Source organism: Macrobrachium nipponense, chromosome 7 (assembly GCF_015104395.2).
Source record: "Macrobrachium nipponense isolate FS-2020 chromosome 7, ASM1510439v2, whole genome shotgun sequence".
In the NCBI taxonomy this organism is placed as follows: Eukaryota; Metazoa; Arthropoda; class Malacostraca; order Decapoda; family Palaemonidae; genus Macrobrachium; species Macrobrachium nipponense.
This window is the reverse complement of record NC_061109.1, coordinates 28,244,263-28,316,351: the sequence shown is the minus strand read 5'-3', so window position 1 is coordinate 28,316,351 and position 72,089 is coordinate 28,244,263. Positions and strand designations below refer to the sequence as shown.

General features: G+C 38.8%; 1 protein-coding gene and 1 long non-coding RNA gene across 4 annotated transcripts in view; one reads left to right on the top strand and one right to left on the bottom strand.

Annotated features, from left to right (window-relative positions):
* LOC135217481 (sodium- and chloride-dependent transporter XTRP3A-like) overlaps positions 1-11,244 on the top strand; it is a 243,982-nt gene extending 232,738 nt beyond the window's left edge. Inside the window, 2 exon segments of the mRNA XM_064253400.1 lie at positions 340-386; positions 2,132-11,244. Coding sequence (XP_064109470.1) covers positions 340-386; positions 2,132-2,233 — 149 coding nt within the window. The 3' untranslated portion in view covers positions 2,234-11,244.
* A 15,762-nt stretch (positions 11,245-27,006) lies between these two features.
* LOC135217793 (uncharacterized) lies at positions 27,007-64,026 on the bottom strand. 3 transcript variants are annotated; one of them, XR_010315199.1, is made up of 4 exons: positions 41,371-42,836; positions 33,751-34,018; positions 29,469-29,597; positions 27,007-29,025 (listed from the first exon to the last, which is right to left on the bottom strand). It is a non-coding gene; the product is annotated as an uncharacterized LOC135217793 (long non-coding RNA). The 3 variants fall into 3 exon arrangements; XR_010315198.1 differs by having other exon boundaries at positions 33,762-34,018; XR_010315197.1 differs by lacking the exons at positions 33,751-34,018; positions 41,371-42,836 and adding an exon at positions 62,939-64,026.
* Positions 64,027-72,089: the final 8,063 nt, after the last annotated feature.

Genomic DNA, 72,089 nt, shown 5'->3' with positions numbered 1-72,089 from the left:
ACTTTCACAATGTGCCAAACCACTTTTCATCAAATGTGACATTTATAGGCCTATATATTTACCATTTTAGGACATTTTGTTTTTATTTTGAAGGTTGTTTAACCTGGTCTAGTAGGGTCCTTTCAGCAAAGGTCTCAATAATTTAAACATATTGGCATTTGATAAATGTAATGTGAAACATAACTACTTAATATTTGGGCAACGTTTTATCTTGCATGGAAAGTGTCATATTACTGTGATAAATTATTACAATTTTTTCTAATATCCTTAGTCTTGACTTTTTGTACTGTTTTTGCTTAGAAGTTTAAAGGCTAATACAGATTTTTGTATGCTTCTCAGGTGTTTCATTTTTGGAAGGAATTATTTTTGAAAGCTCTCCAGGAGGGGTAATAGTTTCTAGATACATTTTGTACAGTTGCTTAAAGTACTGTATCATTGTGTAGAGTATGCATATATTCTATGCATAATTTTCCCAAGAGTTACCATAAGTTTAGAATAATGAAGTTAATGCCAGTCATATACTTTCTTGAATATGGTATTGTAGAAGGTTGATTTGCTAAATACTGTACTCTAAATGATGAAGTAGGATCAGATTTTCCAATGATTAACTTAATAGTGTTGTATGTAGGTTGAAACCAGTTATATGCTCTCAATTTTTGTAAGATATCCTGTTTGTGAAGGTAACCCTAAAGATATATGTATTAGCTTTTGACAAAGTAGAATTTATATTTTGCAAAGCTTAAAATGCTATACCAGGGCATCCCTGAGGTACAGCAGCATTGACTTATGGCATTCCTATCTTACGGTGCTTTTCCAAATACATTTATCAAGAATGGTATCTATAGTTATGGTGCTTACAACAACTGCTATTTAATAAGCATTGACTTAAGGCGAGCTGCTGGAATAGAACCCGCCTGTAAGTCGGGGATTGCCTATGTCAGAATATTATTTGCTGGGTACGTGGAATTTCATTGCTCTCTCTCTCTCTCTCTCTCTCTCTCTCTCTCTCTCTCTCTCTCTCTCTCTCTCTCTCTCTCTCTCTCTCTCTCTCCAAGAGTTTTTTCTGTGACTATTGTGTCATAAAGAATTAATAATTTTAGGTAATTTTTAATGCTATCCCATTTGGATAGTTTAGGGTACATCAGTTAAGATCATTAGACTACTTTATAAAAATGTTATTTAATTTTCTTATATGCTTATATTTGAAATCCATTTGTGCTTGTTTTACAATAACTAAAAAAAGTGCAAATTCTGTTATTATTAGTTTTATTGGTGTACTACTACATATACTGTTTTATTTCAGTGGTATTAATAACAGATGTGCTGTTGGATAAGAGCCACAATAAATTTTAAAGAGATCAAAACAGAATTGAATATTTTTACTCTAAAGATTATCTGAATCCAATACAGACCTTCCTGAACAAATAGATCTCTTTTAAGCAAGTTTGATATACTCTGTTTTGGGACAGTAGTCCTCAATTTAGGCATAAGATGCTTTTCCTTTTCAAATAATAAGCTTATGGAAGTCTTTCTTTGTGCAAGTTACCTTTGGAATGATTGACTTTGCTGAAAACAAGTATCATAAAACTGTTGGCAGAAATTGCATACAGGTACTAATAATCGTTGTAGGTAGCAGATATAAACTTCAACAGGTTATGTGGCAATCACAGACATACTACTTTTAATTTTTCAAGAATAGACAAGATTATTCTGACATGGAATTTAGATTACTGTCTGCTTTATTGTTTTTTCATTTGCAATAATTATTTAGATTTAAACCTATCTTTTATGATTTGCTTTGCATGACATTACTTAGATCTGTATCTGCAAAAAATAATAGTAAATTTTAGTATCTAATATGTAATGGAAATGCTAAAATGTTTAGTTGACTCTAAATCCATCAAAATATGTCTGTAAGTAGTCATTCAGTGTTCTGCTGCTGAATTAATGTTTTTTCTCATGAAACAGAATCGTTAATGTCTTTCAAGTGAATGGAATTTTTATCAAAGAATGAATCATCACAGTATTTCTCTTTTATGTTTAAGACAATTTTCTTTATCTAGTATCTAGAAAAGCTCAGTTTTGCATGTGCGTTGCATTTTAATGTAACTGACTTTTTTTTCTTCTTTAGCTTGAAGAGTATCACGATTCTCCTGCTGGTGAGGATGATGACGATGACGATGGAGGTCTTACTGTTCAGGGTGGGAAGTTCCGCATGGAAGTGCTTGATTAGTGTTCCATGGCAACACACACTCATTGCAAGACTGTTTACTGCAAAAATTATTTAGTCCATGAGGCTAAAATTCCTGGCCACTAGCAACAGCCAAGCAGCAGATGTGCAAAAGCAGCTTTCATGCGCTGTATATTTCGGTACATTTGCTTAATAGGAGGTTATCAGCATATGAATCCTAGATCAAATAGTGCCAAATTAAGTTGATTTTATATTGTATTTACTGTACAGTATTAGAACCTTTGGCCATATGAAGAACTGCATTACTGGTGCATGCTTTAGTGTCCAGTATATTCTGAACAACAGCATTTAGCAAAATATTTTGTTAGAAATTAGCGTAGTGTCACATGATAGCAATAAAGACTAGAACCATTTTTGAAAGTCCAGTTCTGGTACCTTGAATAGTGTGTGGGTGCAGTAGCTTTTCTACCGCAGTATGCAAGTGTTTCATGTTTATCTTGGCCAATTATGTAACATTTTAGGTAGATTCTTGCAGTTAATTAATCTTTGTTTGCAGTTACTATTTTCTTGAGACACCCTATACATGGAAAGGTTGAAGAAGAAAACTGAACGAGTAGGTAATTTTCTGAAAGGTCAAAGTGGTGCACCCTTAAGATATTTATGTGGTTGTGCCATGCTTTTAAGAATCAGATTTGACTGCAAGTTTGTGGTCAAATTCATTGCATTAGTTCTGTGATTTTCATTGAGTTATGCTCAATAACTTTTATTGTTTGTAAAGACTTTATGCTTTTACAGTTATTAAGAAGCCACAGTATTCTGAAACAATCTAGTACACGGTCATATTTGTCTCCATGGAACAAACTGTTATATATAATTGTGTCGTCTATGTGGAGTAAGTTTTGTTATGTACAAAAACCATTCACATTCATTGTATGTACAGAAAAAAACTTTCTTAGCAAGCAGAGTTAATGTACTGAAGTAGTTTTGGTTTTCATGTGTTAGATACACAGTAAGTTTTGCATTTTAAATTTAATGTGGCAAGATAAGAATTAGTTGTGTCAAGACTTTAGATTTTGAGACATGATTTGAAATGACAATTACATTAACTCTTGTTTTATATACTGTGACTTGTTAGAAGTTAAGAGAGATTTGAATGAATTTTGAGTAGAGAATTTTTTCTGTATATGCCATATTCTCATTAGTTTTTATGGATTAGTTTACATTTGTCTAGAAAGGCAAAAAGTTAGAAGGCACTATTAATGGTAATTGCTACGTGGTAGCTGCAATGGTTCATCATTACTTTGAATGCTTGTGCAAAATTATAGTGGCTCATTCTGGTGATTATGTACATGCCCAATAAAACACAAGTAGTGAATGAATACTATGAACAAACAAAGTTGCATAAAGAAAATTAGAATAGGAATGGTATTGAAAGGGGATCTAATTTTGTAACATTTAAATAAAAAATCATTCTGCTGGTGATGGAGGTGGCAACATGCTCATATGAGAATAATAGTTCCATTAGACTCTTATCTTCAGCTATAAAAATTGTGTCCATCAAAATTGTTCCATACACTGTTAGTATCAATAATTAATGTGAAAAATTGCCCATGATATTTGTTACTTCTGTCATCATTATATATGGGAAATCATACTAATGTTGAGCAGTGTATAATTGATGAAAAATTTGTATAATATATGAGCAGTAAATATCCCATATTTTATGTAATAAATATAGATGAATTTGCTTTGCACCTACATACATAACTCTGGGACAGAATGATGTTGTACCAAGGAATGCTATTGCAAAAAATCATACTGTAAACATTACTCCAAAAGATTTCTATAAATGAAATAGTGTGGTCACTTAGACATTGTAGTTGATATGAGAAAGAATGTTCCCACTGCAGTGTGTAACATGAAGCATGCCAACAGAAGCATCAGACAAATGGCCATATTTTCTGTTTCTTTCTTCCATATACAGTAAACCTGTTAATGTAAAATCTATACCCTGTAAACATTACCTTCCATAATAGACCTCAGAATCGCATTGTCTTCAAAGTAGCCAGTTGCATGTTGTGCCTCTTGTTTAGTGAGTGTTCAACTGTCAGTAAATGTAAATCATTGGCCCTTTTGGAAATGAAGTTGCTTCGATTTTTTAAAATGAAATTTTCACGCTGTGGAGGCTAACTATCCACACATGTTCATTAAAGGGAATCATTTGTTAAGGAGAAAATGGTCACCAATTTCACTTCTCGGTAGAAATTCTCAAGTTTTGGGGAAAATCCTTAGCTATTCTTAGGGAAGAAAATGTAAATACCATTTCTTCTTGATTCTATCAGTTTGATTGTTGAAATCATATTAAGAGTAGAAGACATTAGAATTGTAATGAAATGTTTTTTGTAGCTGTACAGTATAAAAATGAATATTTTTAAGGGTTATGATTTTAACCTTTAGGAGATACTCTGCAGAATTTTAGCTGAATTTATTTGATGGAGTGCAGGGAAGGAATTATGAGAAATCTTTGGATAAATTTATAAAGCTTGATTTTATCCATAAATTTTCTGTTCAAGTTTATACAACATATGCAATATTAAAATTATTATACAAAGCAAGTATTAAGAGTACATGATACGCTCATTTTAATGCAGTACATTACATTTATTTCTGAGGGATAAAAGAACAGAGCCGTAAGGTACAGGAAAAGTCCTAAGTATGAGACAATCACAAAGAAATTCTTTTTAATCTTTAGGTTAATTCATGTATTACTTGAATAATTTCATACTGGATTTAGCAGAATTGTTTTACCTGGAAATCTTCGGAATTTTTACATTTTTTTGGGAAATAATGAAAGTAGTGCATTTTAATCTAAAGTTTTTTAGTGCTGAAGCAACATGCATGGATTTTAGGGAATAAACTACTTAGCAATAATTTCATGAGAACAAGATTTTGCAGTTTCAGTGATAAGTGATTGTTTATTCTACAAATTGTTTTTACATTATCTTGTTTTCAGTACACATACTTATTGTGTGGTTTTATGATTAAAAGTCAGTAAGACCAACAAATGAAGGTAATAACAGGTTTCATGTATGAAGATTTGCATCTAATTTTCATTATCAAGTATTTCATAAGTTGTTTAGGTTTGTTGTAAATTTCATTAATTTTTTATGATTGTATTGATGTGTTTACTATACAGTTTTTTTTAAGAGATGAACTCTCCTAGTAACAAGAGTCTGGCTTACTCCATCACATAATATTTGCAGTAAGACATTTCGTCAGGCACAGGAGGCACAATATCACTGGTAGGAGATTGATGTACATAATTATTACTGTACAGGAACTATGTAGATAAATTTCTCTCATTCATCCATTAAGTTACTGAGTGTTAAGAGTACTTGCGCATAATTGGGTTGGAGTATGTAACTCTCTTTGTAAGAGATAATGCTCCAGTGGTATGTACCATGCACGGAACTGTGCATGTAATAGCAAAGGGATTGCTGGAATCATAAAGCAATTGTCTGTGAATCGATTGATTGATTTCTTAAGGAAATACAGTAACCATTTACATGATATTCCAGTATGGTTAATCGATAGTGATTCAGGTGTGCCTGTATTTTGTGTGTTTTGGATATACAGTAATATATATATCAGTATATTGCAGTGCTGTGCATTTCTCTCATCTTGTTTAATGTATATTGTCAGTTTATATCCTGCAGTCAAATGTGCCAAGAAGAAGTTCTTAAATTTCATCTGCCAATTCAGGTTGAGTTTTATTCACACGTATGACTTGAATCTGAACCACCAGGAAACGCAATGTTCAACTTGTGTCGCCTTTTAATTATTTTTTTAACCTGATAGTTAAGGGGTTTTTTTTCTTTATTTTTTTTTTTTGCATTTTTATGAATTAAGATAGTTATTTTTGTGATTCCAAATTTAAAGGTTGTATACATATATTTCATTATTAATTAAAGCTCTCTGCCGTTTTATGTTAATATACAGTTTTACTAAAATCTGAAAAAAATATTTATCAGTCAAGTCAAATGCTCAATTATAGCTTGTTATTCTATTAGTTAATATATATTTCTACTATTGGCAGAATCTCAAATTCTTTATGATATTCAGTATCTTAGATCATCTCAAGTTTTACTCAAGAATTTAGAGATTGCAGATCATTGTACATTTAGCCTCTATCTCTTTTAGACTGGATGTCACCATGTTGACAGCTGAATATGCTAAGATTATTTCATAAGCAGTCCATATGTTCATTAATTTTATATATATGTATACTGTATATATTTTATGGGTTTGTTGCTATATGTACATATGTTCATGTATGGGCCTGAGTGTATTAATATATATTGTATATGTATACACATTCATATATATACAGCTACCCATTATTGGTTCCCTGTTTATGTAGTTTGAAAAGATTGAATATTTTTTTATTTGCCACTGTTTGGACAGGTATGCAGTTACCACAAATGCTCGATTTGCACTCTCCTCTTGTAATCACAACATATTTAATATATATATATATATATATATATATATATATATATATATATATATATCATATATATATATATATATATATATAGATATATATATATATATATATATATATATATACATACACACATACATACACATAAAATAAATATATATGAGTGTATATGTACATGCACAGTTGCTTTATTCATGTTAGATTTGTTGTAGTATTGACAAAACAACTAAGTTTATCATTGAATGTTAAAATTTTACTTCTTGAATAGTATAGTACTGTATTTTATTCTACAAGCATACAGAAATTTTTCACGTTTCGCTTCCTGAGGTCCATAGTACATGTGAATGCTCAAAGCTTACATATGAATAGTAAATGACCTTATGACTTTAAGGCAACTGAAAATTTGAACTGTAACTTGAACATCGTACAATTTATAATGTACTGTCATATCTATTTTTAACATTATAAATTATGGGTAGTTTTTCAGTTGACTAATGAATATTATTGAACTAGAAGTATTTTCAGGAAGTACTAGATTTCTGCATTGTTCTCTCATTCCAGGGACGGCAGTATCTATTTATTTCATCTCATTACAGTATGTATCAGCCAAATGTCATTAAATTAATTGGACTGAATTTTAACTAAGTTTCATTAGTATTCTTACATGGTGGAAAATTGTGCCTTTAGAATTGATTATCATACCTGATGCCTTATTGGATGTCCTGTCCCATGTCTTTGTACATTCGTTATATAAAGTCAACATTGACAGTTTATGTTATATGAAAAAGGATTTATCCTTCTTAAGAACTCATCAAATTAGGATATTGTTTTCATCTTTTAATTTTGAATGATTAATTTAGAATTCTACAATAGCTACATACATATACATACATAAATTGATAAATCTTGAAATTATGTGATAAGGAAGGTAAAACTGTGAAGTAGAAACTAAGTAGAGTGCAGTAGTATTACGAGGTAGTCCGTTATACGTACCAGATGTAATTCAACTCTTCTGGAATATTTTATAGATCCTTAAACTTGTGTTTGGTATGCAAATTTGCTCACTGTATATAGGACTTCCCTAGAAGGTTCCCTAGAAGGTTTAAATATTTTGTTCATGAATATACAAGATAGTTATCAAATGTTTATGTGAAGAGCAAAAATTTTGAACTAAAAGCAAAAAAATTTTTCTGGGGAAATTTTAGGGAAAATATTAACCTCAGATTTAAAATAAATAGTGATTTCACTGCCAATATAAAATAATTAAATTTAATTCTAACCCAGAAAAAATTATTCATCGATATCTTTTCAATCTACCTGCACACGCATTTGCTTCTAAATGTTTGGTATACCTATAGTATTTCCTTGTCTGACTTGAAGAATCAGTGAAGCTGATACACAAGTAGTATATGGTATGTTGTATTTACCTACAAGCAACAAAGGTTATTTTTAGTGATTTTACCGTCTTATTCCATTTAAAGGCATAATCTTTTAGGAAAGCGAAAAACATTTGGCAGAGACACAGGCACATTTGGCTAGTAGTATTCCATTGTAATTTTTGTGGTATTGACAAAAAATACTGGTAGTATATGTTTTATGTATTCAGGAGCAAAATTGTCCCGATTCATGTTTTGAGTAAATACGTACATTTTATTATTCCTCATGAAATACAGTGCTTGTACTCTAGCAGATATTCATGCATACTCTTTTTTTTTAATGATTCAACATAACTTTCAATATTAAATATAAAGTTATTTAATTTTTTAGTATTAGCTCTTAAAATAGAATCTGCATGGAGCACTGTAGCATAATGAATACATATACAATGTGTATATACTGTATAAATATGCATATCCATAGTCTGTCACAGAATGCAAAGATTTAAAGCAACAAATATCTTCAAAAATTGTATAATCATTTTCATTGTGAGCTCTTCTGGCATTAAGTCATACAAAATAAATTTGCCATTGCACATTCTTCTTTCTTTTTATATCCAGAACCATGTAATCCTAATTTTTTTTTTTTATGTTCTGCTTGGCATTTGATACATTGATCTGCAACATCTAGAATAGTTTCAAAAGTAATGTATGCATTGTTATCAGCTTAGTAGGTGGAGGATGGCTGATAGATCTATCTTAAAGCTGTGCAAATTAGAGTACTTAATTTTTTCATTCTCTTTTGGCTTTTTGTTTTTTGTGGTAGAAATAGAGATAATCGTTACTGTTTAGTGGATTCTACCTCTTAACTAATGCTTACTTATTAGGGATTCTAATGTTGACTTTTATTCATAAATCAATATGCAGTATTTTATGGATTTTATTAATTTTCAACTGTAATATTTTTCAGCGTTCAAATAATACAACATAGGAAAACTTTATTTTTAAACAGTATGGATGCAAAGATGTTAGGTTATGATTAGTAATTTCATATTTATAGTTGACCACTTGAAGAGTATAATTTGTTACTGAATTAACTTTTGTCAATTTTGACATTTGGTTTTTCTATTTTGCACCCATAACCTTAGAAGCCTTAATTTTGTTTTCATAGAGTAAGCAAAGTTAGGATATAATGCATAATCAGACAATTCTACTAATGTGAGTTAGTGATAAAATTTGCTAAGAAAAGCTGGAGCAAGTGAATAGAACAAGTCAAGTAAAGTACAGTTCATTTAGGTGCATTCCAACATGTCAATATGTACATGCCAAATTTAGGCTGCATTTATCAAAATTTACTATGAAAAGCAATATTGACCTTTTAATATCAGAAAATACTCTGGACGGAGTATTTTGTAGCCATTAGTTAAAAGGACTAGGATTGCAATGAAAATGTGTTATTGTAGACATGTGTAAAAAGATTAGTGAAAAAATTGAACTTGTTGAGTCTAATTTGCTTTGAATACCTAAAGGGTTGATAGAATATTAAACTCATATTTGTAGAATTGTCAAAGTGCAGGAACCAGGTGCTATATTTTAAATCTTGTAGAAATGGTTTTTTCATCCATGTGAAGCTGACGCTATAAACGTAAAAGAGTTCTTGCTTCAGTGTGGACAATTATCATTTATTTGACTTTTAACACTTCAGTTTGATACCTTATATTAATCTTAAGCAAGACAAGCAAATGCACATTTAGATGTATTCACACTTCATTTGAAGATAATTCAATATTTAATTGAATTCTTGTGTTGTGTGTCCAGTAACTCAGTTTTGATGGTGTAAACATACTGTAAAGAGGATAAAATTATAATATATACTAAGTATAGGGGTACCGGAGACTATTTTTATAGACAGCGTTCATGTCTTCAAATCGAGCAATCACTTCAGTCCTTAAACTTAGCTTTACAATCATTTCTGTACTCTCCCAAGTTTGGAATTCATTGTAAAACTACACTGTGACAAGTATCAATATAAATGCTAAATTTTCCAAGTGATGTATGCTTCAAAAAGCTGAGTTTACAGCTATCTGACAAATGGATGGAGATATTTTTCAATACACTTGTCCTTGAGTCAGAGCTGAAGTGGGAGTGTGAATTGTTTCTAGAAAGACAGGAAACCTAAGACCCACTAGTAAGCTACAATGCAAGTTTGTTTCACTTTTGAATAAATTATTGAAATCAAATTAAATGATAATGTTAGATAAATGAAAAAAAAATAAATATGGATTTTTTGTATTGTGGCACTCTTCTGAAAACAAATTACTAGTTGGAACAAACATTTGATTAAGAAAGTGATCATCTTCCTGTATACATTGTCAGTCATTTTTTGTGATATTTGAGGTAGTTTTACTCTAGCCTAATACATACAGGCCACAGGATGCATAAGGGATTTTGTAAACTGCCAGACTGTTGTACTTAGTGCAATGGCTTATACGAAATTTCATTTGAGTTTTTTTTTCTTACTGTTGATAGAATATAGATTTCTGCCCAATGTTGTTGAGCTACTGACAGGAAAGAACACCAGATGCAAGGTCCCTCTTGTTCCCTTGGTTTTGATGTACTCTTCTCTGTGCAATTTTATCCTTTGAAAACATATTTGCTCTACGTGAAATATTCATTGCCATCAAACCCTTACTCATGAACAGTCTCTATTATCATCATTTTCATTTGTCTCCTTATGAAGAAACGACCAGAAAGCTCCATGGTTTTTTAACTCTAATTTATTAGTACAATACTGCATTGTTCCCAAGAATATCTGTATAAACAGCCTGCTGTCATATAAAAAGACTTTTACATATATACAGTAGTCCAGAATTACTATTGTGAATTTTAAAGAACAGCTGTCCATACAGCTTTTATTCAACACTTCCAAAATGCTGACTTGGAACAGGACAATTAGATTTTAATTTAACGACTTTTTTTTATTGTATGGGGAGTTGTTCTTTAGATTTTCCAACTCTTTATGGGTACCAATAGTTACTAGTTTTAATTGTCATTTCATTTTGGTGGTAAAAATATCCTTGTTATTTTAAAAACGTACTGATTGTTACCTTTGTTACATATATATCATGGCTGACACATAGACTGCAATTTTCCTAAATAGAAAAAAAATTGAATTTCTGGCTTTTTTTCCTGCATTCCTGAAGGTATCTTAATCTTTTGAATATGTAAATCATATCTGACATGAATAGCTGCGAAACTTCAGTAATAGAAAACTTTGAAAAAAAACTTTTTAGAAATGAAATTTCAATAACATCAGAGTATCCAGGCTGCGCAGTTAATATAATAAATTTCCCGATAAAATAAATTCACAAATCACAGCTCTCCTTAGGTACTCTGCAGCGTGCCTTCAGCCCCTAGCAGCAACCCCTTTTGTTCCTTCTACTATATCTGCTTTCGTAATCTTTCTTCCATCTTACTTTCCACCCTCTCCTAACAACTGATTCATAGTGCAACTGGGAGGTTTTCTTCCTGTTACACCTTTCAAACCTTTTACTGTCAATTTCTGTGTCAATGCCGAATAACCTCATAGGTAGTACCATTGCTTCGCCTTCGGCGTAAATTTTATTTAAATTTTAATTCAATTCACAGACAGCTTCACAAATGCCTGAAAAAGGAAGAGCATAGTAAAGGGAAAGAAAAATTATAAGGCCTCTTTCTTGGAAATCTTTTAAGAGAGCTTTTGCTCGCATAATTGTTTACAACACGTGAATGTAGAAGTACTACTCAAATTACAAATGTTCAGTAAGTAAAGTGAGATTTACTAATCAAATACTTATGTTTGTTCAGTACACCTACAGATGTTCTTCATCTTCTTATTGGGAACCTGCAAAGTCCACCTAGCTTTGCAGCTAAACCCCAACCACTGCACACCAGTGATTAGCTAGCCCTTGAAGGGGGTAATAATGTCTCACTAGTTAACAGTCCAAATGATTACCAGTACGGATTTGACTCCATTCAGTAATGTTGAGATTTGTGCATGAATCATGACCACAGATTTGAGTTCCCTGAATTGTTAAGTATGCAACTGATATCTCCAATAACAGAAATATTAATTTATTATATATCTTTATGAAGATCTTAGATAATTTTGTCTGCATCTTTTTTTTCTTATGTGCAGGCTAAATCCAGAAGCATCCATTTATTTCTTTTCCTTATAAATTGGTGTTGGCCTACAGACTAACTGAAATGAAGCATAGACTTATGCAGCCATGTCAAATGTTAATATAATTGAGAAATTAGACCTACACGCGAATGTCTTATTTTAAGGCAGTGCAATGACAGGGCATGGGCCTATGGGTCAGTTTTTTTTTACTTTTGAGGCAATGCCAGCGCAAAGACCCACACGTTAAGGCAGTGCAATGACAGGGCATGGGCCTATGCTTTATTTTATTTTATTATTTTTTTTTTTTTGAGGCAATGCCAGTATTATTTATTTTTTTTTTTTTGAGGCAATGCCAGTGCATAGACCTACACGTCTCAGTGGTCGCAGGTTCGATTCTCGGCCATTCCATTGAGGAGTGAGATGTGCATTTCTGGTGATAGAAGTTCACTCTCGACGTGGTTCGAAAGTCACGTAAAGCCATTGGTCCCGTTGCTGAATAACCACTGGTTCCATGCAACGTAAAACCATCATACAAACAAAAATAGACCTCCACGTTAACTTCCTATATTTTGAGGCAATTTCATATCACAAATAGTTTTCTACCTGTATCTGTTGGAAAAAGAGTAGCTTTTAAATGATATAGTAGTTTCAAATACACGAGATATAATGTATATGCAAAAGTGGAATGTATACGTATAAGCAAGGGCAAATACATACATGTGTGAATGGTCATATAGTAACTGTAACGCCACTTATACCACAGAGAATAAAAAGAAAACTTGGGGGCACACATATCAATCTATAAAGGACATTCTCAACCTTAAGGGCCTCATTCAGTGAACGATTGTTTGTATCGTTCGCAAAAACATTGTGTAAGGGACTATGGGCTTGTCTTGAATGCCAAAGTGGACGGAGCGCCGTGTCTGAACGATCTCAGTAGGAATCTGTCTCGACCAGGTTGCTGGCTTACGATTTATGTCCGTCATACACAGGTCGTTCAATGCATGGGTTTGTCTGCCGATAAAAAGCTATCGCGAACGTCTTCCCGAGACAAAATCTTTGTTCGGACTGAAAACGGTGCGAGGATAGTTCATACTGTTTGAATATTGTGCGTTTGTCGATAACGACAATCGTTCAGTGTATGGGACCCTTAACACACAACTATCAAACTTCTCATTTAAATATATTGAAAATAATATATTTACAGAAGGGATAACACATTAGATTACTGTGAGGAGTAGATATAAGGCTGTTATAGCATTTCTAATAAAATGAAGGCTATGGCAGGAAGGCATCATGAGATACTTAACGAAATAAGAAAAAAAATTATAGCTGGAAAAGTTATGTATGAGATTACCAAAATAGTGTGCGAGTATCCCATGAATCACTTGATTTTGCGAGCATTCTTGTAGGTTACCCTGTTGGACAGAAGGATACAAAAGTGTCAGTTCGGAGAATAGGCTATTCTAGCGTAGGCTATACACATATTCATAAGATCTTGATTACTTTTAATTAAAACAATAGACTAAATCCAATCAGCAAGAGCAGACAGATAATTCTTTACACTAGTATTTTATGAGTAGGTCTAAGTTTATTCAGCAATGTTAGGGTTACAATATGACAAATTTTCGAAAACACTACATGCAGCAATAAAAACAAGAATAACCACAACAGCCACAAACGGCTGGAAATTATCCAGTAAGCTGTCATATGGTACTTTCAAGATAAACAGGCATATTCTGCTTTTGTCGAGTGCTGTAGAAACTGTAAATAAGTTTTGTTAAGTGTATTCTGTACTCTTGTCCCTTTCCAACTTAAGTAATGTAAACCAATATAAGTTTATGTTTTTTGTTTATTTTTCCCCCCTTTTGTGTTCAAATTTCCTTCCATACATTTTCCCCACACGGGACCGCTTGCTAGAGATGCGAGCGGCACAAAAAGCTTCCTGGTCAGGGGCTTGTAGAGACTGGCATGAATTATAGGTTTGCTCTATTCGGAGAGGGAAATGTATTGAGAACTCCCTCTGATCCTATGCAAGAGACTGTGTTACGAGCCTAATAAGGTTAAGCGAATATACAATAAGGATTTTTCAAGCAACACCAATATCTTGAAATAATTGAGTGCATGCTGCTTGTTAAGGTAAGCGGGTAGCGTATGCTTCATGTGTTATTTCAGGGATTGGGTGTTGCTAAATCCATTGGGACAATTCAAATTCAAAAGCTTCATTTCGGACATAAATGGCTATGGAGGAGTGAATGATAATGGTAGTTATAATTGGCGAGTGTTGGTTACGAGCGGCTGGACAAGTGACAGTCTGAGAGTAGATCCGGTGCTCTTGAGTCAGAGTTGTGGTAGCAGTATTAGACTATTAGTGATGGTCAGTTGTTTTGTGTTTTTTTAGCTGTTGTTTGAATTATTGTTGGTGTTGTATGTTTGAAGGTTGTTGAGTTTGTTATGCTTGTGAGTTCTGTTGGATTGTAGATGAGTTGTTGTGGTTCCTTGGTGGGGTGTGTTGACTTGTCTGTTATTGGTTTTTGGTGCTGATAGTGATTGTTGGGCAGTGGTCTTTTGTTGTATGGTTATTGAATTGTTGTGTGGTTGTTGTCCTTGGTCGGTTGTTTGTGTGTTGTGTTACTACAGCTAGCCGAGCCCAACCTAGCTATTTATCCAGCAGACAGTGGCGCAGCTCCTCTTGAGTCTGAGGTGAGTAGTACATGTGTTTGTGTTTTATGTTTTATGCTTTGGTTTTTAGCTTGTGAAATCACGCCACCTTATTTATTGGCGCCAAACGTGGGGCTGCTGGTGTGGCAGCTGCAGGAGGTTGGTGTGGTGGTGGGTTGTATGATTGGTAAAGAAAGTGAGCATGGAAGGTTTGACTTAAGTGGGGAGGCTGAAGGAGGAGTTGCAGTTGGCGAGGGAAGCTAAGGAAAGAGTGGAAGAGAATGAGAGGTTGAGGGTAGAGTGTGAGGAGCTGAAGAGCGAGTTAGAGGAAATGAGAGGAATGCTAAGGAGTGCGAAAGTGGAAATGAAATGGAGGTGAAAGAAGCAGAAGAGAGAATGGTTGAGAAAATGGGCGAAAAATTCGGAGTAATAATGAAAGTAGTGCAGAAGGTGATGAAGGGATTCATGGGAGGGAGCAATAGGAGGTAGGCCTACTAGGTCTTGTGAAGAGGGAGTGGATGAGAGTACGAGTGACGAAGGTGATTTGGTTGTGATAAGTAAGGGAAAGAGGGGAAGACACAGGGTAAGGATAAACCTGAGGACAAGAATAAGAAGAGGGCTGAGGAAAAGAAGAAGACTAAGGGAAAGAAGGCTAGTAAGGATGATGGACAGGAGACTAGGACTGAATACGTTGGGGAAAGGGCTGAGAGTGATTTAGATAGTGGTGAATGGAATCAGGTAGGTAGAAAGAAGGGTAAGAAGAGCGTAATTGTTAGATAGGATTCTTAAGAGACTCTTCCTATATAGTGTTTTATGTATGACTAAGTACATACACAAAAGATATACAAAGGTGAGCTTCATGTAAATACTGTAAGTGCTCAACTACATAATAAGCTTGTTAAAGGTTTGAGCACTAATTACATTTAAAATACAGTTTTAGCCGGAAATATTTGACATGTTTCCGCCCTTCTTTGTTTGTTTAAATTTTGAAAAAATTAAATAAATAACCATGAGAACCAAAATACTAATATAAATAACACACGCTGTCAAAACTATGAGGCAATGGATTCATATATGAGTTGATATAAAATTTACATCACATAAGTAAAATATTAATAATTAATTTTATTTAGACTTTATTTCTAATGGGAATTTCTCCATCAACACAAGACAATATTTTTTTTTGTTTTTTAACATGAAAATATATTTCTGAGAAAAATATTATGAACTTCTGTGTTATTACATTCCTTTGTCAAAATATCTGCTATCATATCTTTCGTGTCGAGCCAGCCGTAGGAGTCCACAGAGTTATCTTCCAACTTTTCCTTCAAATCTGTAATGGTATTTCGAAGTAAACGCTCCTCCATCTGTTTTGTACTACCTATCAATTCCAATAAAGGCCTAGAATCGGTGAACAACTGACAGGAAGAGTTAGTGAGTCTTTAATAGTTTTTCCAAAGAGTAACTGCCCAGCAGGGTGACCAGATTTTGAAAATTGAAATACGGTACACCTAAATTGGAGAAGTAGTTGAACAATATATGTATATATGTTTCACCCCTCCTTATTCCCTCAACTACACAAACTGGGAACTCTTACCTGTTGCCAACGGTGCCCTGTCTGCAAGATGTCACGAGGCTTATTAAGACTGCGTAAATATAGAAAAATAATATTTATTTCCCAAAGCAATTGGCTATAACACAGAACAAAATGATTAACAAGTCATAATGCCATAAACACCCAAATCTACCCATAAAGAAACCAGTAAGATAACATTCTACCCTCCTGACTAAGGTTACACTCCCAAACCCAAAAATGTCATAACGTCTAGTATTAGTCAGGTTAGAGAATCCCGTTTCTAATCAACCATGGAATTGGACCCATCTGTAATAAAGATAATAGGTATAAAAAACATACCCTCCACATCACTCTTTTCAAAGTATTCACGTAAAGAGAGTATTTCACACTTCTCTCTCTTTTCAAAAGGTAACAGTTTTTCTAAGTTTTTTATAGAATGTGTCCTACCTTTACAATGGGCATTTTCTCCCAACACTCGGAGCAACCACTTGATCTATTCTCGTTCGTCTCAAAAAATGCGTCTTCCACAAGTATCCTGAACTAGTAGGCCTGTAATACGCGTACAAACGAACGTACATGCCTCACGATCGGGGGAATGATCTCTGAGTCAAGTTGCTTGTTCAGCAAATACCTTTTTCTCCAAGTGAACTTGTACTGCACCACCACTTGTCTCTAAGCGAGGAGAGCTATGTGATCTGTCGACTATCATTATATGACACTTTAAACATATTATTAGCCATTCCCCCTCTTTTCACCTACTAGATATTTATATATATATATATATATATATATATATATATATATATATATAATATATATATATTTTTTTTTTGCCACAAAGGAAAAAAAAAAGCGAGATAGCCAAGTACTTTCGGTCCTGTTCAGACCCTTTACTGAGGCAAACTGATTTTACAGAGAACAACATAGTCAAAAGAAAGCTTAATATACAAACTGATACTACAAGATTAGCAAGCAATAAGGGCGATTTTCACTCTACAGAAAGGAGGAGCTGCCTGAGGGTAGCCATACCTTGAAGGATACACGCAGTAAACAAGTGATTCTCCCAGAAAACAGTACATTTTGAAAAAAACACGGGAGCATATACAATTTAATATCATGAATTTTTACACAAATTTTCCCCCCAAAAAAATTATTATTAATGAAAAGACGAAATAAAATATAAATATATATATCTATCGAGCAAGAGAAAGGTCCTTCATAAACATCTTACAAATATATGGGTCCAAATGGTACATTCCCAGACTAAGATTTAGGTTGTTTTTATTGGTGATTTGTATAATTGCCGATTCCAGTAAATTTCTTGAAACATAATCATTAGATCTAGCAATTACCGAGGTATCACCCCAATTAATACAATGAGATTTTTCACTCAGATGGATAAATAATGCATTTGAAGTCTGGGCTGTTCTAACTGAATACATATGCTGCTTAATACGTACACCTAAATTTTTACTTGACTGACCAACGTAAAACGATGGGCAATCCTTACAAGGAATTTTGTAATTGATGTTTTTATTTGTTACGGGACTATTCTTAATTAGCATATCTTTAATGGTATAGTTATAAGAGAACACTACATTAACATTAAACGATTTAAATATTGATTTTATGGTTTCAAATCCTCGAAAATAAGGTAAGCTAAGTACATTTTTAGGCATTTCTTTTTCATTAATAGCAACACTTTAAAACTTTTTGTGAGCTTTTTGATAACATAAATCAATTAAATGAGGTGGGTAGCCGAGATCGTTTCCTATCTTTTTTATGTATTCTATTTCTTGGTCCAGATATTGTGGACTCGTGATACGCAAAGCGCGTAGGAACATAGAAGAAAAAATTGAAATTTTAATATTAAGATGGTGGCGGGGAATAATGATCTTATTCCTAACACTGCTGCAGCTGAGGCTGCTTGTTTATTTGATTTGTGCTGCTGTTGATCCATGCTGTCGCACATCCCTCAGTCCACCGTGCGTAATGTTAAAATTCTTCGAGCATATTTTGCAGTGTGCACCGCTTTTGTCGTTGTGTTGGGAGACGAGCCATTGCTTGAAATCACTGTAATTTTGCCACTCTGGTCTAAAAGTTCATTTTCTCTTAACTTTTTTGTTGCACTTTTTGTCGGACATGCTGCCTTATGTTTAAAAAATCAAATACCAAGGACAGATGTGTTCGTTCTCGGCCCACTGCACTGTTGCCAATTTTGAGCGGCCGCCTTTACCCCGTATTTTGCAAAATTTCACTAGTATATCGTAAAATTTTTTTTTTTTAAATATTGAAAATACGGGACAAAAGGCGTCTCGTTGAGGGTCGATACGGGACACGGGACAGATGTCATCAAGGCCAATAGAGTACAGGTCAGTCGGAGAGAGACAAATCTCGTGGGCCATATCTCCAAAAGGACCCTAAGTACTAAGCTGTGGTTGTCGGCCTGGACGTATACTTAAAAGGGTCAGGTGGGAATGTTGTGTCGGCGCCGGGTTGGATGTCATAAATATGGGACAAACCCATCAAATACGGGACGTCTGGTCACCCTGCTGCCCAAGTTGTTTAGCGAAGAATGCGGAATCATCAACCAGTTTAGACAAATTCCTAGTTTCAGCTGCCTTTGCAGAGTGACACCTTTTTCATTAACTTTGATTTCCAAAGATAGGTACCGCATTGTACGTTCCCTTTGATCCCAATAAAACAAGATTTCTTCCAATGCTTTTGTTATCAGTCCGATGCGAAGCGTCTCCCAGACCAAATACTACAACAAGATCGTCTTTATTACCAATTCTTGAAAACATGACTTTATTTGGTTTGCTATGAACTCTCCTAACAACGTGATTTACTCACTTAAGACCTCTTATCTTCGCATCGTTATTTTTCATTGACATTAGTAGAGCAGTTATCGACAAACCTGGTCTAGTATTCGCAGCCAGCCAGCCTATTTTACCAGCATACTTTCGATAGACTTTCATTTCTTGTTTTGTCAACAGATCATCAGGACTGGCTTTACGTATATCTTGTATCTCTTCAATACTATTTGCATAATCCTCCATCGATGTGGGTATATCTATACCAATAAATCTGAATGTATTCTTCTCAATCTTTGACACGGTTAAAACACTCTTAATCTTTTCTATGGTATTATTAACAAATCTTTTGTTCCTGCGATGCTAAAATCATCAACCTGGGTAATGACCATTCCTATAAGATTATTTTCCTCATACTGATAGTAAATTGCTTCATCGCCACTCACATTCTTCTATCCTTCGTACTTAAAAATATCCTTTATTCTAAGCCAAAATTTCCTGCTGGCATCGTCAAGTCCGTACAAAGACTTCTTTAATTTCCAAAGTTCACCTTTCTTCAAGTCTTTCGGAGGTTCAATAAAGACGTCTCGACCCAAGGCTCTTGATTGTAAGAAGGCAGCCCTAATATCTATGGCCTGAAGATCAAACTTTTCATTTGCCGCCACGGCTATAAATATTTTAACACTTTCTTTCATAGCTGTGGGAGAATCAGCTTGAGGTTTACATTCTTCCTGGAAACCTCTGGCAACCAGTCTGGCTTTATAATAACTTTTTTGACCATCATGTTTTTCTTTATTTGTAATTACCCACCTACTGCTGATTCTCTGCTGTCCATCATCTTTCACTTCTTCAAAAGTATTGTACTCAGTGAGATTTTTATATTAATTTTCTTTAGCTATTAGCGCTTCAGGCAACTTATGATACTTAACTGGAAGTTCCACCACATATATATACCGTATTATCAAAGTCAAAACATTAAGCCTTTTCTGACTTCATCCAATACGCACCTATAGCATCATCCTTCTTGTCAACAAAATCAATGGTTCCGGTATTACATCCGCATAGTTACTAATTTCCTTATACATTTTGTCCTCATCTTCCTCTTCTAAAAATTCAACCTTTCTAGACTGAGATCTCGTGTTTCTTCTTAAATCATCTTTTACTTCGTCTTCTCACAAAAAAAAATAATTTTCTTCTTTTTCATATTTCTCCATACTACTGTCAGAGACTGTTATTCAGTCCCTCGTTATTGTCGTCTTCACGGGCATATACTCTGTAAGGCTGTACTTTACAATCAGCAGCCTTTTTCAAATGACCATTTGCCCAAATAAAAACAGCTCTATTCCTGTGACAAAAAAACTTTTACAGGACCAGATCAGCTTTTATTATTTTTCTCCTGATAAAATACAAGATCCCCCTCATCGTATCTTGTCATTAAAGCTACCTTTTATCACTTTGGAAACCATAATCAACTTACTTCCATATTCTTCTTCCTTAAATTTTTTAAAGTTATCTCATGGTGCCTTTCTATAATTTTTGACACTGCTTCACTATCGAATAAACTTTCTGTAGCTAAATTTCCAATTGATATTCCTGGAAAAATAACTGATTTCCCTGTCACCAATCTCATAGATTCGTATCCAAGAATATTCACATTTGTATTGTGAGTCCATGCTGCCATATTTAATGCCATTTTCAAATCTGTCTTTTTGTCTGCGTCTAACATCTTGTTCACTGTAACATCGGCTGAATGATGGTTTCTTTCATTTAATCCATTACTCAAGGGAGAGTATGGTAGACTTACGGACCGGCCGAGATCCGCTCAGGTTCTTTAATATAATAAACAAAAAGGAGTCAACACCAACAGTTGAAACTGGGGGTACGAATCTAGAAAGAAACTCGAACAGAACAGAAGTTTATTTACAAGCTCATTGACAAAGATAAATGTAGAATAGTTACTCCTATTTACACAACAAAGTTAAATCTGACAATAGGTAAACTGGGGAAACAGTGTGGTAATGAAATGCTCGCAGATCAGTTTTGCAGCTGTCGAAATCAGTGCTCGAAGCGACAACTTCACAAAAGGCGACAGCAGAAACTTCAGACGGCTTCTTGACTTCGTACTGCAGAAAGATATGTCTAGTCTTGATACTCGAAGGGCGGGTTGCTGCTCAGCGTCGAGATCTCTCTCTCTCTCTCTCTCTCTGAATGCGGCCTTAACTTGTTTCCGTTCACACTCTCTCGTGCGTCCTCTTCCTCTTATCCTTCGTCTCTTCCTTATTCTCTTATCTCTGATGATCTCATTTTCTCTACTTCCTCAGTCTCATACACACACACACACACACACACACACATATATATATATATATAATATATATAGATATATTATATTATATATATATATATAGATATCATATATATATATAGTATGTATACATATATAATATATGTATATATATACATCTATATATACTATAAATACATAAATATACAGCATATAGTATATACATATATATATATATATACTATATATATATATATATAGTATATGTACCTATATCTTATATATATATATATATATACTATATAGATATATATATATATATATACAGATATATATATAGATATATATATATATATACATATATTTATATATATTATATATATTATATATATATAATATATCTATATATATAACATATATATAGATATATATATATATATATATATATATATATGTATATATATATATGTATATATATATATATATATAGATATATATATAATATATATATATATCTATAGATATATATATATATAGATATATATATATATATATATATTATATATGTATAGATGATATATATATATAATATATATATATATATATATTGTATATATATATATATATATATTATATATATATCATATATATATATATATATATCATATATATATATAAATATATACACACGGCGATCAGGGGGCGGGGCTGAAAAGGGCGTCCCTTTAGAAGACTCGATGAAAATGTTGCATCATAATAAGCGGCGTTTCTAACGACGTGACGGCGCGTGCCGAGTTCCATAACACACCTGGGGATTCTCGAACAATCATGAGAATAGACGCCTCCAACACGTGCGCGAATGCCTCCTTGCTGCAGACCTACTCGAAGAAGATGCATTTTCCTTTCCTTTAATATATGATTCTTCGCTATAAAGCGATTACCATGACATGGACCAAGCTTTACAATAAAGCCAAACTTACTTGTATATTCATTTAACCCCTCATTCTGAAATTCGGTTCCATTATCAGCCCAAAAGCCAACTGAAGGAAAACTAAACCGCCGATTCCAGCCATTATTCAAAGCATCAACTATAGTTTCCATTCGCTTGTTTGAAATTACTACACCAGAAAGAAACCTTGTGAACGAGCAGACCATCCAAAATATGTATTTACTTCCATTCTGTTTCAAATCAATGGTAACAATCTGATTAAAATCAGTTACTTTTAGGATTGCTACTTTCGGCCTTCCCAAAGATCTTTTAAATTTTTGACAAACTTTGCAGTTCATTAAAACTTTTTATAATTTTCCTGATCTCATCATTCACTAAATTAGCATTTCTTTACGCCCAAATTAACTGTTCTTCTCCTTTATGGTTGGTTACCGCATGGATTTTCTTGACATCACTAAACTTTGTACTTCTTTTTCCTTTTTTATAAAGAAAACTGTTTCGGCCGTTGTCCACGTGCCACATTTATATAATTGTAAAGCTTGATGTCCTCCATCAGTGTTGTATAATTGAAATCTTCTTGACTTCTGTAAATTATTGACCATGACATTATATAATTATGCATTATATCCCCGTTCCATTCCTTTAGGGTGTCTTTCCTAAACAAAAAAAGTGTATTCTTGGCGTTAATCACATATGCATCCACCAACATTTTCACAAAACCATCTTCAGTATCTTTTTCTTTCCATGAAATTGGAAGACTAATTATTTCTGTGTTGTGAAAAACCGGTCCATCTACAAATCTAAAATCCTGAGAACAAGACTTACTTTGCAAATGCTCCTTCGTTATGTTATTTGAACAGAGATATCTGTTTAACCATTCCCTTCCTACGAGAATTTTTGGACACCCAGTGTCAACAATCATGGCTTCCATTTCTTCAACTTCTTTTGTGAAGTGCACTTTCTTAGTACGACCAATCAATATCTCCTTGTTTTCTTCGGACACAAATCTGACATTATTTGCATTCTTTATCAATTCCTTTATTTCATTCATTTCTTTCATAAGCTTCTCACAGCTTTGTTCAAGATTTTTTAATCTTTCATTAACTTTCTTATCTGATTGCGATCTTAGGTTAGGTGATCTATCGAATCTTCCTGCAGAATTGTTACGTGTTTTTGAAACTGATCTAAAAAGCGTTCTTGAAGACGATCTACATTGCGTTCTGGAAGGTCCTCTTCTATAGTTACCGGATTCTGTTCTCCAATATCCAGGATTCGAAGTGGACCTCCTATAGCTGTTGAAGTTTGGTGATTCTTTAAACTCCTTCCAATTCTGGCAACGACTTCTATTATCCGTGTAAAACGTAGAAGAGCTGTCAAAAGATTTAACCTCCATTGTTTTCTATTTTTAGCTTTCTAAATTCCATCTTCAATTTATGAACAACATTTTCTTATCGATAGGTTTCCTTTCCATCCCATCTTCAGTAACTTCTTTGAGGCGGGTCTTTTCATCCGTCGTTATTTTTCCTCCCTCATAAGCTGCCTTTATCATTAACAAACCCATTACATAATCAAGACAAGTGTTTATTTTTTCCATAGATATTTCAGCCATCAAACTTTCGAACTTATCTAGAAATTTCTCGCAACTCTCTGATTTGTCAGTTGAAAAGGCAAGAACTTTCTGTATAATGTTATTACACTTTTCAGCCTTAGTTTTTCCATATTTCTCTGCCAGAACCTCTAAGACATTGTGAACGATCTTCAAAGAACTGTTAATTGTACGATCTATTACGACTGTAATCACATATTCCTTAACTCTCTCATTCTTCTTCAAGCTTTCAATTAATTCATTATATTTATTGTACTCACTATCTTTGTTATTAATGCTCCAATCTTCAATTTCCACCTTAAATCTTTTAAAAGTTTGTCCAACCCAAATCGGTGGTATTTGGCTTTTGTAATCTGAGTCATCGTATCGGGAAAAGATTTAGTTTTCCAAGTGCTCTCTAAAAGCTTTGACAAAATCTCGGTTTGTTGTTTCAACACATTTGTCAAATCGGACCCATAGCCAACATTTTCCACTGAGCCATTGAATCGAGAATCACCAACCTTTGTCTTGTGAGTTGACTCCATATGCAGAACGTAATTTAGTCTGGTTCCCATATTCACACCGCACGCATCACAGTAAGTTTGAGATATTCTAGTATCCATTGTGAGCAACTTGAGCTTGAAGCAGGTCATATTTCTGAAGCGATCCATCAAAATCTTTGCTTCCTCATCCTTGAATTTCTTAGCTCTTGTCTTTCTTACACAATCATCATCTGTACCTATATGACCAAACAGGGGACCATTGCAAGTCTTACACTTTAAGATATCAAATTCTCCTGTAATCTTGTTTATTTCTCCAAATTTTTCCAGCTTACTTATATCACCAGAAAGATCACCAACACTTTTATATCCAGAAGTGTCAAATGAAAACACTTATGCAAAAACCACCACCGGGAGAACTAGGATCATTCCAAGCCAAACTGGGCAAAATTACATTAATTATTATACATAAAGGATTGACTACAGGGAAGACGAATTGCGTCCAAGTATTACGCTATTCGCCGTTAATACCGTTCCGAAATCCTTCAGATTTTCTCCATGTGTTGCGCTCAGCTATCACATCCAAGCAAAGATTGACATTACAATCATCGTGTGTTTTTACATGAAAGCATTACTTCAGTAAGTTACTTTCACTTTAAGCATTACTTCACGATGTGTTTCCAGTATCAGTGCACAGTCTCAAGCTTTGGCAGGTGAGAGATTACGAATTCATCCAAACGAAGACCATGATACTAACAGCTCACTCCTCAAACCGAGTGTTGCCACACGTACGATACTTATCGTACATGTACGATAAGAACGGCCTTGGTACGATAGCATTTTCCATTATCGCACGGTTTGTACGATAATTTTAAGGTGTTGATAAGTATATAATTACAAATATAAAGTGGTCGGTGAACTCCATCATGAAACAGGCTAATTTCTTTATATGTATATATATATATATATATATATATATATATATATATATATATATATATATATGTATGTATGTGGCGGTACTTACTTTCATCGCACAGCTCTAAGGTAACGTGTGCCGTCTTGGAGGCTGTACTTTGGGGAATTTGACTTATATAATTTTTCTTACCTTGCTGAAAGCTCTTGATCTGGAGTTCGCTAAAAGGGTTCTAATTTTGGATGAGAAATGAAATTGATATGTGCTTATTACTTTATTCTTTGTTCAGGGTTCTATAAAAGTTTTTCCACCTTCTGAGTTACTGGGCTTTTGGGCTGATAAAACTTAATTGGCACTTGTTGCAATTACGAGTCTATAGGCATGAGGGAATTTTACTGAGTATTGATTGTCACTTTCACTGTCTTTGATTGATTCGCACACCACACTTTTGCACCTGTTCTTCTTCGCTGGACTCTGTGTCTTTTCTTCCTTCTGTCTGTAGCTGAGCCACTCGTTCTCCTCTTTGTCGTTTTCTTCTCTTGACTTCTCTGTTCCCCTTTTTTCTCTGCTCTTCCTTCTTCTCTCTCTGTCTGCCCTTTTTGTTGGGTTGAAATCTCCTTAGCCCCGCCTTTGGATTTTGGATTCTGACTGGGTGTGGCATTTTCTGAAAGACTTTTTGTGTCTTAGTGGCTACAGACATTATACAAGACCGCCTTCCTGTCATGTCTTCTACAATGATTCGTAGGCCTTGAATTTGTATACGCCTCCTTCTTGATGTCCTGGCTTCTTAGGGGCGTATCCCTTAAGTAACCTCATAGGTCATTCGTTGATACACATTCCTGGGGTATCCCACTGATCTGGCTCTGCTTCTTGATTCGTTGAAGTCTATAGGTCTATCATGAAAGGGTGGAGTTCTGAAGAATTAGGCACTTCCCTCTTTCTAACAACGGGTCATAGAATTCCTTTTTAACGTATGCCAGATGGCTCTCTCTGACCTGTTCACGAAGGGAACGCTGATTAGTCATAGGCGCTAATGAGAGTAGTTTCCAATTTCTTGAAGATGCCTGGGCGATATCCCTCGTCGACCATAATCTCTTGTTGGTCACTAATCGCTGGTACGGACAGAGGCTTTTTGGGGGAGATGAAAACCAGATGTCTGATGGCTAAAAGCCTAATGTTTGGAGTAACAAAATCCCTTCGCTAAGAAAAATCATTATCTTATTCCCTTTTCCTTTTCCTTCTCTTATTATCCGTTTCGTGCCTTTTTCTTAAGTATTATTAAGTTATTGCCTTTGGAATAACGACACTGTGCCACACTATTACATATATATATATATATATATATATATATATATATATATATATATATATATATATATAGATATATATGTATATATGTATATATATATATATATATATATATATATATATATATATATATATATATATATACATATATGTATGTAAGTATGTATGTATGTATGTATAACTGAATCACGAAAGTTAGGAATGTGATAAATCAATAAATAAAGGTATATGCCATGAGGGAAAATAAACAACGGAGTATCCGCGAGATCTTTCGACGTTCAAACATCCTTTACTAAGCAGATGAACTGACTTACATGAGGAAATGACAATACACGAAAGGTCGTATAACTGACAGAAAGGGATTACAAAGAAATTAGTACCTAGAATCGGACACACCTGGAAGATGAGTAACCTTCCCAAACAAGCCAAAACATGGGCACAATTAAAGGACAAGACAATTAAAGGATTATTATAGGTGACAGCTATTCAGAACTTTGGTAAACAAAAACATATTCACAATACATATTAAACATACATATACAATGAAGATATCTCTAAAGCAACTAATTTTTATTTAAGTCTGTAATTATATTTTTGAGGTCATTCTTAAGCATGTTACAAATATAAGGGTCTAAATGAAACAGGCCACAACTAATGTTGAAATTACAATGAGAAGTAAGTTGCATTAAAGCAAATTCTAAAAGATTTCGTGATAAGACATCTTTTGACCTTGCAATTGCTGAACTACCAATCCAATTTATTCGGTGGTTGTTTTCAATTAAATGAATGAATATTGCATTAGATGTTTGCCCAGTTTTGACAGAATATTTATGCTGGCTTAACCTTACTTCTAAGCCCTTGCTCGACTGTCCGAGATAAGATGAAGGACAATCCATACATGGAATTTTATATATTATGTTGCTTTCTCTGGGGCCATTTTTTATTAACATTCCTTTTAGTGTGTTATTATACGAAAAAACAAGGTTGACCTTAAGGGCTTTTAGCAATGATTTAATGGTTTCAAATCCATTAAAATAAGGCAAACTGAGAATGTTCTTAGAATTTTCTTTCTCCGTATTACTTACACTATAAAACTTTTTGTGGGCTTTATTATAACAAATATCTAATATATATGAAGGATAACGTTAATCTTTCCCTATTTTTCTTATGTATTCAATTTCTTGATCCAAATATTGGGGACTGACAATGTGCAATGCTCGTAAAAACATAAAAGAAAAAATTGATGTTTTTATCTTAAGATGGTGGCCTGAATAGAAATGAACATAAGTTAAGTTGTTGGTCGGTTTCCTATAAATATTAAATTTACATTGAAATGGTTCTCTATGTATTAAAACATCTAAGAAAGGGAGGCAATTGTCTTTTTCTAATTCTAGAGTAAAGTTAATTGATGGTACCTGGTTATTTAATTTAGAGAGTAAATCATTTACATCAATATTGACAGGCAGAACAGCTAAAATATCACCAACATATCTATACCACTTTACAGGAATATAAATGATATTAGGTAAGTAGCGTTTTTCAAAGAATTCCATGTACAAGTTTGAGAGGAGAGGCGATAAAGGGTTGCCCATTGCCATGCCAAATATTTGTTGATAAAATTCACCATTGAATATAAACTTACAATCACAGATGCACAACCTAATGAGTGAAATAATGTGACTTATAGGTAAAGGTAATTCATGCTGAGTTAGTTCATCATGTTCAGCTGATGAGTCTCCACTTATAACAATATCATCCAGATATGGATAAGCAAAATTATAAGAAGCTAACAATTGGGAAGTGAGCTTCTGAAATATTGCAGGAGCGGAATGGATACCAAATGGTAACCGAAAATATCTATATAGACCCAAATGTGTGTTAATTACCAAATTAACGGTCTTCTGGAGCAACTTCCATTTGCAAATAAGCATTCGTGAGATCAAGTCTGATATAATACTTATATCCAGACACACTGGGAATTAATTCTGACATATTAGGTAATGGGAATTTAGATTCATGAAGAATTTCATTTATTTTACGAAAATCCCCACAAACCCTAAGGGATCCATTCTGCTTCCTGACAGTAACAATTGGTGAGGCATAATCTGAGAATTCTACTCTTTCTATAATATTAATTTTTTCAAGCTCTTGCAGCACACTCAACCTCACTGTGTAACGTCAGTGGCATCGTGCGGACCTTCTGAAAAACAGGAACATAATCAACTTTAGGATACAATTGGGCTTGACAGTCCTTATTAATTTTCTAACTATCTACATTATAGTTTTCCACAAAATCTTTTATATTTAACGGATGGACATTAATTATATTGCGCTTATCTATTAAATTAAAAGCAATCAAGTTATTTGGGGAGTCTGACCCAACAATTATGAATTTAGCGTCTGAATGATTTTGCTGTTTGTATTGAAAATTTGAAACTTTGACCTTCCCAAATACTTTAATTGGCACTTGGTTATAACTCTGCAATTTAGTTCTACAGTTTAGTAATGTACAATTTAACTTCTTGAAATCATCATACTTTAATGTGGAAGTAGCTGAACTGGTGTCTGTTTCAAATAAAAATGGGTTATGATTCAATTGACAACTAACAACATAAGGTTGAACAGAACTCTTGTTTACTATACATTTCAAATCAAGTGACTCTTCAGCATTGGATTCCTCTTCTTGGATTATAACTTCATGAGTCTTCTTCAAGTGGGGTTTCGTCGTTGGCGGCGCTCTTGCGAAAACTAACCTGAAGCTGCTATACAAGCCTAAAAAGACAATTATCATAACTTAATACTTTCGCGGGCTTAAGGTGGTTTAAATGCACACTTCGTGTAAAGTACTCAGAGCTTTATTGTTCCTTCATTCCGTTACAGGTGATATAACTTATGACTTAGGCTGCCCTTTTTCGGATCTTGTTTACTGGCTTACCTCTTTTTGACTGGGTCCCGCCAGCATTAAAAGTAGAAAAATAGTAATGTCTCTCTATATCAGGGTTGTAACAGTAGCTATATGCAGTATGTATGCTATATTTTGTTTTCAGTTTTAGAAACCAAAGGTAGTTTTGGAATTATTTAACAACGAAATTCTGAAATAGTCACCCTTGGGAGATCCAGTCAGGACGACGTAAACAGAACGTAGAAAACAACTATTATTCGACTTCAAGTTGAAATAGGCATTTTCTGATAATTCACAGAACGTTCAAAAAGTTGTCATTTATCTCCTGTTTTATTAATTACTGACTTCTCATTTTACCTTAACATGAAAACTGTGTGTGTGCGCGTAAAACACTCGATCGGTGGCCGAGGCAAAACATCCTGTTACACTTCTTTACAGCATACATGAGATTTCTGAATGACGAGTCCAGCGTCAATTCATTTTAATAACACTCCAGAAAGTAATCTATCTTTTTATATTTTATTGTAAATTATTTTTCATCACATAACAATATAGAAACTTCACTTGTATGTGTTTACATCTATGGCATTTCAACAGAAGTCTTTCGGTTTTGGCCGTTTTGTGTGTTGTCCGCCCGACGTTAGTGACGAAGCAAACTTTCATTATAAAGAGACTCCTGTTTTACAACTATTAACGTTAGTAATTTTATTTAATAGTGACAAGGTGGTTTGTTGAGTGTCTTCAAGAACAAGTAATTTCGCTTAAGTTCCTGCAGCAATTTTACAACTGAAGGATACGGGTATGGTAGAAATCAATTAATTTATATTTTACTGGACATTAGTTGCCCTGTGAATGAAAAGGTATTGGTAGATCTATATAAGTATTCCGCGGCGAGCTAGACTATGGCAGTTGACGTTTTTCTACGCAGTTTTACCTCCTATTCGTTTCGGGAACAAATGATCAGTGTAAGGCTACTGAAACCCTATAGGCAATATCCCAAAATTATTGTGGACTACAGCGGATATTGGTAATTTGGTATAGGTATTTTAGGTGGGTGAAAATACAAGAGCAAAATAGGCATACAAGGAGGTATTCTAGCATTGCCATGGCAACCTGTATCTGTAGGTTTTGATTCTGAAAAGGGTAAACTTTTTTGGGGTGGGGGTGGGGAAGTGATACAAGGATATGTTTTAAATGGTCCGTGATACTTTCATGAAGGGTATTAAAGTGCAGCGTGCACTAGCTGAGTAAGGACCTGGCTAGACCTGATACCTAAGGTTTAGGTTAGGTAAGGGTAGATTCCCAGCCAATAATTTTTAATGTTAAGTTCCCAAAGTTAGGTTAAGTTGCAGTCCAGGAGGCGGCAAAAAAAGTTTGGCTATGTAAGGCCTTATGTGCCTTTGACTTGGTTGCATTGGGTTGCACCCGTGTTATTTTAATTCACAGTTCCATAATTAGAGTAGGTTGGGGGGACGCTCATGAGAGCGAATTCCCCCGGCATCCTAGGTGGGATCCCCTGATAAGTGAAGTAAGTCAATGATTTTTCACCCACCCAAATACCCGGCTTTCCATATAAAAGGGGGTGGGGGGGAAACGTGCATTTTGGCCAAGCCCGACGTGCTAGATGTAAGTTTTTTTTTTTTCTCAATTCGTTCAAATGCAAATTTCCCCGTTAATTGTTGCACAGTAATACCTGGATAAAAGAGACAGTCTTCACAGTTATACTTGGATAAAAGGGACGGTCTTCACAGTAATACCTGGATAAAAGAGACAGTCTTCACAGTAATACCTGGATAAAGGGGACAGTCTTCACAGTAATACCTGGATAAAAGAGACAGTCTTCACAGTAATACCTGGATAAAAAAGACAGTCTTCACAGTAATACCTGGATAAGGGGACAGTCTTCACAGTAATACCTGGATAAAAGAGACAGTCTTCACAGTAATACTGGATACCTGAGACAGTCTCACAGTAATACCTGGATAAAAGAGAACAGTCTTCACAGTTAACTACCTGGATAAAAGAGACAGTCTTCACAGAATACCTGGATAAAAAAAGACAAGTCTTACATGGATAAAAAAAGGGGACAGTCTTCACAGAATACCTGATAGACAGTCTTCACAGTAATACCTGGATAAAAAGAGACAGTCTTCACAGTAATACCTGGATAAAAGGGGACAGTCTTCACAGTAATACCTGGATAAGGGGACAGTCTTCACAGTAATACATGGATAAAAGAGACAGTCTTCACAGTAAATACCGGGATTAAAAAAGACAGTTTCACAGAATACCTGGATAAGGGGACAGTCTTACAGTAATAACCTGGATAAAAAGAGACGGAGGTATTTCACAGTAATACCTGGATAAAAGAGACAGTATTCTCACAGTGGAATACCTGGATAAAAGAGACAGTCTTCACAGTACTACCTGGATAAAAAGAGAACAGTCTTTCACAGTAATACCATGGATAAAAAGGGACAGCTCTTCACAGCTAATACCTGGATAAAAGAGACCGGTCTTCACAGTAATACCTGGATTAAAAAGGACAGATTCTCCAACAGTATACCTGGATATAAAGAGACAGTCTTCACAGTAATACCTGGATTAAAAGACGACAGTCTTCACAGTAATACCTGGATAAAAGAGACAGTCTCCCCCCCCCCCCACAGTAATACCTGGATAAAAGTAAAGTACCTTCAGCTTACAGTAATACCTGGATAAAAGATAGACAGTCTTCACAGTATACAACCTGGATAAAAGGGACAGTCCTTCACAGTAAACCTGGATAAAACCGGAAGGGGACCAGTTCTTCACAGTAATACCTGGATAAAAGAGCCGGTCTTCAACAGAATTACCTGGATAAAAAGAGACAGGTTTCTTTACAGTATACTGGATAAAAGAGTTCTTCCACAGTTAATAACCTGGATAAAAGACCAGGCTTACAGTAATACTGGATAAAAAAGGGAACAGCCTCACAGGTAATTACCTGGTAAAGAGACAAAGTCTTCACAGTAATACCTGGAATAAAAGGACAGCCTTCACAGTAAATACCTGGATAAAAGAGACAGTCTTTCAAACAGGTACTGGAGAGACAGTCTCACAGTTAATACCTGGATAAAGAGGAAAACAGGTCCTTCACAGTAATAAAACTGGAATAGAGGCAGCCTCACAGTAATACCTGGATAAAAGAGACAGTCCTTCACAGTAATACCTGGATAAAAGGGACAGCCTTCACAGTTATAATACCTGGATAAAAGAGACAGTCTTCACAGTAATACCCTGGATAAAAGAATGATCTTCACAGTAATACCTGGATAAAAGAGTACAGTCTTTCACAGTAATACCTGGATAAAAGAGACAGTCTTCACATAGTAATACCGTGGATAAAAAGGAGAACAGTCCTTCAAACATTAATACCTGGATAAAAGAGACAGTCTTCACAGTAATACCTGGATAAAAGAGACAGTTTTCACAGTAATACCTGGATAAAAGAGTCTTCACAGTAATACCTGGATAAAAGAGTCTTCACAGTAATACGTGGATAAAGGGGATGGTCTTCACAGTAATACCTAGATAAAAGATTCTTCACAGTAATACCTGGATAAAGGGGACGGTCTTCACAGTAATACCTGGATAAAAGGGAAAGCCTTCACAGTAATACCTTGATAAAAGAGACAGTCTTCACAGTAATACCTAGATAAAAGGGACGGTCTTCACAGTAATACCTGGATAAAGGGGCACAGTCTTCACAGTAATACCTGGATAAAAGTGACAGCCTTCACAGTAATACCTGGATAAAAGGGACAGCCTTCACAGTAATACCTGGATAAAAGGACTGTCACCACAGTAATACCTGGATAAAAGGGAGGGACAGCATAGTAATACCTGGGTAGTCAACACATTAATACCTAGTTAAAGGTGACAGCCTACACAGTAACACCTGGATAAAAAGGAGTGTCACCACAGAACACTGGATAAACCGGACAGTCACTACAATAATACCTGGATCAAAGGGATAGTTACCACAGTAATACCTGTCAGTTCACCCCCACGACTGTTAGAAGGTTGAACGTCCACGTGTAAAATGTAGAACTGTCAGTCGGACCATCGCTCTTTTGAGCGCCTCAGCAGCGGGGTTGGTATGGTATTAGCGTCCCACCTCGGTGGTCGCGGGTTCGATTCTCGGCCATTCCATTGAGGAGTGAGAGATGTGTATATCTGGTGATAGAAGTTCACTCTCGACGTGGTTCGGAAGTCACGTAAAGCCGTTGGTCCTGTTGCTGAATAACCACTGGTTCCATGCAATGTAAAAACACCATACAAACAAACAAACATCGCTCATTTGCCAGAAGAGGGACACAACTCAAAAAAATGTGTTTTGAGCTATTGTTACCAGCAGATAACCTGTTCTTTATTCCACATTGTGGCAAAAAACTTATCTGTATTTGTCATAGAAACAGCTCTGTAAAAGAATCATCTAAATATAAATGGACAAAGTATAGAGAATTTCAACTTTAGATTGCTTCTCCTGAAATATAGCAATTTTCGAGTTAAGATTCTTCTGGCAAATGACCGAATATATACTCATATCCCAATTTTGATCCTCATTTAACGTTGATGTTAAAATTGGTGATATAAGTGAATTATAATCAAGTCTGACGATTTGGTTTGTTTCTTCATTTACTTAATAGATAGAACTCAGTATTAAGAATGTTTTTATTATTATTATTATTATTATTATTATTTTATTTTTATTTTTTTTGCTCTATCACAGTCCTCCAATTCGACTGGGTGGTATTTATAGTGTGGGGTTCCGGGTTGCATCCTGCCTCCTTAGGAGTCCATCACTTTTCTCACTATGTGTGCTGTTTCTAGGATCACACTAACTTCTGCATGAGTCCTGGAGCTAGCTTCAGCCTCCTAGTTTTCTTTTTCTAGATTCCTTTTCAGGGATCTTGGGATCGTGCCTAGTGCTCCTATGATTATGGGTACGATTTCCACTGGCATATCCCATATCCTTCTTATTTCTATTTTCAGATCTTGATACTTATCCATTTTTTCCCTCTCTTTCTCTTCAACTCTGGTGTCCCATGGTATTGCGACATCAATGAGTGATACTTTCTTTTTCTGACTTTGTCAATCAACGTCACGACTGGTCTGTTTGCACGTATCACCCTATCCGTTCTTTGATACCATAGTCCCAGAGGATCTTTGCGTGATACGTTTTCTATCACTCCCTCAGGTTGGTGCTCGTAACCAACTTATTACTGCAAGGTAGCTGATGTTTCTTGCACAGGCTCCAGTGGAGGGCTTTTGCCACTGAATCATGCCTCTTTTTGTACTGGTTCTGTGCAAGTGCCGGGCATTCGCTTGCTATGTGGTTTATGGTTTCATTTTTCGTATTGCACTTCCTACATATGGGAGAGATGTTATTTCCGTCTATCGTTCTTGAACATATCTGGTTCTTAGGGCCTGATCTTGTGACCCAACTGTTATCATTCCTTCAGTTTCCTTCTTTAGCTCTCCCCTCGTAGCCATTGCCATGTGTCATCGCTGGCTAGTTCTTTAGTCTGTCTCATGTATTGTCCGTGCATTGGTTTGTTGTGCCAGTCCTCTGTTCTGTTTGTCATTCTCCTGTCTTCGTATATTTCTGGGTGGGTCTTCGTCTACTTTTATTAGTCCATTATTCCCATGCACTCTTTAGCCACTCGTCTTCACTGGTTTTCAGATATTGCCCCAGTGCTCTGTTCTCGATGTTGACGCAGTCCGCTATACTTAGTAGTCCTCTCCCTCCTCCTTTCGTGTTATGTATAGTCTGTCCGTATTTGCTCTTGGGTGTAGTGCTTTTGTGTATTGTCATATGTTTCCTGGTTTTTTCTGATCTATGCTGCGGAGTTCTGCCTTCGTCCATTCCACTATTCCTGCGCTGTATCTGATTACTGGCACTGTCATGTGTTTTATGGCTTTTATCATTTTTCCGGCGTTGAGTTTTGACTTGAGTATTGCCTTGAGTCTGCATATATTCTTTCCTGATCGTGTCCATCATCTCTTGGTGTTTTATATTCCCTTCCATCCCATTATTATTATTATTATTATTATTATTATTATTATTATTATTATTATTATTATTATTATTATTATTATTATTATTATTATTATTATATTTTATTAAAAATAATGGCAGAATTCACAGAATTGATTTTATATAAAATTCTTTCAATTCTCTAATGATTTGTCTTTCTGGCATGCTGGTATTATAATACCAGCATGTCAGGAAGACAAATCATTAGGAGAATTGAAAGAATTTTATATAAAATCAATTCTGTGAATTCTGCCGTATTTTTAATTATTTTTAAAAAAAACATGCTTGAAAGAACGGTCCTGTTTCCAGACAACACAGATATTATTATAATTATTATTTGTTTTTCAATTGTGTAAGTAAATCCCTATGTAGTATTCTTGCTTAGGATTTGCATAGTCTCATGTCCAATTACCCTTTTTGGGCATATTTCGGTACTAGCTATGATTTATTTTTCCCGTGATGCAGTTGAGTCATCAAGGAGCTTATTGTTATTTCGACGGAATAGGTAAATTGATAAGTAGAGTGACATTTTCTCCTTCGGTTCTAAGTCAAATGGACAATTTCCCCACGGTCCAGACCTTAAAGGTGAACTTCTGGTTGCATTTCAAATGTTCCATATGTAGTATTATTCCATTTAAGTACACCGGTGAAATTTTTTTTTTAGAAAGGAGCTTTTTCTTATTTTTTACAACCAGTTTTCTATTGCACCATGGGCGCAGCCATTTATGTGTGGCTCATCTGTTATTTGTGACGTCAAGTCGTGGTATGGTCAGACAGGTGGAACCATTCCGCCATGCGTGCTGTCTACACAATTCATGGAGACACACACACACACGTTTAGAAAACTGCTGTTCACCCCATCACACCACGCACATTTCGATTGACAAGAATAAATTTCAATTCAAATGCGTACAAGTGGAGGCACCATAGTATAGATAGCGGTAAATATCTTCGTCGGTACCGTGGTCTGTTCAGATGGAGTAGACCGTCATTTCACGTTGATCTATTTTCACTCATAGCTGTGGCCACCACTGTTTCTTTTAAGGAGAAAAAGGTTCCTGAATACGTGTCAAAAAAAGAAGAAAAACTACCCAGCCACTGTTTGTAATCCTGAAAAACATCATCATTAACAACTGTCGCCATTTCTCTCTCTCTCTCTCTCTCTCTCTCTCTCTCTCTCTCTCTCTCTCTCTCTCTCTCAGTAATGTTGCAACATCACGTATATTACACACGTGCACACACTTGTGCAATCACAGTATGCTTTCGCAAGGGCTGTCACTATTGCCATGAGTGGTGGGTCTCAATAGTCCCTTTCATGTGTGCGCAGTTCTGCTTTAGTACTTTTGATTCATCTGTGTACTTTGGCGTTCCTTGTTCGTAGACAGCATGTCTAAAATGTGACTGGTCTTTGGTTCATTATATCATATATATATATATATTATATTAATATTATTATATATTATATATATATACATAATATATATAATATATATATATATATAGATATATATAATATATAAACCATTCTAGAGGCTTATAAAGGAACTTCCAAGAATATCTGAACCATCTCACATGACGCCATAAAATGTCAACGGTCAGTTTCTCTCAAATTGAGAAGAGCGTCTACTCCCCCCAACATCCCCCAAAAAGTTCGTTATTTGTTAGCGTCACCTACATTGGCACCCATTGGTCAATAGACCTAAGGAGAGGTGGCAGAGCCAATCAGGTCCTAGAGGGAAAATATCGGGGGGTTTGTGGGGAGGAAGGAGAGGGAATGCCAAGATGCTCCTTTTTCGAGGGGAGTTAGCCGTCGGTCAAGAGATGGGGAAGACGTACTTCCCCCTCGTCGCCCTTTGCCGGTTTTCCCTGCTTGGTCTCAACCTCGCCAGTACTATAGATATAAAGTTCAATTTCACTCGGGCCCTTGTGTAAATTCATTAAAATATAAGACTTGTGTTAAATTAATCACTGAGTGTTTGATTTCTGCACGACCCACAGTAACTTAAGAGACCCACGCGACCCAGGTCGGGGGCATAATTTTGGTGTCAGGTGTGGGGTACGCTGCGAAGTGCGGATTCGGTGACTAATTGTTCAGTGTCTTTATGATCGGAAAATACGTGATGGAGCAGTCATATGAAACAATAACACGAAAGGGCCGACGTTGAAGTGATAGGTTAAAGCACAATTGAGCTTGCCTTCACGTAACTAATGTCAAAATAACGAGCGGTAGATAGCAAAGAAAGTCGGCGTACGATATTGCAATACCAAGCGCGAGACATCGTGAAACGGGCGAATACATGCACACACGTGCTGTGCATAAAACGGCCAACAGATATCAAAGATGGCGGACGGCAATGCACGCCAGCCAAAATTCTTTCCCGCCAAGGGGAAAGAAGAGTGCCTGGAGTCAGCTCTGTGCGCCCAAGAGAACAGGGGAAATCCTGTTGGGCAGCGGGAGGGATACCAGTTCTCCCCCCCGAAGAATAGCAGAGTGAGACTGTCGGAGTAGGGGACTCCCCCTGCAGGACAGCACACCCCCCTCAAGAGCGGGAATGGGTCGGAAGGAGATGGGCACTTTCCTCGTTCCCCTAGCCCCTCTAGCCGTTGAGGAGATGGTATTCACCTTCAGGATGGATGGGGGAGTGTGAGCTGTAAGCTTCGTCTGGCATAGACCAAGCTGTTAGAAGTTAGAATGATCGTAGAGTAAGGGAAGCTGACAGCCGTCGGATGGCGGCTGACGACAGCAAGGGAGTGTAGCAAGACACTCCTCCTCTTCCCTCAAGAGGAAGGGGAAGGCGACGTGGAGAGAGGAAGGAGGGTCAGTTGGGATCCTTCCTTGGCGACAAGGGAGACGAGGAGAGTGGTTACGGACCAGTGTGAATAATTGTCAGTGAGGGTCTTTGTGAAGAATTTAAACAGTCTGGGTGTGAAAATTTGGGCAACCCGCATTGAAAAAATTTTGTTTGTTTGTTTTGTTTTTATTCACTGTAGCCTAAACATTTTTTTTTTGGTAAATATTATATTATCAAAAGGCTTTGTGATTAGTTAATTGTCTGTTATGTGCAATTAGAGTGTGTTCTTTTGATTTGAATTTTTAAGTTATTCAAGTAATTTGTCTGAGAAATTTTGTTTCATCAGGAATAACATAAACAATCAACTAGTGATATGCCGATTTCTTTTTTTTAATCAGATTTGTGGTAACTGAACCCTTTTGTGATTTATCTGTGATTGCAGTTTGAGTAATTTAATTACGAATTGTACTTATTAGAGTTAATGAATAGTAACCAGTTCACTGATATTGCTTGCTTAATGTTTTGTGGAAACTGTAGATGAATTTTCTTTTATTTTGTTCATTTTTATTGCCGGTTTTCAAGTCCTCCACCTTGAGGGTAGGAGACCAAACCCGTCCCCCCTAGAGCCTCTCCTCAATAGCCAAAGTGGTTGTCAGAGAACACCACCAATAGTGTTTAATGTTAAATTTATTAGGGAAAAACTCTCTATCACGAGAGTATAATTCAAGTTCTAAAGGGTCCACAATAATACAAAGTGTAAAAAGTCCGTGTATAATTTTGAAGACTTTACAGAAAGCTTTCGAACCCTTCCGTGGGTTCGAAAGCTTTCTGTAAAGTCTTCAAAATTATACACGGACTTTTTACACTTTGTATTATTGTGGACCCTTTAGAGGTTAAATTTATTGTTATTATTAGTAGTTACCTGGGTGTTGACCTCTTTGAGATTCTAGTAGTTAAACCAGATTGTTATTCTTTTCAAGTACTAATGATACAGGTCCATTTAAGATTACTGGTCAATGCCCCGGGTTAGGTAAAGAAAAAAAAAAATATCATAATAAAAAAAAAAATTAATAAATAAATAAAAATGAAATAATGATAATTTTAGTTAATAGTACAGAAGCTAATGCCATTACCAAGGATAATGCCAATCCATTGCCCTCGATCGAGGTGCTTTTGCTTAAAGTAAAGGAGAGTAAGTTTTTTGCCACATTGGATCTCAAGGCTTGCCTTAATGGTGAAAGTAAAGAGAAAACGGCCTTTATAGCAAATAATCGGCTATATGAATATAATTTCCTTCCCTTCAGGTTAAATATGTTCCAGCTCATTTTTCACGAGTAGTGATACGCGTTTTAGCCTCTATAATTAGCATTGGAGTTTTTGTATATTTAGATGATATCATTGTAGTTGGTACTACTGTAGAGGAGCATAAAGGTAACCTGATACAAGTTTTGGAAGCATTAAGGCGTCATGGGATGAAGATAGATTTAGAAAAATGTAAGTTTTTCCAGGTCGAAGTAGAATTTTTGGGGCACCTAGTAAGTTCTGAAGGCCTTAAGCCTTGTGCCAATAAAGTTGTAGCAATTAAAGAATTTCCACGACCAAAACATGCGAAAGATGTAGCCAGCTTCTTCGGACTTGCAGGTTACTATTGGAAGTTCATTAGGAACTTCGGACAGATAGCGAGACCGTTAGACGCATTAAGAAAGCAACCTGATTTCCAATGGGGTGAGAAAGAGGAAGAAGCTTGTCAGAAATTAAAAGATACCCTAATGAGCGACGAATTCTTGGCTTATCCGAGGTTCGATCGCCCTTTTTTAGTGACCACAGACGCAAGTGGTATTGCGATAGGAGGAGTAATCTCCCAGATTGACGGTGAAGGTAATGAAAGACCAGTTTGTTTTGCATCACGAGCATTAAAAGGGGCATCTTGGCATTCCTTCTCCTTCCTCCAATAGCCCACAAACCCCGCGATATTTTCCCTCTAGGACCTGATTGGCTCTGCCACCTCTCCTTAGGTCTATTGACCAATGGGTGCCAATGTAGGTGACGCTAACAAACAACGAACTTTTTGGGGGATGTTGAGGGGAGGAGACGCTCTTCTCAATTTGAGAGGAACTGACTGTTGACATTCTATGGCGTCATGTGAGATGTTCAGATATTCTTGGGAAGTTCTTTATAAGCCCTCGAGAATGGTTTATATATATATATATATATATATATATATATATATATATATATATATATATATACTATATATATATATATATATTTATTTATATATAAAATCTCTCTCTCTCTCTCTTCTCTCTCAACTTGTATCGAATGCAAAACCTTAAAACTAAATAAAGGAACAAATGAAGAATTCCAGACCTTAGGGACAAGATGAGAGAGAGCGTGAGAGAGAATTCATTAGACAAAAGGGTAAATAAAGGAAAATCCCCGAATTTATTGCCATGGATGAGGTAAAAAAAAAACCGTACGGGGGGAGAGAGAAAAAGAGAGAGCAGACAAAAAAAGATACGGACTGCAAAAAATCCCTAATGTTCTTACAAACTTGAGAGAGAGAGGGAGAGAGATTTCAGTAATTTATATCACCAAGAGACAAGACAATTAAAAATCTTTCAGAATCATTCCTGCTATATTTTGATAAATCAAAATATCTCTCGTGTAATAAAGAAAATCAACGAAAAATCGAGAGAGAAAGAGGAGAGTATATATGAACTGGATACTTTAGATATGGATATCAGTTTGAAGAGAATGTGGCCTTACCTGGGCTTGGCAGCAGCTGTTGTTGGGTGTTGGGGCGTTGTTGTCCAGATGTTCGAAATACGGAAGATCAGTCATCTTGTTTGCTGTGGCTGCCTATTCGCTGGTGAAATTTCTCTCCTGACTCATGATGATGGAGCTGAACAGGCCAAGGAAAAGGAACTGGACGAGAGAATTGCGGCCTTGCGAGACGCCATCCAGTGACAGAGAGAGCAGTGGATGAACTTGGACAGGACAATTCTTCAGCTGCAACAGAGGCTCGACTACTATGAAGAGACGCAGAAGGCGGGCGGAAGGGAAGAACGCACTTGTGCCAACCATATCACTCAAGAGGTGTTGCTACAGCAAGCCTGGCAAGACAAGGCCCCCCCTCGCTTGAAGCTGGAACGGAAAAGAGAAGAAGGAGAAACGCCAGCTGGAAAACAAGATCCTCAAGATGGTAGAAGAAAATCAGCAACTGAAGGACAACACGAAGGAAATCGGGTAGAGAAACGATGCCCTATGTGAGAGGATAAAGGATGTGATTGCACAGTTGGCAGAGGCAAACTACCTGCTTGAGAGACTCGAGAAACTCCTATGACAGAAGGAGAAAGACCTGCAGCTAAAGATGGCATAAGCGGAGTGGATGGCGAGGCTCATTCAGGAACAAAAAGACGCGATCTAAAAGTGGGAATCCGAGAGGAAAAACCTCGAGTTGAGGTTCCAGTGCCTGCAGAGGGAAGTGGAACACCTCTGGAAGGAAAAGTGTGTACTACAGTGTGAAGTTGAGGCGGCGAAACTCAAGAGGAACGAGCTGGCATTGCTTTCTAGAGAAAGGAAATCGTCGGATGGAGTCGCTGGAGAGGAAGGCTTGTGTCCAGGGCGAACGGAACGACTAGCTGGAAGATGAGGTTTGACAGCTGCGAGGAGCGAAGGATAAATTGGTGTGCGACCTGAAGAACATCTATGAGAAATAAAGACGCCTAGAGGAGGACAACTGGAAACTGCAGAAGCATCTGTCCATCTTCAAGGAATGGCGTGTTGGATCAGATGAGAAGATGGATCAGATGAGAAAATTTTGTTGTATGGAAACTTTGATGTTTATTTTGTAATAAGTTTGCTTTATTAATCCTTGAAGGAAATTGAACTAGAACAGAAATAAATATGTTAAAATGTTTTCTTAGTTTTATTGATTCCTGGAAGGGAAAGGAAAGGGGAGGATCATAGAAACGGTGAAGAAAATGAGGGCATTTGTGGAGGTGCCCCTGGAGAGTTGAGGGAATTGAGTAGGATTCGTGGAGGTGCCAGAAGAAGAAGCGTAGGATTCAATAGGAATTGCAGACTGCCAGGAAAAGAACTGAAGGATTCAGAGAAGCCCCAGGAGAATTGAGAGGATTCAGTGGCATATTCCAGTTCTAAGGAATAGTATAGGTATAGCTCTCTGCAGGGACTATCGGGCGAGGCCCGCCATGGGTCCCGGAACAGGCGGGAAAGGTCCGCCAAGTGTTCTGGGACGGACTGGCCAGGCTCGCCGCAGGTCCCGGGACGGGCGAGTGATGTCTGCCACATGTCCCAAGACAGGTGGGCCAGGCCTGCCGCGGGTCCTTGGACAGGAGGGCTATGTGCGCTACATGTCCTGGGATTGGCGGGCTGGGCCTGCCACGGGTCCTGGGACGGGAGGGCGATGTCCGCCACGTGTCCTGGGACGGGTGGGCTGGGCCCGCCGCAGGTCCCAGGATGGGCGGGTGATGTCCGTCATGTGTCCCGGGCCGGGCCTACCGTGGGTCCCGGGATGGACAGGTGATGTCTGCCACTTGTCCCGGGATGAGCAGGCGATGTCCGCCACATATCCTGGGATGGACGGGCCGGTCCTGCCGCAGGTCCCAGGACAGGTGGGCTGGGCCTGCCGCAGGTCCTGGGACGGGAGGGCGTTGTCTGCCATTTGTCCTGGGACAGGAGGGTGATGTCTGCCATGTGTCCTGGGACAGGCGGGCCAGGCCCGCCGCAGGTCCCGCAGCGGGCGGGTGATGTCCGCCACATGTCCCAGGACGGACGTGCCAGGCCCGGCAGCTGATCCCAGGGCAGGTGGGCGAGGTCTGCCACGTGTCCCAGGATGGGCAGGAGATGTCCACCACATGTCCCAGGATGGGCGGGCCGGGCCCGCAGCAGGTCCCGGGACGGGTGGGCGAGGTCTGCCACATGTCCCGGGACGGGGGCCGATGTCCGCCATGTGTCCCGGGACGGGCGGGCGATATCTGTCTTGTGTCCCGGGACGGGCGGGCCAGGCCCACTGTGGGTCCCAGGATGGGCTAGCGATGTCTGCCATTTGTTCCGGGATGAGCTGGCCAAGCCTGCCACAGGTCCCGTGATGGGCAGGCGATGTCCGCCATGTGTACTGGGACAGGCATGCCAGGCCTGCCGCAGGGTCCCAGTATGGGGCGGGCATGCCAGGCATGTTGCAGGGTCCCAGTACGGGGCGGGCGATGTCTGCCACATGTCCCAAAACAGGCGTGCCGGGCCTACCGCTGGTCCCGGGACGGGCAGGCCGGGGCTGCCGAGGGTCCCATGACATGCAGGCCAGGCATTCCAGAGGTCCCAAGACAGGGGGGTGATATCTGCCACGTGTCCCTGGACGGGCATGCCAGGGGTCCCAGGATGGGTGGGCTGGGCCTGCCGGGGGTCCTGGGATGGGTGGGCAATGTCCGCCAAGTGTTCTGGGACGGACTGGCCGGGCCCGCCGCGGGTCCCGGGACAGGAGGGCAATGTGCGCTACTGTCCTGGGACGGGCGGGCGATGTCCGCCACGTGTCCTGGGACGGGTGGGCTGGGCCCACCGCAGGTCCCAGGATGGGCTGGGCCCACCGCAGGTCCCAGGATGGGCGGGTGATGTCCGCCATGTGTCCCAGGACGGGCGGGCCGGGCCTGCCGTGGGCCCCGGGATGGACGGGTGATGTCTGCCACTTGTCCCGGGACGGGCGGGCGATGTCCGCCACGTATCCCAGGACGGGCGGGCGATGTCCGCCATGTGTCCCAGGATGGGCGGGCAAGGCCTGCCGCAGGTCCCGGGACGGGCAGGCGTTGTCTGCCATTTGTCCTGGGATGGGAGGACGATGTCTGCCACATGTCCCGGGACGGGCGGGTGATGTCTGCCACGTGTCCCGGGACAGGCGGGCCAGGCCCGCCGCAGGTCCCGCAACGGGCGGGTGATGTCCGCCACACGTCCCGGGACGGGCGTGCCAGGCCCGGCAGCGGATCCCAGGGCGGGTGGGCGAGGTCTGCCATGTGTCCCGGGACGGGCGGGCGATGTCCGCCACGTGTCCCGGGATGGGTGGGCGGGACCTGCCGCGGGTCCCAGGACGGGCGGGCGATGTCTGCCACTTGTCCCGGGATGGGCAGGCGATGTCCACCACGTGCTCCGGGATGGGCCCGCCACAGGTCCCGCAACGGGTGGGCGATGTTCGCCACGTCCCAGGATGGGCAGGCCGGGCCTGCAGCAGGTCCCGGGACGGGTGGGCTAGGTCTGCCACATGTCCTGGGACGGGGGGCGATGTCCGCCATGTGTCCCGGGACGTGCGGGCGATATCTGTCTTGTGTCCCGGGATGGGTGGGCCAGGCCCACTGTGGGTCCCAGGATGGGCAGGCGATGTCTGCCATTTGTTCCGGGATGAGCGGGCCAAGCCTGCCGCAGGTCCCGTGATGGGCAGGCGATGTCTGCCACGTGTCCTGGGACAGGCATGCCGGCCTGCCACAGGGTCCCAGTATGGGGCGAGCATGCCGGGCCTGGTGCAGGGTCCCAGTACAAGGCGGGCAATGTCCGCCACATGTCCTGGAACAGGCGTGCCGGGCCTGCCGCGGGTCCTGGGACGGGAAGGCGATGTCCGCCACATGTCCCGGGACGGGCAGGCCGGGGCTGCCGAGGGTCCCATGACATGCAGGCCAGGCATTCCAGGGGTCCCAAGACAGTCGGGTGATGTCCGCCACATGTCCCTGGACGGGCATGCTAGGGGTCCCAGGACGGGAGGGCTGGGCCCACCGGGGGTCCTGGGATGGGTGGGCAATGTCCGCCAAGCGTTCTGGGACGGACTGGCCGGGCCCGCCGCTGGTCCCGGGGAATACGGAAATGGGCGATGTGGAATGTCCGCCACGTGTTTCCTGGATCGGCGATGCTGGGCTCCAGGAACGGGTTGGGAGGGCTGGGGCCCGCCCTGGGACTGGGATGGGTGGGGCAATGTCCGCCAAGTGTTCTGGGACGGACTGGCCGGGCCTTCCGCGGGTCCTGGGACAGGAGGGCGATGTGCGCTACTGTCCTGGAACGGGCGGGCGATGTCCGCCACGTGTCCCAGGCCAGGCAGGCCGGGCCCGCCGCAGGTCCCGGGATGGGTGGGCGAGGTCTGCCACTTGTCCCAGGATGGGCAGGCGATGTCCGCCATGTGTCCTGGGATGGGCGAGCGCTCCGGGCCCGCCACGGGTCCCAATACGGGGCAGGTGATATCTGCCACGTGTCCCGGGACGGGCAGGCCGGACCTGCCTCGGGTCCCGGGACAGGCAGGCAATGTCCGCCACGCGTGTCATGACGGGCGGCCCGGGCCTGACGCGGGTCCTGTGACAGGCATGTGATATCCGCAACGAGTACCGGAACGGGTGGGCCAGGGCTGCCGCAGGTCCCGTGACAGGCGGGCTCAGCACGCTGTCGGGTCCCAAGACGGGCAGGCGATGTCCGACACGTGTCCTGGGACGGGCCGGCCGGGCAAGCCTTGGGTCACGGGACGGGCGAGTGATGTCTGCCACATGTCCCGTGATAGGCGGGCCGGGCCCGGGCAGGCCGGGCCTGCTGCAGGTCCTGGGGCAGGCGTGCGATGTCCGCCATATGTCCCGGGACGGGCGGGCTGGGTTTGCTGCGCTTCCCAGGACGGGCGGACCTGCTGGGGGTCCCGGGACGGGCAGGTGATGTCTGCCATGTGTCCCGCGACAGGCTTGCCGGGCCCGCCTCTCATCCTGGGATGGGCGGACGATGTCTGCCACGTGTCCTTGGACGGGCAGCCCGGGCCTGCTGTGTGTCCCAGGATGGTTTGGATGGCATACCAGGGGTCCTGGGGCCTGTGGGCCAGGCCCACCGCTGGTCTTGGGATGGGCAGGTGATGTCCGCCACGTTTCCCGGTACGTGTGGGCCGTGCCCGTTGCGGGTCCCAGGACGGGTGGGCGATATCTGCTACATGTCCCGGGACGGGCAGGCAATGTCTTCTTCATGTCCCCGGATGGGCGGGCTGGGCCTGAAGGTCCCAAGAAAGGGGGGGGGTGGGGCGATGTCCGCCATGAGCCCGGGATGGGCAGGCCGGGCCAGCCGCGGGTCCCAGGATGGGTAGGGGATGTCTGCCTCATGTTCCGGTACGGGCGGGTTGGGCCTGGCGGGGTTCCTGGGAAGAGGGTGATAGAACATATATAAATACATATGCCTTATAAATACACATATATAGACAGATATGATACAGACATAAATGTATAAACACATAATACATAAATGAAATTTATAATATATATAAATATATATTTTATGTATGTGTGTGTGTGTGTGTGTTAGGAGGTCAGTAGCATAGGCAAGTTGTTAAAAATGATCGTTGCAGCTAATAAATGACAGTTTATTAGTCAAGCAAATTCGGCCATTGTCTATTCTTGATCTGAAAAGTTAGAATACCATGATATAAACAAAATATTTGTATATGTCTCTTTTTCACACGCATCCTACTAGTATAATCCCTATAAAGGCCACTTTTGTCCTCTTGTTTAAATCGTTTGGTGTTTGTATATCGCCTTATTAACCACTTATCCGTTAATAATGAGCATATGACACATAGGATTCTTTCTTTGTTACATATATACTGCAAAAGACACGCAACACGAAAGCAGTCTGGAAGCCATAAGGACAATTTTATGTGCTTGTTATAGGTGAAGCAGCAGTCATGTATACCCTGGCTTTGACCAATGACGATCAGCTGCCCTCGCCCTGTTGTTGGTAGTGTTTACTATTATGTAAGGTTACCAGGTACATTATGACAAAATATCGTACCAACCCCCTCTAAATTATCATATTTTCGTCTCAATATGATTGTATTTCACCAATTCCAAAAGTTTTTTATAGCTGATAGTAAAAAGGCAAATAGAAATAGTGTTATAAATGCTATGTATTCCTATAGTCAACATAAAACTGTAAAATGAAAATAGTGATATTGCCATATATATATATATATATATATATATATATATATATATATATATATATATATATATATATAGCTTTTCCTTTGATACTCATTCTAAAAGAGTGTTAAATATTTGTGATTCACACTACTGGGAACCCTGCTATTACGTCTGATGTCATAGTTTACATCACAACTAGCCTCTCTCTGGGTGCCTACTAAATTTAGCTAAGTTTCCCCTTACATTTGTTTAATTTAGTCTGATAAGTGCCTTAATTATCCACATTAGACACTACTGCATATATTTGCCAATTAGGCTATGGTTTCAAATAGCTATTTCCAAAATTTGATTTTATCGATGAAAATCTATTTAGACACGGCCCTGAAATGCACAGTAGTTTTCAAATATTAATGCTGACTAATACTGTATTAAGTTTAATAAGATTAAATGATATTTTTGTATGATAAAGAAATGATTTACCTAATACATAATAAGCACTAATTTTTAAATATTAGTAAGACTAAATAATAATAATATACTATAATCACAAAATTTATGCATGTTTATGGTAAATATTATGTTGTTCCTACACGTTACCCAAACCCTTGGTCCTTTACATTCGGAATTACTTTCAGCGAAGGCTGGAAATCAGCTGTTGAACTTTTAAACAAGGTGGTTAAGCAGTTAACTACAATCTGATAGCTGAGAGTCCCATCCCAACCCAACCAACATTCCAATTTGCTTTTAGTCGCCGTCAAGTGAGAACGTGTCCCCCATCTCGCCACCCGACTGCTGTTTAATTATTTCCAGCTTTTCCCGGTGGGATCTTTCTGTATTTGAATATATGGTTGATTGTGAGTTTGGGCGGCCTGTCAGAAATGTCACATTACTTAACAGAAAGTGACTGCGAGTCCAAATTGTTGCCAACACCTGATCATCACGTTTTTATTTCGTCCTTTTTTATCTCTCTCTCTCTCTCTCTCTCTCTCTCTCTCTCTCTCTCTCTCTCTCTGACAAAGGATTGATTGATATACAAATAGATGCTTAGTTCAGCCCTCTCACTTCCTCTGGAAAAGATATACATATGGGAGGGGCAGAAGGGTTTCCTATAGAGGTTCATTTCAATCTTTTGATATATCATAAGGAGTTATTCTCTCTCTCTCTCTCTCTCTCTCTCTCTCTCTCTCTCTCTCTGTTACTGGTTGTATGTTTATATTTCTAATGGTAAAATGTTTAAGATGACTTTGAAATGATATTAATATCATTATTTCATAGATCAATATAGTAAGGTAGATTTGATGAAGGATGATACTTGAAGTATTCATTTGGTACTTGAACTTTCAAGATAGGTAGTTATTTAAAAGCATTTTTAGAGGGGGTTCCAAGTATTTGCAGATTCTAGCCATACTCCGGGGGTGTCTGGTATGCATCTCCCGTGAATATGGGGGTTCACTGTACAGTGGCAAAGTAACAGGCCTAAACACACGTATTAAGGGGTATTGTTCGAAACGAAGCAGATACAGAGTAAGACACTTGCCTATAAACCCAGTGGCCTATAGGCTAGGCCGGACATCAGACAGGGTACATTTCGGGTCCCGCATAAGGGGAGCCCTTTTTAACCATGTGATGAGATTGATCAGAGGGAAGTGGGGATGTGATTCCGGGGGGAGACAATTAAAAGCTGTTTTCCTCTTCAATGTAATTTGTAAAGTAGCACTTTTCACATCCCTTAGACTTGTTCATCTTCTTAAGTGTAATTAACATCCCCAACATTAATTTCCTGTCCAAAGTGAAAATCAGTTTCTTCGTGTAATTCAGTAAAAATCATTCTTCATTCCAAATCTGCTATTGTAATGATACGTCAATGTCCTGCATATTCTCCTCTATGATTCAGGCGGATGAGCAACAGCTGTGTATGCTGTATCTCACTTCTACTGCTAAGATCGAGACTCAAGTTGAGATTCGCTTGAGACAGACCCTTGATGATGCTAGTCCGGCCATTACCTTGCTTTGTAACCCTTAATAGAAGGATATGCTCACATGAGCACCAATAACAGGGTTTTGGGTGGACGTCGGATTGACTCATGGCGAGTAACAATACCATGCACCATCGATTTGGGGGAATCAGGCAGGAAAGAGGTGCCATTACTTCTATAGCCCACAAATTCACTAATGGCAACTTTTAGACTGGCTAAAATCCACTGGGCCACTCATGAGAGAGTTAAATGTAATTTTTCAAATAAAAGTACTAAGAAATATTAGAATAAACATGTATAAATCCGAAAAAGTGATTACATCTTTGTTCTCGGTAAATTTACATAAATATTATACAACAAATATGATCAGAATTTGTTACTAATTTTATTTCTTGTCTGTTTTGATATGGTGTGAGCTATTCTTATACAAACTAAAATAAATTTACTTATTAGAAAAATCATGTATAGCTTCATAACAATTATGACTGTCTTGTAAAAGTCCCCCCTCAAGGTTTTGTAAATATTCATTTTCAACTTCTCATGGTAGAGAAAATTTTTAGAATTCTTTTTCTTACATTATGTGCATTTGCATATCTTCCTCTTTCCATTGAAGTGTTTTTTTTTTTTTTAAATTGGATGGCCTCAAAGTTTTGCCTGCCAGGGGTGCTACATATCAATTTATTACCCCATCCATTAAGGGTTAATAGAGTCGGGGCTCTTACTAGCACAATGCAGCCACCAACTCGCCTACCCAAATTGAAAGAACTCCCATTGCCAGTATTCAGGGGAGAAAAGAGTGAATTTGCTAAGTGCACTGAGTTATTCGATGTGCACTAGCACAACCGCATAGACTTCGATATCATTACAAATTTTGCACATCTTCTCGGTTCTTTGGAGGAGAAACCACTCAGGATTATGTGAGCCTTGAGTGTGACTGCGGCAAATTTCGATGTTGCACTTAGTCTGTTAGGGAGATACCATGGAAACTAACATTGTTGACTGAGCAAATTAAATGTTTGAGTGGTACCACCTTGGATTAGGGTATGCTATTAAATCTGATCCCCCTCGATATGAGATCACCTTGATGTGGTGAGGGGGCTCTTGAACCCCAGGAATTAGTTCCCGGGTTCAAACCAAAGAGTCCCGTATATTGTTATATATATATATATATATATATATATATATATATTTGGCATAAATTTTATGGAACTTTCCACTTTTTGTAAAATTTGTTGGACCTGACAAATGGGAAAAGATATCATAGCTGGGAATGGGTTTATATCCGAAGCTAAATAGTGGGAACTGTGGTGGGACCATCAACTGCCCGATAATGTTTGGACCTGAGTTTAATCAGGCGGAACTATTCTGCAAGACTAGACCACGGATTCCATGAGGGTCTGGTTCTGGGTTTAGGACTCTCGGCATTCTATCCGGTTTGCCCATAATGTAATTAGGGTGGGGATGATTGTATTCTTGTAATACTCTCAGTCCTATCAAGCAGGTCTGGCTTACACTTGGGCCACTCTAATTATGTTGTACCATCCCCTGTGGGGTAGGGTAGGAAAGTGGACATGTGGGAGTCAGTTTCTCACTTGTGCCATTAGTGGAGAATAAACTCCATGAAAGGCTGATGATATCTTTTTAAGGTTTTCAGGTTTATTTATTTTTTATTTTTTTTTCTCTCTCTCTATTCGATCTTTATGAGTTGTAGGAATAAAGATTTTAGTACCCCTGGGCCCCTGATGATACTGTTTTGGCACAGATGAAGACCTCTGCACCCATCTTGGAAACTAAAAATCCCCCAAATATTGATGAACTTGGATCGACTTTGAGACATGAGGCATCTGCTGAAAATGCAGAAAAATTGGTGGTAACTCTGGAACAATTTATTTCCTCAAGTATTGAGACTGGGGAAGATAAATCTACTTGATTCATTGAGTCTCTTCCATTAGATATGAGGTACGAAATAATAAATGAAGAATATAGCAAATATGGAGCTATTAAGAAAATAGGAATTAAATTGGCAGATACTTTACAGTCCTGGCAGGTTTGGATAACTTTTTCAGATTATAAAGAGGCTTTGGTTGCATACTCTGAATATAGGGAGTCTAGGAAGAATATCTCATGTGCTTTAATAAAAAGGCCTCCTTCTAACCTAAAGGTATATTCCCCAAAAACACAGACAACAAAACAATTAAAACATCGATGGCAAAAACCCCCAAGCCTGCAAAATGGCTGGTAGTATCAGTTAAAGAAAAGCGGGGTAACATAACACTATTCAGGAGATACTTGCATCGTCAAATAGGAGGCATTAGTAATTCAAAAATTACACGCTTTGGGCAAAACAGCCTTTTGGTGCATGCAGAATCAGTGGAACAGGCAGCCATAATATCCAACTGGAGGATTACCCCAGAAGGAATTATCAAAGAAGTAAAGCCTCTCTACAATTTTAGCTATGCTAAAGTCGTCATCTTCCACCAGGACTTATATGAATTTTCAGAGGAGGAAATCCTTGATATGTATCCTCCCAATGTTTGGAAAGTTTTTAAAGTACCTAGGTCGTCTATGATTGTTTTTGCGTTTTGTGATGAAGACTTGCCAAATTCGATTGAAGTAGAAAAGGAAATAATTAATATACGTCCCTTTAAACCCCGGCCACTCCAGTGTTTCAACTGCTTTGGTTATGGTCACCCATCTCGGGTGAGTGTTCAAGACAGTTAAATTGTATTAACTGTAAGAAGGAATATAGTCCCAGAGATAGAAATTGTGAATCGTATAAGGACGAACAGGAAGCTTTGCTTAAATCCCATGCAGAGTACATAAGTGTAGGCTATGCAAAGAAACTATTAGCTAGGACAACTAAATATAGTGATGTGGTGAAACAAAAATATAAAAATTCTAGTTCTCTCAGCAAACAACCACCACTAAAGAAAGAATCTCGTCCTTCTATGAGCAATGTAGCTCCTCAGCCTAAGGAAAGGAGCTCCATCCCTCGAACAAAACAACTTCCTGATTCAGAGCTTGAAATTGTTCAATCTCCAGAGGCCTCCTCTGTGGGGGCTTCTCAAACCCCCTCTTGAGGGGTCTTTCAGGCTTCTTCAGAAGCCTCCCTAGCCTCATCTCTGGAGGCATCCCAGGCAATCTCACTCCCAGATTTAAGGAATCTTCCACAAGAAAGATTGCAGACCTCAGTACCTCATGTGGCAGAGGTACATCATGCAAATATGGAATGTGAAATTACAGGTAATAAAAGATCACATACCCATTCCACATCTCCTCCATTGTCACCTGCCCAAGTAAGGAAAGGCAAATGTAAAATTATGCCATCAGAAAAGTCTTCCTCCTCTGAGAGGCTGAATAGACCACCAAGAAAGAATACCATGACCAAATCTCCATCAGGTAAGCCCTCTCTTTCAAGAGCTTCATATTCTTCATTTGGTCAGCCAACTAAAAATCTCTCTTCATAATGGCGTCTTTTGATATCCTGCAATGGAACTGTAAAGGGCTGCGTACACGTGCAGAAGAGCTAAAAGTCTTGTTGAGAGAGAGAAATCCTGGTATAGTATGTCTGCAAGAAACCAAATTAGGCCCAGAGTTTTTTAATCCTGGGGTTAACTGTGAGATTTTCTCCTCAGTCCCTCCTGCCGGTGACCGTGCACATGGGGGAGCTGCTATTATTGTGAATAAATCTTTGGAATACTCTCAAGTACCCCTTACTACAAATTTACAGTCACTTGCACTAAACATAATTTTAGACAAGCAGATTACTGTCTGTTCCATTTACCTTCCTCCTAGATCTGCATTTTCAGTGGCTGACATTTAGTAATTGTTAAATCAATTACCATCACCATTCATGCTTCTAGGAGATTTTAATGCACACAATCCACTGTGGGGAGGTGACTCTATAGATAATGGTGGAAAATTGATAGAGGAAATTATTATTAATAATAATATTGTACTTCTTAATGATGGTATGATGACATACCATAACATACATTTTAATTCGTATTCAGCTATTGATTTGAGTATATGTTCCCCAGACATAGCTTTGGATTTTAACTGGTTTGTTGACGAATATCTGCATGGTAGTGATCACTTTCCTATCCATTTGAAGTTGGTCAGAAATTTTCCTACAGAAGCACCACCAAAATGGAAGGTAATGGAAGCAGACTGGGTAAAATATAAGACCGGTATAAGATTAGACAAATCTTATGAATCTTTTAAATACCACTTAGAAGCATACGACTATTTTTCAAATACAGTATTAACGAGTGCAGAGGCTGCTATACCAAGAACAAGTGGAAAACTACGAAGACCTGCTGCCCCTTGGTGGGATAAGAAATGTGTTGTTCTCAGAAAAATTACAAGAAGATGCTATAAAAATTATAAGTCATGTGGCACATCTACTGCTAAGATAATATATCAACGAGCTATGGCCAAACAGCGTCGATATTTTCGTAGTGCAAAAAGAAATACATGGATATACTACATGAATGGAATTAATTCAAAAACTCCATCCAGAGTAGTTTGGAAGAAAGTAAGAAAGCTTGCAGGGAAATTTTCTCCTCCTAAAACACCCTCTTCAAAGGTGGGAGATTCACTGACAACAAATCCCAAAGATGTAGCTGAATACCCAGGTCAGCACTTTTCCCACATTTAAAGTGCAAGTAATTATTCAACCGACTTCCAGAGGATTAGGAAAACCCAGGTCCCTTTAGATTTATCTGGTGGTAATCTTGAAGCTTATAATGCTAAATTCTCTCTGCATGAGCTACAAGATGCCCTTTCTTCAATGGATGTTACTTCTCCTGGTGAGGATACTATCCTGTATGTAATGCTTTGAGGGTTACCCGAGGAAGCAAAAACATACCTCTTGAAGATTATTGATAAAATTTGTGATACTGGAATCTTAGCAAGAGGATGGAAAATTGCTGTAGAAATTCCAATTCAAAAGCCAAATAAAAGCTCTTATCAGGCAACAAGTTACAGGCCCGTAGCTCTTACTAGCTGTGTATGCAAGCTGATGGAGAAGATGATCAACTCTCGTTTAGTCTGGCACTTAGAAACACACAAACTACTTTCTCCACTCCAGTTTGGCTTTCGCAAGAACAGATCTACCCTTGACCCTCTGCTTAGACTTTCTAATCAAATTCAACAGGGCTTTGTAAACCAGTGTTAGACAATTGGTGTATTCTTTGACTTAGAAAAAGCGTATGATACAACATGGCGTAACGGAATTGTTAAGCAGCTGCATAAATTAGGCATACAAGGAAATATGATTAGGCTCATTAACTCCTTTTTAACAGACCGGTTTGAAAGAGTAAGAATAGGAAATAATTTATCTTCCCCATTCAAACTAGAAGGTGGTGTTCCACAGGGGAGTGTGCTGAGTGTAACTTGTTTTGTTGTTGCCCTTGATAGCGTCATCATTGAAATTTCAAATCCAGTACAGGCCTCACTTTTTGTTGATGATCTAGCTATTTATTGCGCTGCATATGATGCTGAATTGGCTTGCAAGTATTTACAAAAATCCATCGACTCTATCTCTCGATGGGCAAAACAAAATGATTTTAGGTTCTCTATTAGTAAGACAGTTGCTGTTCGCTTTACTAGGAGTAGACATCAAGAAGTTGTACCAAATTTTGGAAAACTGGATGGGTTCCCCCCCCCACCGTTTGTTTCTAACCATATGTGGAAGATGTCAAGTTCTTAGGAATGATTTTTTATTCCAAACTTACGTGGTCAAAGCATATTGAAAATTTTAAGTGCAAAGTAAAGAAATCTCTCAATCTTCTGAAAGTGGTCTGCGGCTTTAACTAGGGTGCAGATAAGAAAACTTTGCTACAACTTTATGATGCATTATGTAGATTCAAAGTTGGATTATGGATGCCCGATTTATTCATCAGCATGCAAAAGTAAACTCCACGAACTTGATGTAGTCCAAAATATGGGTTTACGTATTTGCTCTGGGGCTTTTCCAACATCCCCCGTCGAGAGTCTTTATGTGGATGCGCACCAACTTCCACTTGATTTACGATGTGAAGAATTAGTCCTCCGATACTTGATGATGATAAAAAGTAATGCTAGCAATCCATCAAATAAGGTTATTAATCAACTTGATGCTAGCAAATTCAAGCCAAGATCTTCTGTTCCATTCCAGATCCGGCTAAATGCATCAGTAAATGAAAATTCTATACTAACTCAGAATGTTTATGAATTGGCCCCTTCCAAAATTCCACCTTGATTCATACCAAAAGCTGAACTGTGCAAGAAAAATATAGTAAAAAAGAACACCCCCAATGAAGAAATAGTCACTGTTTTTAGAACATGATGGAGTTCATAATAACGACTATAAAATTCATACAGATGGCTCAAAGTCAAGCGAGGAAGTAGGTTTAGCTGTGGCCACTGATAATTTTTGTAATGTTGCAAAGCTACCTCCAGCTGCTTCAGTATATACAGCTGAACTATCTGCTATTGAAAAAGCCATAGACATAGCACATCATTCAAATAAGAAGTCTTTTGCCATATACTCAGACTGTAAAAGTGCTCTGGAAAGCCTGAATAGGTATAATTCTTCCCATCCTTTAGTACAAAAGGCTCAGGCGTGCTGTTTCGCATTTCGTGTAGGCGGAAAACAGTATGCTTTTGTTGGATTCCTGGTCATGTTGGGATCCCAGGTAATGAAGAAGCAGACCGAGAAGCAAAGAGTGCCTGTTCCCAAGGAGAAATTGATACAAATAGAGTCCCCCATTTTGATATGAAAATCTCTATTCGTAACTATATACTAAGAAAGTGGCAGGAGCGATGGTCATCTCCCCTTCTTGCTAATGATAAGAAGTTAAAAACAATTAGACCTCAGGTAGGAATTTGGCAATCATCCTATCAAAGCGACAAGAGGACTAAAGTTATTTTAACAAGGTTGAGGATTGGTCACTGCCGAATGACACTTTCTTCTTGATAGTGGTAGTGCTCCAGTGTGTGTTCACTGTGATAGCCCTTTGACAGTTGAACACATTCTGGTTTACTGCACCAGGTATGTAAGTGAGAGGCGGATGTACCCTCTAGATGGTAAAACTATATCTGAAATTTTAGGAGACAACATCGATGTTGGCCCTGTTATGAGTTTTTTAAAGGCTTGTGGATTTTATAGAAATGTCTAGTAATTTTATATAGATATAATCATTATTTTTTTTTTATCTCTATTTTTTTTTATCATAAATGGTAACTTTTAATTCCATTAAAAATGTAATCTCGATTTTACCGTTGAAAACATTGATCATCGGGGTATCTATTTTAAACTCATTATTTAAATAATTTCCATTGAACTTATAATTTATATTTCCATTTCTATTCATCATCACTATAGCGCTGAATGACTCTATGGGTCCCAGTGCTTGGCTTTATGCCAAAATCACATATTCCATTCCATTCCATTAAGTCTGATAAACCAAAACTGTCTCAGGGTAATGTATATCCTAAAATTGTAGAATACTTGCAAAAATGCGACAATAACTTGGATGAGCTTTTAGAAATTTTAGATTTTTTGATCAGATATTTAAAGAATGATGCATTGCAATGGAAAGGGGACAAGACTTATCACAGTCTCCCCAACCAAAGGCACTAGCATCTAGCATATTGTGGGATAGTGATGTGCCCATTTTTCAACAGTAATCATTCTGGCTACAATTGTATGAAATACGCCACCGCTACTGTAAGAAAGTGCCAACTCGTGTTGTCACAGAAATGCTTTCATTGTTTAAGTTCAGGTCATAACAGTAAGCAATGTAGCAGTAAACGCAATTGTAAATTGTGTAATGGGGGACTTCAGAACCTCATATGCAAAAATGGCAATAGCAGTAAATCGTGGTCGAACTCGTCCCCGCACCAAGCTCTATTGTTCAACCACCAAGTCGCTCACCTGCTCATGTTTCAAAACCCATTATGAATTTAAACTAACCCGTCCAAATGTAGTTCTAATGTAAGTCAAGTGAGTAATTAAAAAAGAGGGTAAAGAAAATCCCTGCGTAAATGCTAAAGTAGTAAAAGAAAAAAAAAAATCAGATAAATTTCTCCCCATCGAGATGGCCATATAGTATGCATGCTAGCAACCAGTCCAGACAAGGATGTTTTTAGACATGGGGAATCAATGCAGTCTTATCTCGAGTTGGTTAGCACACAAAAACACTGGTTTTTTTTTTTTAAGTAAATGGTATTTTTCCTAACTATACAAACCTGAGGTATTTTACCTTAGGAATGGCTAGAATTAAATCATAAATTAAAGCATATAAAATCATCTGTAAAATCTTGGAATAGACAACAATGTCAAAGAAGGGAAGATGTCATATTAACAAGATTAAGATAGAACATACATACTTTACACATAAATACTTGATGCTGCAAGGCGAGGAAAGACAGGCCCCTTACTGTGACCACTGCTGTACTCTGGTCACAGTCCGTCATCTGCTGACGGAATGCCATAAATTCGTAAGAAAACGAAGATCCAACAGCATATATAATATACCGCTTGAAGAACTATTGGGAGAAAATGCCCCACTTCGAAATATAGTAAATTATCTCTAAGAAATAAACCTTTTTTATATGATGTAACACGTCTTAAAATTTCATAAAGTTATACAGTAAGCGGTAAATGGCCTTTGCTGCCCCAGTGCTTGGTGTTACACCTAAACTTTATAAAACCAACCCACAACCCCACAACTCACAACAACAACCAAGGACAACAACACAACACCCAAGGACCACAACTCAACAACACAGCAAACCAACAAGGAACACAACCACAACTCAACAACAAACAAGGAATACAACCACAACAAAAGATCACTGCACAAACAATCACTAACACAAAACACAACAACACAAAAAGGTAACACACTCACACCCACTAACAACACCAAGGAATCACAACAGCTCACTAACAACAACCCTCAACAACTCACAACCACACCAAGAAACCACAACAGCCCCCAACAACAACAACAACCCTAAACCACATCAACTCACATATAACCCAACAGGAACTCACACGCACAACAAACCCAACAGCACAGGCACAACTAACAAACATTATTAACTTAACAACAACAACAAATCAACAAAACACAAAAATCAACTGACTTTCAATGCGTTCACAGACTGCTGCCGACACTACTGATCATCACCAATTCTGACTAAAGACTGATTGAAACGCAGAACTAACTCCAGCTGCACCAGCAGACAACCCAGAACTCACTAACAGCCAATTCAATCGCTAACCATCCAACCACCTATTACTCTCTCTCTCTCTCTCTCTCTCTCTCTCTCTCTCTCTCTCTCTCTATATATATATATATATATATATATATATATATATATATATATATATATATAATATATATATGACATTGTCAAATGGAACTCCCATAACTCCTCCATAAGGCTAACTCCAGCTGCACCAGCAGACAACCCAGAACTCACTAACAGCCAATTCAATCGCTAACCATCCAACCACCTATTACCCTCTCTCTCTCTCTCTCTCTCTCTCTATGACGTTGTCAAATGGAACTCCCATAACTCCTCCATAAGGCTAACTCCAGCTGCACCAGCAGACAACCCAGAACTCACTAACAGCCAATTCAATCGCTAACCATCCAACCACCTATTACCCTCTCTCTCTCTCTCTCTCTCTCTCTATGACGTTGTCAAAAAATGGAACTCCCATAACTCTCCATAAGGCTAACTCCCAGCTGCACCAGCAGACAACCAGAACTCACTAACAGCCAATTCAATCGCTAACCATCCAACACCTATTACTCTCTCTCTCTCTCTCTCTCTCCGCTCTCTCTCTCTCTCTCTCTATGACGTTGTCAAATGGAACTCCCATAACTCCTCCATAAGGCTTTATTAATTTTAGCTCTTTCATCTGTTATTCCCCCTGAAGATATGCGGCTGTCAGCATCAGCTAATCAATGATTAACTGTATATGCTTTTGTCTGGATGGGAAGCTTACACTTGTCCACAGAAACGTGTGGCTTGTGTTATTACAGCTGCCTGATTCATTCTTCTGTTTCGAAACGTGTTAGTACTATTAGTAATTATATTATTAGTATTATTGGCACTGTTATGATTATTATTATTTGTGTTATTAGGGTTACTATTTCCCTGAATCACCACGGTTTGTGAAATTGGAACTGGGATTCTTCTGCGTCTGTCTGGTGTTGGTCTTAAATTGTGTGGATTATCTCTGACAGTGTCGAGTAATTCGTTAAAGGCTTTATGCATTTCCCCCCAAAATTATTCACATATATTACTCATCATTACACAACAGCATAAAATTCATATGTGAAATTGGGCACAAAAGTATCACCAACAATTATTCAAACAAAATGATACACAACATAATATTCAAAGAAAAATTGTATGTATGGTTCACTATGCACAACAGTACCTCAAAAAAATGTTTCATGCATTGTTAATTCAAAGTTATAATAGTATATAGTAGAGGAAAAGACCCCATATAGACTCCACTTTTCTAGCCCCGCCCCCCCGCCCCCACCCCACCCCCAAGGGCGTGGCTACCCCCCACCCCCCTCCCCCCTCCTGATAAGCTCATGTACGTACGTGAGGCCTAAAAAGGGGCGTGGCCACCCTGACCCCATATAGACTCCACTGGTCTGGGGGGCGTGGCCACCCTGACCCCATATAGACTCCACTATTCTGGGGGGGAGGGGGGGGCGTAGCCACCCCTGACCCCATATAGACTCCACTATTCTGGGGGGAGGGCGTAGCACCCCCTGACCCCATATAGACTACAATTATTCTGGGGGGAGTGGCCACCCCCTGACCCCAAATTGACTCCATTTGTATCATAAACTCATGTACGTACATGAGCTCATAATTGACTCCATTTGTCTTACAAGCTCATGTACGTACATGAGCTCATATTAGGGGGCGTGCCCCCCCCTAACCCCAAATAGACTCCACTTATCTTATAAGCTGATATACGTAGATGAGGTGTAAAAGGGGGTGTGACCACCCTTGACCCCAAATCGACTCCACATTATTGATGAGCTCATGTACGTACGAGGTCGAAAAGGGGGTTGGGGGCGTGGCCAACTGTAACTCTACGGGAATAAAACCAACATTTCAACCCGCCACCACCGACCCCAAATTGACTCCACTGTTCTACACCTGTGACGTCACGTAACTCTAGGGGAATAAAACCATATTGTCAACCCCGACCCCCAAATTAACTCCACCTTTCCTACCCCCCTGTGATGTCACGTAACTCTCCGGGAATAAAACCAACATTTCAACCCCCCACCCCAAATTGACTCCACTTTTCTACCCCTGTGACGTCACGTAACTCTCCGGGAATAAAACCATCCTTTCAACCCCCGACCCCAAATTGACTCCACATTTGTATGGAATATTAATTCATTCCCTTGTATTTAGCATTGGTTACAAATATAAAATAACAATTCCGTCTGTAATTTGATTTTTCAACCTCTTTCAAACTCTGTATAATAAATAAACAAAATTGAAATGTGTACCTTTGTCCTCGTATTCGGTATGGAGATTATGACTCAAATTCTATGATAAATAAAATTTCACGTGGGGGTGAAGTCAACTTGGCAGATATGGGGACAAGGTCTCGTTTCTTCGTGTGTGTGTGTGTGTGTGTGTGTGCATGATTCATCATAAGATAACATTGACCCTGATGTTTATTGGGGGAGATATCAAATTGATAAATATATGTATCACATGAGGATGATGTCAGTCGCCAAATATCTTTTTATCATGATATCTGAACTATCTAAGAGCTGTCTACGCATATATATAGTTATAGATAATATATACATATATATATAATAAATATATATCTATATAATTATATGTAGAAAACAAAATGTAATGGCTGAGAGAGAGAGAGACTATATTCGCAATGTGCATATATAAATTTAGAGATTTTATAGGAGGAGGATGAGGTAAACGTCCCGGTTACGTTGAAAACAATTAAAGGGGGCATGAGTCGCAAAAAATCCTTCCCGTAGAGTTACGTGACGTCACAGGAGTAGGAAAGTGGAGTCAATTTGGGGTGGGGGGGGGTTGAAATGTTGATTTTATTCCCGTAGAGTTATGTGACGTCACAGGGGGTTAGGAAAGGTGGAGTCAATTTGGGGTTGGGGGTTGAAAGGATGGTTTTATTCCCGGAGAGTTACGTGACGTCACAGGGGTAGAAAAGTGGAGTCAATTTGGGGTCAGGGGTTGAAATGTTGGTTTTATTCCCGGAGAGTTATGTGACGTCACAGGGGTTAGGAAAGGTGGAGTCAATTTGGGGTTGGGGGTTGAAAGGATGGTTTTATTCCCGGAGAGTTACGTGACGTCACAGGGGTAGAAAAGTGGAGTCAATTTGGGGTGGAGGGTTGAAATGTTGGTTTTATTCCCGGAGAGTTATGTGACGTCACAGGGGGTAGGAAAGGTGGAGTCAATTTGGGGGGTCGGGGTTGACAATATGGTTTTATTCCCCTAGAGTTACGTGACGTCACAGGTGTAGAACAGTGGAGTCAATTTGGGGTCGGTGGTGGCGGGTTGAAATGTTGGTTTTATTCCCGTAGAGTTACAGTTGGCCACGCCCCCAACCCCCTTTTTGACCTCGTACGTACATGAGCTCATCAATAATGTGGAGTCGATTTGGGGTCAAGGGTGGTCACACCCCCTTTTACACCTCATCTACGTATATCAGCTTATAAGATAAGTGGAGTCTATTTGGGGTTAGGGGGGCCACGCCCCCTAATATGAGCTCATGTACGTACATGAGCTTGTAAGACAAATGGAGTCAATTATGAGCTCATGTACGTACATGAGTTTATAATACAAATGGAGTCAATTTGGGGTCAGGGGTGGCCACGCCCCCCAGAATAGTGGAGTCTATATGGGGTCAGGGTGGCCACGCCCCCCAGACCAGTGGAGTCTATATTGGGTCAGGGTGGCCACGCCCCTTTTGGGGGTTGCCCCGCCCCTTTTTAGGCCTCACGTACGTACATGAGCTTATCAGGAGAGGGGGTAGCCACGCCCCTTGGGGGGTCGGGGCGGGGGGCGGGGCTAGAAAAGTGGAGTTTATATGGGGGCTTTTCCTCTACTGTATATAACAAAAAAATTAGTTAAATTGAATTCAAAGTGCACAACTTGTTAAAAGATGTTATTCAAATAAATGGGACACAAATACATAAGTATTTAAAATCATATATCACCAAACGAGTGTAAAAAAAAAAAATACTAAGATTTCCTTGCTATCAAATATAAAAATCTTTATACCCTTATCGAGAGAGAATTAAAAAAAATTATATTTTCTAAGAGAAAGAATACGCAATCTTTCACACAGTCTTATAAAGAGAGAAAATTCAGCTTCAGCACACTTACGTATGTTATTGTCGTTCTTTTTACTTTGATTCCAATATCACTTCCTTCATTGTCGAATTCACCTATTGTGTTTCAAAATCAATCTTGACTGATGCTATTTTTCGTTTCGTCGTTCGGGAAAGATTCGTCCTTGCCAAAAATTCTTCAGTAACGTTGATTCTTTAACGGGAATGTTTTTCGTTCATTCGCCATGCACTCATCCATTCTTAACAGATTATTTATAGAAATCTGTTTGAGTTCTTATCGGCTGCTGCTGTTCCACTTCTCGTTTCGACGATGTTTTGTCTTCGTCGCGCACTTATTATGCCTTTGTTTCTTAACGCTGTCTCGTTTCTTTTCTTCAAAGGGAAAAAACAAAACTGTTCTCGCTGTTGTATAAAGTTTCTGATTGCACTTGTCGTTGACGTCTTCAAGCAGGATTTTATCGATCACTATTATTCTTCGCCGTCGTCATTAATTCTAAGTTCTATTTGTCGATTGGTATCACTGTTGTAACTCGAAATGTGTCTATTTATTCCACAACCGCTGGCACCACTTTATGTTATGCCTTTTGTAAAGTGTTCGACTGTATGTTCTCTTACCTGCTTCTTTCTTCTGGAGATTCCTTCTGCAGTCTGGTTCTATGTTTGACTTTATGCTTCTTCTTAATTTTAGTTCTGGATTAGTAATATTAATAGTTTCTTAGGAGAAGCTTGAGTGAGTTTCTTTTCTTTACTATTGTGAAGGATACAAGTTTATAAAGTGAGAATCTGGTTCAGACCACTGGTAGTGTTTTTGCCTCTTTACTGTACGACGACGGCTGGTCCTCAGACTCTTCTTCTAGCGTTCTGAAATTCAGCTACTCGTGGATCGAATTCGGCCCAACCTCCTCAGGCGTTGTAGGTTCTAGTTCTCCGCTCAACTGGATTCTTGATTCGTGGAGTGGGTCTTTCATTATCTTTCCCCGTCCCCTTTCAGGTGGGGTTAACATGTTAATTCCTCCCCTTCCAGGCGGAGTCAATAATTTAACATGTTAATACCTCCTCTTGGAGGTGGAGCTTCATTATCGATAGAAGCTGAGTAAGCCTGGTGCGATGTCACAGGTCAAAGATTTTATGGCAGTCTTACGATTTTAATTTGGACGGTGTTATGGCCCAACGTCCTGTGACTAAGGTTTTGTTACGTCTAGGCTTGTTGATAAAATTCTGACACACACCAAAGCTCAATTCTCTCTCTCTCTCTCTCTCTCTCTCTCTCTCTCTCTCTCTCTCATTATTTTCACTGTACATACTGTGATTATTCTCACTCCTTCTCTTTCTGTTCTTACGCTACCCTATCTATGCATTATTATTTCAGTCATGATGCATGTTAATAAGGGTGTGTTTCTTTTGACAGGAATTCTGTCTGTTGATCTGTCGGCCTTGTGAGCCGAACAATTACAAATTTTTAAAACCCCTGTTGTGTATATTACGAAGTGAAGAGACTTGTACTATGTGACTTCTTTTTACTTTATGGAGAGAATATGTATTTGGGTTTGAAGAGAGAAGTTTTATTTACTGTTTCATTAATGGGTTTACTTCAGATAAATGGGTCGGGTTTTAAACAGTCCGTTTGCCATGTGTTTAGTTTCATTGAGAAATCTTGAATTCAATTAGTTAAACTACTCTTAATTTATGTAATGGTTAGACTTGCATATCCTTTCATAATTAAATAAATATTTCTTTACGATTTTGGATCTAATCTAACCACCTAGGTAATCATGGTTTGTGAGTTACGTTGGAGTTTTGTCATTAGTTTCTTGCGTTGAACTTTGTCAAAAGTCTTTTCGAAATCCAAGAAAAGTACATCTATCGCTCTACTACTGCCGTAAATACCAAGCATGTTACCAAGAGGTTACAAGGCAGAGATTTCCTTCTTGATTTCTTGATATTTCAACGACAAAAAAGATGTTTCAAATATATTAACGAGAGAGAGACTACTTATGGTAGAGCAAATAAAAAATAAAAAACGAGTATTGAGGTAGAACAAGTAATAAAGTGACAGGAAGATTCCAGCGGGGAGAGAGAGAGAGAGAGAGAGAGAGAGAGAGAGAGAGAGAGAGAGAGAGAGACAAACAGAGAGAGAGAAAGGAAGGCCAAAAGGCAAACTTTTTAGGTAGATTGAAGAAAAAAAAAATAAATAACGAGAATTAAGCTAGGACAAATAGCAGTGACAGAAACATTCCATCAGAGATAGAGAGAGAGAGAGAGAGTACTTTTGGTGGAACAAATGAAAAATAAATAACAAAACTTGAGCTAGGACAAAGAGAAAAAGTGACAGAAATATTCCAGCGGAGAGAGAGAGAGGGGGGGGCAACTTTAGGTAGAATAAATGAAAAATAAATAACGAGAATTAAGCTAGGACAAATAGCAGTGACAGAAACATTCCAGCACAGAGAGAGAGCGAGACAGAGAGAAGGTGGGGGGGGGGGGGGGTTCCCTCAATGCCTTTCTGCTTGAGTCATGTTACTGTTTTCAGTTACAGTGAAAACAACATCCATAGCTTAGGCATCCACTACACGACGTCAGTCTTTACAGCATCATCTGATAGTTTACTTCCTGATCCTGCTACTAGACGACAAACAACACTCATAGAGAACGATTTTGGTTACATCTGGATTTATATCAATATGCACCATTTATTTTTCCGTTTAGCAATGATATATTCCAAAAACCGTGTTAAAAGGTAATAATTTCTACTTCATTCATATTTATACATTGCTATAACATAATTGTTTTCCATGCCGCCTTTGAAGCTTGCTGGCAAGTGGAAAGCTAGAGATAAATTTGGTGGCATTGGCCATCCTGAGTTCATGGGTCCTAAGGAAGGTTTGATGAAAGTTTCAGACCTATGTTCCTTACTCAGAATAAACGTGAATTTGAATCCCCGTTTGGAATCTGATGGCGGACATTAAGCCAACCTTGACGTTGCTGGCATTGCTCAATCAATGTTCAGGAGACTCCAAGGAAGGTTTAGGAAAAGTTTCAAGCATGTTTTTTGCTCTTGACTAAAAATTTTTAAAAGTTTTTAGGGTTCATTTTTTATACATAATGCAGAGTTCTGATCCAACAGCACTATATTTTTGAGGTGTTTGGGGCAGGCACTACAGGTGGGTCCCCAGTTTTATCGGGGGGGGGAGGTGGTTCCGTTCCCAGGGGTGCGCCGATAAGTGAAAACCACCATTAACTGAAACTCGGCGAGTTATGGCACCATAATGGCGCTTATAATCACTTACTGGCGCCATAAGCAACCTCATGGTGCGCCATCAACGCCATTATGGCGCGCCATAAACACTCTGGGTTGCTGATATAATTGAAGCTCTCTGCTAAGTTGTTTCTTCTGCCAGTCTCTGAAAGTGGGCAGGGTGTGTCACCTACACAAACAATACAAGCAGTACTGTGAATTTTCAATTTTTAGGCTGCCGTGGTAGGAAGCGTATCTCTGCAATTACTTGGTAAGTATATATAAAACTTTATTTTATCATAAAAATGACATTTTTGTAAAAAATATTTTGTTACTAAGGAGCCTTTAAAGGGTTGGCTGATTTCTACTTTGCCCACCTCCTTTTTCAAAATGGGGGAATCAGCTATATAAAGGAGAGGTAAGGTTCATATGAAAAATAAGAATAATTAATTTACAATTTATTTTTCAGGTGCTTACCTCTCCACTATATAAACTGATCTCCCTACCTCCTGTGGGTGAGGGAAGAAGATGGATAGAAGACTGATATTTATAGAAAACCGAGTGGTTTTTTTAATCTGTCGATACCGCTGGCTCGGAAGTGAAAGCTTTACAATAGCGAAGTATTTTAAAAAATAAATCTTGAATTAAGTACGTATTTATATATTTACTTGGTATATTCCTGTCTTTTATCAGTGGATGAAGTGTATAGATTTATTGATTCTGTGATATATTTCAAAGTGTGACCTATTTTCATCACAGGACATAATGCCTAGATATTTAATATTTAGGTATTCTTAACAACAGCATGATTTTTGGTTTCTGTGCTGAATGAAATTCCATTGTTAGGGTGTTGTTTCATTCGTCTAGTTCATTTTGAAGATCTTTCCTTGTTCCTGCTATCATTTTAAAATCATCATCTGCCCACATTAGATAAATCACTTTCTCTTCATTTGGGTTTCTTCTCAATTATCTGGATACAGTCTAATTGATAAGGGTGAGAGGTCACTGCCCTGCCTGACACCTGATTTGACACTAAACCAGTCATTACTTTCAGCTGGTTTTTTCTTTCAGAATTTAGTATTATGGTACATGTTGAATATTGCTCTCTTGAAGTTTCTCTGGGATCTCATAGTCTTGATCATTCATTGCATGTCATATTTTGTGCTTGGGTACATGATCAAAGGCTTTCTCTAGGTCTAGAAAAACAATACTACCGTATATATTTATCTTCATTCCATTCACAACATTTTTTCAAAAGTAATTTTCACAGTGAAGATCTCAGATATTCCTCTACCAGGTCTAAAACTATTCCATTTCATAAGTTTATTTTTTGTAAATCGTTGTCATCTTATTACCAGTAAAATGATTTATTAGTACTACAATGAGAAACAAAAGATGGTAAGCAATGGTGCTACATCTCGGTGGTGATTCCTGCAGCTGTCAAAGCACATGAAGTGGAGCGATGTAGAGAGAGAACAGCTAACCTGTGGGAAGTTGTTGACTTGTTCCCGGAACATTTTTACCATTGAATTTCCTCTTTGAGTTTAAACCTGTGTAACAGAAGGAATGATGGCATAGCTGCAACATTAAACTCAAGGTAACTTTATAGCATGTGGCAAAGAACATGGGAATAGGGCAACTGAAAGGTTTCTGATTCACTGCCAGTGTTAAGTAACAAAATAAAACTCTATGCTTTTCAGAATATAAAATATACTTTATTACTAGAAATGGTTTTTTCTTCAAAATATTCGTACTTGCATAACAGGTTTGCATCTAATTTTCTGTTCCATCTTGTATGCTGTCAAATACAGTAAGCACCCAGGTCTTTTCAGATAGAAAAGCATCTAGCCTAGGTTACTTTGATAACCTAAGGCTAGGGTTGAATGGTAGAGTGACTAGCCTCTATCCATTCAACCTTCTTATCTATTTGTGGAGCAGTAGCTCAGCAAGAGTATGTGCTGTTTGTGGGCAAATCTTGTATTGATTGGAAAATTGTGGTATTGCAAGCCACTTACAATGTATAGCAATATTGTAATCCTGTTTGGGATTAGCAACCGAAAATATTGCATTATAGACAGTATTAAGGAAGTTTACTTGGATCCCAGGAAACATTTCATGGTCTGTCATAGATTGCAACATGACCCTTATTGTTAAGTTATAAAATGATGCAGCTTCAAGTCGTATTTGTGATTAATGTTCCTGCTTATTTTGTTATTCCCCTTTTTGGGGAAAAGCTCACTTTGATCCAAACAAAAACTATATATGCTATAGCTTTGATATTTTGGAGAATTTGAAATACATTGCAATATTGAACTTTTATTACCATATGTTAATATATTGCAATTTGAAACCTTATTCATGACTAGTAACCCAGCCTACAATGTTATAGCTACTGTCGAGTAGAAGTCTACTACGACACCAATAGTCTTTTGAAGACTATAGGCTGGATATTGTAAGTAATACAACATGATTGCTACGTACTTATGCAAATTGCAACTAAATTGCAATTTAGGACATTTTGAATTCCTATTCATAATTAGGACTTGAGATACTATTTTTATATTATACCCAGTTGAATAAGTTAGATTGTGGTATCTTGTAATTTTCAAACATTGTGATTGATAATCCAAAATACGTACTGAATTTTACCTGATTTTAAGGGAAAGTTCACTTTAATCTCAAAAAACTCCCCAGGTTATATTCTAGGTGAGTGGGAGGATTGGGGACCCATCCACTCGCTCATCTAACAGTGCCGTTTAGTTCTTTGGCAAAATTGCAAAACAAACATCTTGCTTTCCTCTTCATGGCTGTTGTTGAAGCATATTTATTTATTTCTTGATTGTGATGTTGGATGACTTAGGCTTACTTGCTTTCAATCTTGGTTTTTACTTCTAAGATTTCCATGGCATAAATGTGTGTGCATGTGTAAGGTCTATTGCCTCTGTTACCATGGACCCCCATTCTTGCAGTACTCACTGCAGAGATCATATTGTATGCTGTTTTCGTACTGTGTTGTCTTTGTAGTCACCTATCCAATGGAACAAGTATGGGATGAGGCAAAAATCAAGGAGTATCCCATTAGTGTCTTCAGAGCTTTATTACACTGAGCTTCACCCGTGCACTTCAAATAGTTTTACCCATACTTCTCCTGTAGGGATGGTGTTCACCTGTTCTTCCTTCACTCAGTGCAAGAAGGGTTTGAGCGGACCAGGTGGAAATCTGCTTAGACTTGCAGTATCTAGATCTTTGGTTGGAGTGACCACTGTAATCATAACCTTCATCATTCCCCCTGCAACTAAACTACAACATGGAGGTATCCTCTGGAGATGAAGGAGCTGTTAAGGCCGTTGCGGTCTTCCTTGGCCATCCCAATGGACCCCTCCCTGTTTGCCTCCTTTGATAAAAAATTCTATGCCTTCAGTGGTTTCAGTGTGCCAAACTGCCTCAGCAGTTCCCTCTCCTGTTGATACCATGTCCACTGATACCACTGCTACTGTTTCTGTTGTTCTTGCTGGTCTGGTAGCCATAGCTCCTGTCCCTTGAGGGAAGTCTGCATTGACTTTACAACAGCTTGTAGTCTTAAGAGCACCACAATGCTTTGACTTCCTTTTCCTCCAAGTCATCTTCTTCCAAGTCTAAATCATCCTAATTTTGATTAGTGGAAGAGTGGATGGACCGCAGTATTGCAAGAAGGCAAAAATGTTTTCTCCTGGTGCCCATTCATGCTTGTAGGTGATTATGGGTTGCATGTGAATCTGCTCATGGGCTAGCCAGTGACTGATCACCACCGCAAGAGTCTGCTTCTGTTAGTCCCTGGTGCATGACATGAGTTGTTCTGATCACTAGTAGTGCCTTCTAGGTAAAGGAGGACCTGCCTTGACTTCCTATGCTAGTGCTTTCCCAAAGCATGAAGGGAAGTGTCTGCTTTTACCACATGCTGTCAGCTGTTCTAGTTCTTTGCAAGGCTATAATCCTATGCCTGGTACTGGCCCAGATCCATGATGGAGCATGCTCATCTTGGGTCCATGTCAGAGTGTGCTTGGCCTGGGTCTGTGTTGAGCTTGCTTAGCCTGTGTTTCTGTCAGAGCACACATGGCTAGGGTCTTTTTGGAAACTGTTCAACCTAGGCCCATGTTGGAACATGCTCAGACGGGGTCTGTACTGTATATGACTGTGCTTTGGCGAGGGTCAACTCAGGGTCAACTGCTGGGCATTGCTCTTCATAAGACCAGCAGGGTAAGCTCCATCTCACTTTGATCGGGTAAAGGGACCAGCCTGGCTGGTTTTGAGGCTTGAAGCCTCAATGTATTGAAGGTAAGAAAAAAGAAAAAAAGTGTGGAGACCATCAGTGTCTTCAAATCATGACTGTTCACAGCTTGCTCTTGGCAATCTTCATAATCTAAAGAGCATGCGCAGGCATTCGTTCTTGGTAATATTCATAATCTTCAGAGAATGTGCAGGGTTGGAATGCCATGATTTGAGGAGGGAGGGTTCTTATTGATTCGTCCTAGATTCTGCTGTCCTGGGGGACCCTTGCTCATAGAACCTATGCAGGCCAAGTTGGAGAGCCATTGCAAACCCATTAGGAAGAATGACAATGTTGGAAGCAACCAAGATTATTCTTCATAACTCAGCATCATCATGATGGCATCTAGATTTTACCACAGAGGCTTTAGCATTGCTTTAGCTTGGTTCCAGTATACTGGAGGAAGTGAACTCCCTAATCTCTAGATCAAAGAATTTGCTTTCATTTGGCCAAGGTACTATCCCACCTCATATGATATATCATTGGAAATACTACAACCAGACTTGCCACACAGGTGGATGGACACATTGTTCAGCAGACGGGCAAACAAAGTTGGTGGAATGACTATGCAGAAGGTATCTCCATAGTTGGTCATCATGAGTTCATCACAAACATCATCGTGGTTGGACCTGTTGGCTCAGAACAAAGGTAGACTTAGCCTCCTCCTGCTCAGAGGACACAGGGGGAAGTTGTTAGCGTTCGGAAGAAGTTGACCCTCCTAGTCTGCTAACCTGTGGGTTAACCTTGTTTTGAAGAGATATGATGGTGTTCATACTGGTATCCTGCTTTGGAAAGGATTGGTCCTGGATATCTTCTCATTCGTTTCAAAGATCAAGGTTAAGGCAAAGCTGGAGACGGAGACTGCTAATACTTAGGATTCCATTATTCACCATGCAGTTTCTTTCAAAGTTCCTTTGGGATCTACCAAGGGGATTACAGCTAAGCCTTCAGCTTTCTTATTGCTCGAGAAAGGGCCATGAATCTTCTTTGCCCATTTCTTTTTCCTCCCAAGCATCAACCTGGAAGAAAGGCACTGGGGAGAGGGAGAAAAATGCTGAATTGGTAGTCCTCTCCTGCTGCTGCAAGTTTAAGGATTATATTTTCACACTTTTGGGCAATGTGCTAATGGCAGTGGGTAGACCATGGATATTATGTCCTTTGGTATGTTTACTGACCAAAGCCATCCCTTTTTCACAGACTGTTCCCATTTCTCGCTTATTCTACAGGGACCATTCAAATATCTCGTACTTTCTACTGAGGTAAAAACAATAACAGAGATAAATTTACAGAAAGTCTCAGACAACTAGCCTCCAGACTTCTGCAGTCTTTTCTTGGTTGAAATCCAGCTGGGGGCTGAAGACTTATCATCATCTTGCCCTGGAACAAGTTTTCTTTTCAAACTCTGGTTAGGATGGAAACTTTATATTCCATATTGGCTCTATCCAAGTGGGTAAATTCATGTTTATGATACCTATGGCTTCCTGTGCAATTGAACAGATATCTGATTAAGGCACTATGCTTCAGAACATTCATTAGTCCAAAGATGGTCATGAAAGTGTTCACTCTGGTGTCTGCTTGGCCGATATGGTTTTGATCCTTTTGTTATGGTATTCTTAACAGGTAGTTGTTGTATCCTAGTATCCT